Raw genomic sequence first — 72,089 nt, 5'->3', positions numbered from 1 at the left:
TGGGGGTGAAGGGGTTAATGGTACAATCTCCTACAGTCCCTGCTTGCTGTCTACTGCAACATTTCATTTAATGGTACAATCTCTGCTACAATCCATGCTTGCTGTCTACTGCAACATTTAATTTAATGGTATATAACAGTGCCTGCTGAATGTTAGCTAAATTCATTTGTTGCATTTAACTCAATACTTACTGCTGTATATCCATGCTGGGGCCAGTAGAAATGTTATCAGGTGAAAGGTGTTACTAGCATATGGATGTAGCCAGGCCCTGTGCCTTCGATTGTGTAACCTCCCCGGTGTGGTAGCCAATTGCTAATTTATCCCAAATCAGTTCCGACAATCCCTCTCACCTGAGCCTCTACTCAGTCCTATACATTTAGATGCCTCCTAAGGGTGGCACGTGTGTGGGGTCTGGCACGTGTCTCCCTGCAGCATAAGTGGGTCGCCTTCACACACCCAGGGCAGCGGGGTACTCAGTACCGGGCCGGTGTCAAGGCGAGAATTTGTCACAGCAGCGGTGACCCGGTCCGTGGCCCTGGGCGCCCAATAGCAATGGCGGCGATGTTAATGGTGTTAAAGTTTATTACAATAGTTTGTGACGCCACCCGTGGTGTTTGGCAAGTAAGATGTTGAGCCAACGCTGCATGCAGATCCGCTGGGACTGATGGTGTGGTGCAGCAAAGATGGTGTAGCTCCCCACAGGTGGAGCTGTAGTCCCAGGGCAGTGTAGGTGCAATGGATGAGGAGAGGTGCAGAATGGTATAGATGTTGTTACCCAGGTGTAGTGGTGCTGGAATAACTGGAGGACACCAGGGTGTGCGGTTCCAAGGCTTTACTCACTGTTTGCAGTTCACACACACGCCTGCCTCCATACTGTGTTCTCCAGGTCAGGGCTCCAGCCAACCTCCAAGCCAGATAGGGTTCTCCCTTCCACACTCCGCTAATATGTACCTTCACTGAACGACTCCTCCAATGCGCCTTTAGTTGCGAAGCACTCCAGTACTTAGTTACCCTGGAATGCCTCTCTCTAGGTGTTCCTAGTCTCTACTTGTATGACAGACAGCTGTAGCCTTCTTCGGGGACTCCTCACTGGTCCCGGCTCTCTATTCAGTTGCTGTTGTGTCCCAAGTCTATGATGGGAGCAAGGCGTTAGTGGATCACTACTCCTCCGGTGTCTGTTGCCGGACATAAAGATCCAATCAACCTCGGGGACCGGGCCCCGACCTTTGCGCTCTGGACTGGAAGGGTTCTATATCTTTCTTCAACCAGCTTCCCACCGTCCTTCTATTCTCCTTTGTTCCGATCTGTTCTATCTCTCTTATGGAAGGTTAGGTTATCAATCTTAGCAATCTCTTTCTCTGGTCTTTCTCGTGCCAGCAGCCCAGATCACTGGGACCTGCTGCAGCACGTCCTTCAGACACCCATCTTCACTCTTCTCTCTCTCCAACTAACCTACTAACTCTCACTCTTCCCACTCTTTTATATCATCTCACTCCACCCACCTCCCAGCACATCTCGTGTTACGAAGCAGGGTTCCACGAGGGATGCTCTGCTAACCCCCAACCTGAAGCTGTTAGGTGGCCCTACTGAACTATCCTGTGTGTGGAATGCAGGTGTGGAGCGTGGTTAGGAGTTCCCACCTTACCTGGATGGTGGGGCACTACACCTTAGGAGAAGGTGCAGTACCTCTGTGGCGACTGAAGCCTCAGGGGCGCCACATACCCCCCCGCTAAGCACAGCATGTCCGCGGGCTGCAAGACTACAAAAGGTACAATACAGGAACACACAAAATTTTTTACATGCTGTTTAACAATACTTATCTAATCTTCCTAATGTAGGAGGCACATCTCTTAAACGTTACAAACAGGCGTTTAACTTCCTATCTTAGTATCAAAAATTTACTTAAGTGCAATTCTTAATTCAAAGTGCTATACTCAACACATTTTCTTTATTACAATTATTCTCTTTTTTCTTTCTCTCTTTCTCTACTGGACGCAAGACACTGACCATCTACACTTGGCCTGTCACCTGTCACTTTCAATTCTTCAGTCTTTATTCAATTCTCACATTCTATCTCAAAACTTTTCTAATTCTCTGTATCAAATATTCTATAAAAGACATTTACTTTTCATAAGACACAACATTATCAAATACGTTATCATAAAACATTCAAAGATTCTTGCAAAGTGCTGAACACTGCTCCCAGCCGGGATTTCCTGCAGTGTCCCTTGAGGTAGACATCATTCTTCGAAAAGTGTCCATTCAAAAACATCATCTTCGCAAAGTGTCTTTGTGTAACCATTATCTTCACAAAGGGGTCCTATATGTAAAACCAAGAAAGGGCACCTAAAGAGGTGCAAACTATGTACAATAAGAGTTTTGGACCAATCAGCGTCTATGATCTCTACAGTTCCATTTCAAAAACAACGCTGCCAATCAAAAACTGGGCAACATGATGAACAAAAAGACAAAGGCACAACTGGTGCAAAAAACCCTCCTGGGTAACGAGATTTGGAAAATTATTTTTCTTCTACTGGTGATCCCCTCCTGGGGTTCTGGAAGCTGAACTGGAACTGTTCTCAGAGGTGGTATCTTCGTCCCACTGACTACTTGCTAGCTGCATATACTCAATCTCCCATATAGAGGGATAGGGACTGGTGGGGCCCAGGGAAAGGGCCATGGAGATTTCTACTGTCTGTGGGGATATGGGTCCCTCCAGTTCCATAGGAAGTTCAGGAGATGATGCCACAGCCCGAGGCCGCCAGCCAGGAACAACTTGATCATCCCCCCATAGGTACTGCAGCCGGGGATCGTCGGCAGAGGTCAGTGGGCCCGTTCCTATCTGTGGGTTCCGCTCCCAAAACCAGGGTCAGACCGGGGGGTAGCGATCATACCTGGCATTTCCAGCCGCGATTCCAGCTCCGGTTCCTGGTGGTAGATGGCAGCAGCCGCAACTCCCGGAATGACTGGTGGGATAGGCCACAGTTGGATCCGTGCCGGGGTCAAACCGGGCTCAGCTGGGGTTGTCGGTGGAAGCCGGTGCCACCGCGCCCGGTCCAGGCAGAGACGCGGTCCCGGTCCTCCATTCTGTTCCAGAGCCCTCATGTATCTCCTCCGGACGGGGCTCACCCAATGACAGTATCTGTTGTGAGGCGGTGGCGGACGCAGCTGAGGATGAATCAGCGGTCGCAGCCTCCGCGGGGGCGGCCTAGAGGTGAGTGGCCTCTCCTCCCCTGTTCTTCTGTCTTCTCAGCTTGTTTCATCATGGCGTTCTGGCGTTCTTCTTCCTGCCTTTGTCCCTTTCCCGCCACTGGCTTCTTCTGCCCCTCCTTCTGGGGGCGGCGTCTTCTTCCAGCGCCTCCATTATACGAACCCCTTGGGGGTTGGGCCATGTATCTGTCACATAGTAATTCAGGCAGGGAAGGCCCAAGACTCTTTGTGGTCTTTTCTTAGGACCTCCCATCTCTTCATGCCCTTCTTCTCCGCGCCAGCGGCCATTTCTAATGTCCATTTTACAGTCTATTAAATTTGGTCTTCTGCACATTTTCAAAAGTTGTAAATCCAAGACACACAGAACCCGATGGCATCGGGTCTCGTCATCCTGTTCGTGACACCAAAATTGGGTCGCTCTCACACACCCAGGGCAGCGGGGTACTCGGTACCGGGCCGGTGTCAAGGCGGGAATGTGTCACAGCAGCGGTGACCCGGTCCGTGGCCCTGGGTGCCCAATATCAATGGCGGTGATGTTAATGGTGTTAAAGTTTATTAGAATAGTTCGTGATGCTACCTGTGGTGTTTGGCAAGTAAGATGTTGAGCCAACGCTGCATGCAGATCCGCTGGGACTTATGGTGTGGTGCAGCAAAGATGGTGTAGCTCCCCACAGGTGGAGCTGTAGTCCCAGGGCAGTGTAGGTGCAATGGATGAGGAGAGGCGCAGAATGGTATAGATGTTGTTACCCAGGTGTAGCGGTGCTGGAATAACTGGAGGACACCAGGGTGTGCGGTTCCAAGGCTTTATTCACTGTTTGCAGTTCACACACACGCCTGCCTCCGTACTGTGTTCTCCAGGTCAGGGCTCCAGCCAACCTCCAAGCCAGATAGGGTTCTCCCTTCCACACTCCGCCAATATGTACCTTCACTGAATGACTCCTCGAATGTGCCTTTAGGTGCGAAGCACTCCATTACTTAGTTACCCTGGAATGCCTCTCTCTAGGTGTTCTTTGTCTCTACTCGTATGACAGACAGCTGTAGCCTGCTTCGGGAACTCCTCACTGCGTCCCAGCTCTCTATTCAGTTGCTGTTGTGTCCCAAGTCTATGATGGGAGCAAGGCATTAGTGGCTCACTACTCCACAGGTGTCTGTTGCCGGACATAAAGATCCAATCAACCTTGGGGACCAGGCCCCGGCCTTTGCGCTCTGGACTGGAAGGGTTCTATATCTTTCTTCAACCAGCTTCCCACCGTCCTTCTATTCTCCTTCGTTCCGATCTGTTCTATCTCTCTTATGGAAGGTTAGGTTATCAATCTTATCAGTCTCTTTCTCTGGTCTTTCTCGTGCCAGCAGCCCAGATCACTGGGACCTGCTGCAGCACGTCCTTCAGACACCCATCTTCACTCTTCTCTCTCTCTCTCTCTCCAACTAACCAACTAACTCTCACTCTTCCCACTCTTTTATATCATCTCACTCCACCCGCCACCCAGCACATCTCATATTACGAAGCAGGGTTCCACGAGGGGTGCTCTGCTAACCCCCAGCTTGAAGCTGTTAGGTGGCCCCACTGAACTATCCTGTGTGTGGAATGCAGGTGTGGAGCATGGTCAGGATTTCCCACCTTACCTGGATGGTGGGGCACTACACCTTAGGAGAAGGTGCAGTACCTCTGTGGCGACTGAAGCCTCAGGGGCGCCACATAAGTATCACTGCAGCAAAAGTATCTTGACTATGCAGTTATTACAATGGCAGTTAGTCACGGCAGGAGTCAGGACCCCACACTTTGTACCTGTCTCTTTTGGATATGTCTGCTGAGTAAGCACTTCTTATTACTTGAATCAAGCTTTTCTATTAACCCTCCTACTCCTTCACCATGTTTACATATGCCCTCACAGTGTTTGCTCCTTTAATCCTCACTCTCCTTTGCTATCCCCAAACCCCAGCACCTTCTAACCAAATAATCATCTCCCCTTCCCTCTTTCCTCCCCACCTGACCTCCTCTGTTGAACTGCTCCTCAACCTCAAATCTGTCCGAATTAAGCACAAAACAAGGTGCCCACTCTCCTTCTCCCATCTGCTCTCCCTTTCTCTGCTTCTCCTCACTGCTGGCGACATTTCTCTCAATCCTGGACCCCCACAGCTCATACCCCCCATTACTACCCCTTCCTATTGATCCCTGTCTAATAAAAACTACTGCAATCTTTCCAACTTAAAACCTGTGCCATTGACACCCAACCCCCTGCTCCCTCTCTCTGGAGCACTTTGGAATGCCCGCTCCATCTGCAATAAGCTTCATGTGATTCACGACCTCTTTCTCTCTCGCAATCTTGCCTTCCTCGGCCTCACAGAAACATGGCTGACACCCACTGACACCGCCTCTTGTTATGAATGGGAAACCGAGGAGGAAAAAAAGACAACAAGCTAAGTCTCAGAAAACCAGAGAAGTTGGTAACTATGCAGATTGCAGATCCCTGATCTTAACCGCACAACTAGCAGCAGTCGTGGAGCGTTCCTACGTTGGTCCTAGACTACCGGAGAACTATATAAGCCTAAGGCAGGAAAAGAAGAAAACTAACTGCCCCAGAGCAGACCCCAAAGGAAAGACAGCCCCCCACATGTATTGATGGTGAAACAAGATGAAAATACTAACAAAGGCAGCAAAATAGGCTGAGCAAACGATGGGGCCCGGCTAACTAAAAAGGACAGAAAAGGAAAGACACTGTCTGTAATCTGCCAAAAAAAACCTACAAAAATATTGTCCAACACTTCTGATAGCAAAATTAACCCTGAAGTCACTAGACTTCTAAACCTATATCAGCACTCTGAAATATTCTGAGACAGAGCAAAAAAGAGGCCAATCTAATAAGGGACAAAAAGCAGATTGGCAAATACTGATTAATAGGAGTGGAATTTCAACATAGCCCCAGCAGGGGTAGGCTGATGACACAAAAAACTGAATTGACCAACAAGCGCAAGTCTGAACATTAGCAAAAAACAAACTTAACTTCAGAAGACTGGAAGAGAGCTGAAGTCCAGGACCTGAGAAGCAGACTGAATCACCAGCACCCGGATAGGGCGTCGGCTGTCTTATATCCAGTCTGATACTCCAGAGATCCAATCGTTATCTTCCTCATCAGGTGGCAGATCACTACCACTTAAACCAACCACACTACCTCCTGTCACCACCAGAGGGAGAACGGAAGGGGAACTCTCAACTGGTGGAGCAGAAAATGAGTTCATGACAGCCTCCCCTGCTGCGCTGTGTTACGGCAGCCTCCACTTCACCCACACTCCTCGCCCTGGCAATAGACATGGTGGAGGAGTGGGTCTTCTCCTTTCTTCCAACTGCACCTTTAACCCAATCCACCTCTTCCCTCCCTAATCCTCCCCTCTTATGAAGTCCACTCTGTCCGCATCTACTCTCCCTCCAACCTCCAAGTGGCCGTCATATACCGACCTCCAGGCCCACCCACTGCCTTCATTGACCAATTCTCTACCTGGCTTCTTTATTTTCTTTCAACTGACAGGGCAGCATGGTGGCTCAGTGGATTGCACTGAAGCCTTGCAGCGCTGGAGTCCTGGGTTTGAATCCAACCAAAGACAACATCTGCAAGGAGTTTGTATGTTCTCACAGAGAAACCCGTGGGTTTCCTCTGGGTACCCCGGTTTCCTCCCACATTCCAAAGACATACTGATAGGGAATTTAGATTGTGAGCCCCATCGGGGGACAGTGATGATAATGTGTGCAAACTGTAAAGCGTTGTGGAATATGTTAGCGCTATATAAAAATAAAGATTATTATTTATCCGCATTATCATCATGGGTGACTTCAACATCCCCACTGATACCCTTCAGTCAGCAGCCTCCAAAATCCTGTCCCTTACATCATCCTTTGGACATACTCAGTGGTCCTCCTTAGCCACACAGACCTGGTCTTCACCCGCCTCTGCTCTCTTTCTAACTTCACCACCTCCCCTCTCCCTCTATCCAACCACCATCTACTCACTTTCTCATCCCTGTCCACCTCTCCTGGCACCCATGTCCAGCAACATGCGCACCCCCGCAGAAACCTTGCACACCTAGACACCCAAACGTTCTCTGACTCTATTCTACCACTGGCATCCATATCCTCACTCCACGACACAGACAGTGCCACTGCTTTCTACAATGCAACTCTCGCATCAGCTATTGACACGGTCGCCCCTCTCATTCATGGCAGAATGCGACATATCAACAGACAACCCTGGCACAATAACACCACTAAAAAGCTCCGGCAAGTGTCCAGGATTGCAGAGCGGCGTTGGAAGAAAACAAATTCACAAGACGACTTCACCGCATTCAAACAGGCAGCACTCGCTTTCAAATCTACCCTCACCTCTGCTAAACAGGCCTACTTCACAACCCTCCTATCTTCCCTATCTTACAACCCCAAACAGTTATTCAAAACTTTTAACTCCCTCCTCCGCCCACCACTGCCCCCTTCAACCTCCCTCATCTCTGCCAAGGATTTTGCCATACACTTCAAAAATAAGATTGACCAAAAAAGGCAAGTTTTCATCATTCAACCACCACAACCCCTTTGTATACAAGACCAATGCCCAAACCCCATAACCTCCCTCTCCAAGATCACTGAAGGGGAGCTTAATTGTCTCTTCTCCAAATCGCACCTCACAACCTGTGCACTCGACCCCATCCCATTCCACCTCCTCCCCAACCTCACCACCACACTTATCCCATCCCTAACCCACCTCTTCAACCTATCACTAACGTCTGGTACCTTCCCGTCTGCTTTCAAACATGCCACAATCACGCCTATCCTTAAAAAGCCAACCCTCGACCCAACCGCTATGTCCAGCTATCGCCCAATATCGCTGCTCCCATTCGCTTCCAAACTCCTGGAGCAGCACGTCCACGCTGAACTTTCCTCCCACCTATCATCTAACTTGCTCTTTGACAATCTACAATCTGGTTTCTGCCCCCATCACTCCACTGAGCCAGCCCTGACCAAAATTACTAATGACCTACTTACAGCCAAATCAAATGGACAATACTCTATACTCCTGCTTCTAGACCTGTCCACTACATTCGACACAGTTGATCTCTGCCTCCTACAACAGATCCTCTCCTCCTTTGGCATCAAAGACTTCGCCCTATCCTGGATCTCCTCATACCTTTCCAATTGCACATTCAGCGTCTCCCAATCCCACACTACCTCCTCATCCCACCTTCTATCTGTTGGAGTCCCCCAAGGCTCTGTTTTAGGACCCCTACTCTTCTCAATCTATACGCTTGGTCTGGGGCAACTCATAAAGTCCCACGGATTCTAGTACCACCTTTATGCTGATGACACTCAGAACTACCTCTCTGGCCCAGACATCACCTCTCTGCTGTCCAGAATCCCAGAGTGTCTATCAGCCATATCCTCCTTCTTCTCCTCTCGCTTCCTCAAGCTGAATGTGGACAAATCTGAACTCATCATCTTTCCTCCATCTCACAGATCTTCCTTACCCAACCTAGCTATAACAATTATTGACATCATGCTTTCCTCAGTACCGGAAGTCCTCTGCCTCGGAGTAACCTTTGACTCTGCCCTGTCCTTCAAACCGCACATCCAAGTTCTTTCTACCTCCTGTCGCCGCCAGCTCAAAAATATTTCCAGAATCCGTCCTTTCCTCAACCCTCAATCTACTAAAATGCTTGTGCATGCTCTCATCACCCGCCTCGACTACTGCAACATCCTTTTCTGTAGTCTCCCTGCTAACACCCTCACACCTCTCCAGTCCATCCTTAACTCTGCTGCCCGACTAACTCATCTTTCTCCTTGCTACTCCTCCGCTTCTCTCCTGTGAAAATCTCTTCACTGGCTCCCATTCCCTCAGCGTATCCAGATCAAATTACTAATACTGACCTAGAAGGCCATCTATAACCTGTCTCCTCCATATGACTCTGAACTAATCTCCCGATACCTTCCCTCACGTAATCTCCGGTCCTTCCAAGACCTCCTTCTCTCCTCCACACTTATTCGCTCCTTACCCAACCGCCTCCAAGACTTCTCCCGAATTGCCCCTATCCTCTGGAATTCTTTGACCCAACATGTTCGACTATCAACCACATTTGTATCCTTCAGATGGAACCTGAAAACACACCTCTTCAAGAAAGCCTACAGACTGCAATGACCTCCTTCTCTCTCACCACTACCGGAGATATCACCTCAACCAACACCGGAACTGCTGCAACCCACCAACCTACTGTCTCCTTCCCCACCATCCTGAAGTATGTAAGCCCGAAAGGGCAGAGTCCTCTCCCCTCTGTATCAGTCTGTCATTGTTAGTTTGTTTACTGTAAGTGATATCTGTAATTTGTATGTAACCCCTTCTCATGTACAGCACCATGGAATCAATGGGGCTATATAAATTAATAATAATAATAATAATAGTATTAATAAAAAAGTGTTAAATGCCACTGTTAAATGTGAACCTGCAAATGCCGCTGTCAGTCTCTGAAAGTGGCATTAACAGCACTCAGACATGTGGTTGTGCATTCCATGCACCAACTGGCTGCCTTGTGACGTGATCATGGGGCACCAATGAGTTACCATGACAGCGGGCATTTATTGAAGACTTCTGTACCTGTGGTTTGGCTTCAAAGACTTTGAATTTCACTATGCACAGAAATACTTTGGTATTGCTTTATATAGCACAGACGATTGCAGATTCAAGTCCCCTAAGGGGACTAACAAATAGAGCAAAGAGTTAAAAAGAAAAAAGTTTAAAGCAAAGAGCTCAAATCACCACCATTTTCCCCATTCAAAATAAAGATTAACCCCTTCATGACCAGAGCTTTTTTTTGTTTTTGGTTTTTGCTCTCCTTCTTCCCAGAGCCATACCTTTTTTATTGTTCTGTCAATATGGCCATGTGAGGGCTTGTTTTTTGCGGGACAAGTTGTAATTTTGAACAACACCATTGGTTTTAACATATAGTGTACTGGAAAATGGGAAAAAATTCAAAGTGTGGTGAAATTACGAAAAAAGTCCAATCCCACAATTGTTTTTTGTTTTTTTTTTCACTATGTTCACTAAATGCTTAAACTGACCTGCGATTATGATTCTCCAGGTTATTATGAGTTCATAGACACTAAACATGTCTAGGTTCTTTTTTATTTAAGTTGTGAGCAAAAAATTCCAAACTTTGTTAATAAAAAAAGCAGATACATATAGCGTCTCCATTTTTCGTGATCTCGGGTTGGGTGAGGACTTATTTTTTGTGTGCCGAGCTGACATTTTTAATGAAACCATTTTGATGCAGATACGATCTTTTGATCACCTCCATTTTATTGCAATGTCGCAGCAACCAAAAAAACGTAATTATGGTGTTTTGACTTTTTCTCACTACGTCATTTAGCAATCAGGTTAATCCTTTTTTGATTGATGGATTGGATTCTGAAAGTGGCAATACCAAATATGTGTATGTTTGATTTTTTTATTGTTTTATTTTGAACCGGGCGAAAGGGGGGGTGATTTGAACTTTTATTTTTTTATATTTTTTTAAAAATGTTTTACTTTTGGCATGCTTTAATAGTCTCCATGGGAGACAAGAAGCTGCGATAACCCGATCTGCTCTGCTACATACAGGCGATGATCAGATCGCCTCTATGTAGAAGAATTGCTGACTTGCTTTGAGCACCGACTACCGGGTGGCGCTCATAGCAATCTGCAGTGACAACCATAGAGGTCTCCAGGAGACCTCTGGTTATCATGCCAACTCACCGGTGACCCGCGATTATATGACGGGGTCACCAGTAGGCGGATGGCAGGAAGTGCGAGTTAAATGCCGTTGTCAGAGTTTGACAGCAGCATTTAACGGGTTAATAGCCACGAGTTGATCTAGATTCCACCGTCGGCCTTTCCGGGCACATGTCAGCTATTTAAAACAGCTGACATATCCTGAGAAAGATGTGGGCTCACCGCCGGAGCCCACATCAAAGGGAGGGAGTCCAACATTGGTATAAATTTACGCCTGATATCGGAAACGGGTTATAAATGTAAAAGTACACATGTCATATCTCCATGTTCATAATTCTGATATCAAAATATAAAATTAATCAATTCAATAGATAAACACTGTAACAGAAAAAATTCACAACACCAAAATTGAGGGTTTTTTGGTCACTCCCACACCATAAAAAATTATGTAAGAAGCTGGCATATCTATCTCAAATATCTATCTCAAAATAGTATCATAAAAATGTTGTTCGGCCCAGCAAAAAACAAGCTCTCACACACCCGATTGATCAAAGAGTGAAATTGATACAGGTCTCAAAATATGGCTGCACAAGCAAAAAAAATATATATATATTTTTTATTTTTTTTATTTTTCCCACCACTAACATAATACAAATTTGACAAGTTTGGTATTGCCATAATCATACTGATGAGGAGAATCATAGTGCCAGGTCAATGTTACCATACAATGTACGCCATAAAACATATTCCTAAAAAATCATGTCAGAATTGCATTTTTCCCACTTTCCAGTACAGTATAGAGTAAAATTAATGTTGTCATTCAAAATTCCAACTGTACAACTAATGCTGCATAAAAACAAGCTCCTCATACATCTTTGGGGGCAGAAAATTGAAAAAGTTATGGCGCTTGAAAGAATGGGAGAAAAAAACAAAAGCGCATAAATGGAAACTGGCCATGTCAGGAAGGTGTTGGAGCTGCTGTTTATCTTTCTGTTTTTAGTGCTGGTTTTTCTTTGTAGCTTTATATGGGGATCTTGAAAAAAACATTAAAAACCACAATTGCATTTCTTAATACAGAATCTCAACATTTATGCAATAAAGAAAACTTAAGTTGCTTCAATTCTGCACTAAAAATGGATAAAAAATGGGGAGAAATCAAAAACATAAAAAACGAAAATCTGCGAAAATCACCACAGATTGATTTTGGCAGAAAAACTGCAGTGCTTACACTATATGAGCACATGGCCTACTCTTCCAATTCATTTGTCTTCCCCAAAAGCAGTAGATAAAAATGAATGTTGTCTTCATAACCCTAATGTATTAAAAAGCATTGTAAACCTAACCCATTTTTACAGAATTGATTCATCCCTCTATGGGCTACCAGTCATGCAATTATCCTCATCATGGAATGTTAAGCAGCATGATGATGAGTTGACTTCCTTTCTGCAACCACCAAACTCCACAAAACATTTTTTTTAAATAATTCATACTTGCTAAGGCCTCTTTCACACATCAGGTTTTCGGCGTCAGGCGCGATCCGGCGCTTTTGACTAAAACCGGATCCGGCGAAATGCAATGCCGGATCCGGTTTCCCCCCCATTGACTTGCATTAGAGCCGGATCGAGCCGGATGGCCATGCGTTTCATCCGATTTTCGCCGGATCCGGCAATGTGACGCGGTTTCTTTGGTCTGAGCATGCTCAGTAGCTCTGCCCACAGGACATATATAAAAGCAAGACAATGGGACCCTCAGCCACACCCAACATGCCACCCAAGCCAAGAACCAGGAGCAGGAGAAGGCAGCAGACATCTGCAGCAGCAGCACCATCAGCACCACCCCAAATGGAGCAGCATGCTGAACAACGGGAGGGGAGTCCAGCAGCAGATGAGAGACGGTAATTATCAAATCCCCCATTCCTCCAAACTAGGGCTATGGAATATCAAGATATTCATTGGCCCTTTGTTTCTCTTTATTCAACAGCCGCCCAATAGATGCAGCAGCAGCAGCAGCAGCAGCAATGGCAGCAGCAGAAACACCACCCACAGCCATGGAGTCTGGCCATGAGGAAGACAGCACATCTTCTGGGATCCCTCCCTCGCATCGTCAGCGTTTGACGGTAAGTTTTTATTTCCAAAATCCATCATCTCTGTAATATATGTGTATTCATTGCCTTTTATTTCAAAACAGGAATCACAAGATGAAGAGGAGCTCCCAGAAGAAGAAGGAAGGGGTGGACAGACACTTGGAGTGGGCTCACAATTGGTAAGTTTTTTGCATCAAACGCAGAAACACAACATCACACTACACACAACACATAGAAAACAATGTTCTGCAGACCACACACAGCAAACAAATGCCTACATCCAAAGACATAACATTTTTTGTTTTCTTCTCTAGTCTTCCCAATCTGGTGCTCGGCCAAGAGGTCCTCGCAGTGCCTCCCAGGGTCGTCGGCGACAGCAACGCGGCGGTCACCAGCGTGTAAGTATAAATATTTTTGCTTTGTTTTTTATGCACTTTTTATTTCATTTCTTTTGTGGAGGCTAATTATGTTATTGTTGTCTTTTTCTTTAACAGCCTTCACAGCGTGCTCCCGACTCTGACGGTGAGGATGGAGGGATTGATGTGGACCGCCTCATCGATCTCGTCAGAGAAAGGGAGCCGCTCTGGGATATGGCTGACCGCCGCCACGCTGACCTGATCGTTACCCGACGACTCTGGGAGGAAATCTGTTCGCTCCTTGTGGACCGCTGGGAGGACCTCGAAGCTCGGGCCCAGATTAAAGAGCGTAAGTATATACAGTACCGGTTGCTTGATTTAAACCAGTGTTTCCCGAACTCCAGTCCTCGTGGTCCCCACGGATCATGTGTTCAGGATTTCTATTTACTTTGGAAATCCTGAAAACATGACCCCTGGGGACCATGAGGACTGGAGTTTGGGAAACACTGATGTTGTATACTAACCACTTTGTCCTTTCTCGTTTCAGGGGAGAGAATTGTGAAGCGGTGGCGGTCTGTGAGGGATCGTTTCAAGAAGGAGTTCAATAAAGAGATGCGGGCCCCGAGTGGATCTGGATGACGCATGAGCAAGTACAAGTACGCACGAGCCCTGTCGTTCCTCCGGGAGACAATGCTCACCAGAAGGTAAATATTACACACCACATGTGACAAAAAAATGTTTAGATGTAACTTTTTTTTTTCAGCCAGGGACATGCCATGTCACTATTTTAATTGTTTTTTTTTCTCTTTATTCCACAGCACGGTGAGCAGCACTCGGGAGCCTGCATGATTGGACCCTTCTGAGGCGATCCCTGAGGAGACCGGCACCGAGGGACACTTCGACCGCCCCGGTACATCTGCACCTTCTCAGCCTTCCCACACATTCGACCCATCTGTCCCATCCACCAGCACAGGAGCATCGTGGCCGCCTACATTACATGAAGCTGCTGGTGAGGAGATCGCTTTCCCTTTACCCCACCCTTCTGCCCCTGCCACCTCTAGTACACCTGCGGGTACTGGGCGGCAGCGGCAGAGGGGTCAGGAAAAGACTTATGCGCCAGAGTTCTTGCATCTGAATGCATCTTTCCAGAACTGTCTAAAAGTCTTGTCAGAGCAAATCTCCGCAGGCTATCAGCAGATCAACTCCAGCATTCTGGAGGTGAAGACACTTCTGCAAACCATGCATTCAGAAGCAAGATCTTCGCCAAACCACACCTTTTTCAGGTCTGTTGTGGAGCGCATGGAAACGCTCTCTCCTGCCCAGCAGATGCATGTAATGCATTCATGCCACGCTGCTCTCCAGAAAGTTACCTCCCAACCTCCTCCTCCCACCACAGTAGTTCCTCCACCTGCACCCCCTCCAGCCACTTTCCATCCTCCCCCTCCTATTACATCTACACCCCCTCCAGCCACTTTCCATCCTCCCCCTCCTATTACATACCATCCACCTCCCCAGCACCAGCAACCTCCCCAGCACCAGCAACCTCCCCAGCACCAGCAACCTCCCCAGCACCAGCAACCTCCCCAGTACCAGCAACCTCCCCAGTACCAGCAACCTCCCCAGTACCAGCAACCTCCCCAGTACCTGCAAACTCCCTAGTACCAGCAACCTCCCTAGTACCAGACATCTCCCCACTTCCAGCAACCTGCCCCGTACCAGACATCTCCCCACTTCCAGCAACCTGCCCCGTACCAGACATCTCCCCACTTCCAGCAACCTGCCCCGTACCAGACATCTCCCCACTTCCAGCAACCTGCCCCGTACCAAACTCCTTCCCCATACAACTTGCCATCAACATCATCTGCTCCTACAGTCCCTGCCCAACCCTCCACTCCACCACCCACCACCTCTTCTGCTTCCCACATGTCCACCCATTCTGTAGTTTTTTCCACACCTTCACCTCTAACTGTTCCTTCCCCACCACGATCCCAGTCCTCTCTCCACACTCCCAGAGTCGAAGTGTCCCGCAGCCCCTCCAGCAGTATTTTCACCACACACTACACAGATTTATAATGTGTGTATTTAAATAAAAATGACCAGTTTTATGGTTTCAAAGCTTTATTAAACAAGTTTATTTTACACTGGTTGTCTGTCATTTCTTTCTGCGGCGAAAAAGGTTAAATACAGGGTATTTAAAAGGTGAAATGGTATTCAAAACTAGGTATATAACTGTGGGTAAATTTTAGCTTTTTGCCATAGTTGTGTTCCTGGTTGTGTTTGAAGCAAAGTATTTCACCTAAAAAGTTGTGTTTATTGTTGGTGATTTCCTAACAATGTACACAACTTTTGTTAAAAGGTGAAATACTTTGCATAAAACACAACCAGGTACACACCTGTGGCCTAAAGCTAAAAATAGAGACCATGACAAGATAGCCAACTTTGGTTGGCAAAGGTATATACTGTTGGTACAGAAGGTACACAAGTTTGGTTAGGGCACAAATCTTTCACACTCTGTCATCCTGCCAGTGTACTCTGCCTTGAGGTGACATAAAGTATAGTGCAAAATTGTCCCTCATTACTGAAACCGTCACAGAACTTCTAGTGGTAATGTCATGGTAATCTTGCAAGGTGGTTTCTTCAGAGGTGTCCTCAATGGAAATGGGTTCCTTGCAGATAACAAAATTGTGGAGTACCACGCACGCTTTGATCACCTCGTCCACAGTTTCTGTCTTGAGGTTGATCGCAGTCAATAGGACCCGCCATTTGGCTGTCAGAATACCAAAGGTACATTCAACCATTCTTCTTGCTCTTGTGAGGCGGTAATTAAAAATGCATTTTGGTCTTGTCAATCCTCTGCTACCGTACGGTTTCAAAAGGTGTTCTGACAGCTGGAAGGCTTCATCCCCTACACAGACAAATGGCATAGGTGGACCAGATGTTTGCGGCAGCGGTCTAGGTGGTGGGAACTGGAAGGTGTTTCCATACAGTTTACGCCCCATGGCAGACAGTTTGAAAACTTGAGAGTCATTGGAGCAGCCATAGGCCCCAATATCAACCGCAATAAATTTGTATTCCGCGTCAGCGATGGCCATGAGGACAATTGAAAAATATTTCTTGTAATTGAAATATTCCGATCCCGATCCAGCTGGCTTTACAGTGCGGATATGTTTCCCGTCCACAGCGCCCAAGCAGTTGGGAAACTGACATATCTGTTGAAACTTGTCAGCAATTTCAATCCACCTCTCTGTTGTGGGCTCTGGTAAAAACTCTTCAGCTAAGGAGTCCCACAGTGCACGGCATGTGTACTTCACAATTCCAGATATGGTGGAAATCCCGAGTCTGTACTGGAAATGCAGTGACGAAAGGGATTCTCCAGTTGCAAGAAATCTGTGGGGAATTAAAAAACAATAAATTAGTTTTAAATCACAGCATTACATACCAAAACTGAGCTATAACACTTGGAGATACAAACTACCACCAACAAGATTGCAGTGAAAGTGTGCTCTGATGCGAGCACATCCAATAAATGTGGCTTACCTTAAAGTCACCATCAGACGCTCTGCGGGTGAAACAGAGAAGCGACAATAGGTGTCCGCTTTTCTTATGAGGTGTGCAATGCGCTCCACCAAGTAATCAAAATTCTCCATTTTCATCCTAACATATCCAAAAAATGTATCCGGGTTTCGTCGAAGGTCCATGCAGAGTGTAGAATAGACCCCACGCGTCATTCTCTTGGCTGTGATGGGGTGGATCCACAAACGTCGTCTACGATGCCTGATGCGCTGCTGTCTCGCTCTCTCCTTCTCCAGAACAATCACCCTCAAACGATTCGCCTCCGCTATAAAATCCGCCAAATTCTTCAAAATATTTCCAAAGACAACATCCATCTTCGCCAGTAACTTGCTCTTCTCTCCAACCTGCACTTTCTCCTCTACAACCTGTCAAAGAAGGGCTGTAGGAACATGCTATATATAGTTTTCCAGTAGCCAATCCCGTTCGGAAGGCCACAAGGGTCAATTTTAAAAACCGGATCCGGCGTAATCCGTCGAAAAACGGATAGAAAAACGGATGAACCGGATGAGACGGATCCGGTTTTGTCTCTCAAGAAAAAGACGGATCCGGCAGAAAACCGGATCCGTCACATCCGGTTTTACTAAACATTTGCCGGATCCGGCGTTCCGGCACGACGCCGGATCGCGCCTGACGCCGAAAACCTGATGTGTGAAAGTAGCCTAAGTTTCATTGAATGCTGGATTTGAGATTCTTAGGTGTGGGGAGCAAAGCAAAACATTTATCTGAAGGTTTCACCTTTTTTTCCCTGACCCCTCTCTGCATAACTATGTGCTATTGGATGCCATACTCTCTGCCTGATGAAGAAGCAATGAAGCATGTCATTTTGGAGAGTTTTCAGGAGGCTTCAACAGTGCCTAGGAGATGAGTCGACTCATACAGTCCAGAAGATCTCCTCATCCTGGAAGTCTTGTGGACATGCTGGAATAGCATGAAATAGATTAAATGGCAACTACTTAAAAAGTAGTCACCATTCCATATGTGGCCTGAATAGAAATGTATGTTTTCAACATATTTGCTCAGTTAATTGTAACTAAGTTAAGAGTCATCTCCCATTCTTTTCTCAGTCTTTTTCAGGGTGTTTCAGAAGACTGTATGTTTAGCATTGTGCTGTCTGGGTGCTCAATGGGAATTACACTGTCAAGGGTTTACCGCGACAGAGAGGAGCCAGAAGACTGCAGCGTATGATTTCTCTTACTCCTGCACTGGTTACAAGTGCTTCACCATCTTATTAAATGGTGTAAATTTCTTTGGGCAGTGAAGAGGTTAATCTGCTCTGTTGAGAGCTCCTGGAGCCTTAAGGCTTTCAGCTGCGCATGTTAGCCAATCCCACCTCCTATATAATCTGGACCCTAGCTTGCACACATTGTCAGAGTAGCTTTTGCTGCATGGTTGGAGGATATGGGTAGTTTTTATGAGCTCATTTTCTGCTCCACCAGTTGAGAGTTCCCCTTCCGTTCTCCCTCTGGTGGTGGCGGAAGGTGGTGAGGTTGGTTTGAGTGGTAGTGATCTGCCACCTGGTGAGGAAGATAGTGATTGGATCTCTGGAGTATCAGACTGGATATCCTGTCCTGTTGCTGGTGATTCAGTCTGTTTCTCAGGTCTAGGACTCAGCTCTGTTCCAGTCTTCTAAAGATAAGTTTGTTTTTTGCTAATGTTCACACTTGCTCTTGTTGGTCTTTTCAGTTTTTTGTGTGGCCAGCCAGCCCGGCTGGGCTGTGCTGAATTTCCACTCTTATTTGCCAAATTGCCTTTTTTTTTGTCCCTTATTAGATTGGCCTCTTTTTGCTCTGTCTCAGAATATTTCAGAGTGCTGATATAGTGGGAGAAGTCTAGTGACTTCAGGGTTAATTTTGCTATCAGTTGTGTTGGACATTTTGTCGGGTTTTTTGGCAGACTGCAGACAGTGTCTTTCCTTTCCTGTCCTTTCTAGTTAGTCTGGCCCCATCGTTTGCTCAGCCTATTTTCTTGCCTTTGTTTGTGTTTTCATCTTTTTTCACCGTCAATACATGTGGGGGGCTGTCTCTCCTTTGGGGTCTGCTCTGGGGCAGTTAGTTTTCCCCTTTTCCTGCTTTAGGCTTATTTAGTTTCTCTGGTTGTGACGAGGCGTCTAGGACCACCATAGGAACGCTCCACGACTGCTGCTAGTTGCTGCATAGTTACCAACCTCTTTGGTTTTCTGAGACTTAGCTTGTGTTGTTTTTTATTTCCTCCTCGGCTACCCGTTCATAACAGGTAGTTATTAGAGTAGGCGGTTGGTGGATTTATCTGACTGTTGCTAGGTTTGTAGTATGTGATAATTCCTTTTCTTCTCCTACTTTGGTTTTACCCCATCCTCCACTCCCTGGTGCATGCCTCTATTATTTGTGTGTATATTTGTATGTTTGGTATTTTTTGTTACCTTATTCATGTTACTTTGTTAGTCTGATTGGTGTATATGGTACACTACTACTCCCCTCTTCCCTGTGTGGGGGAAGGGTACAGACTCAGGGCGGATTCAGGAGCCAAGGCAAGGTATGTGGCCCCGGCATTTTCACGATCAGAAGTAATCCAGGGAACAGGGAGAGCTAGGGCTCCCCTAGCAGAGTCGTGACACACACAGTTCTAACAGTACCAGTGTGCCTGTGCACACCTGCATCATGTGCTATTCTGGTCGAATCAGATCGCCTTTCATGGAAATGTAGGCAGTTCCTATACCCATCCGTAGAGCTTAACGTGGAGCTGCTTTTTACAAAAGTGATTGCCCCATTTTTTCATATGTCCATCTAGCCTTTGGCTACATTCACACATCAGTGTTACTGTTCTCATCCCAAAAAAGGACCATTTTTTTTAATGCTCAGGTGTCATCCTACTTGGATCCATTTTCAACAACGTATCAGTTAAAAACAGATGAAACTTGGCAGGAAAGCTGAAGTGCAAAGTATGTTCGTTTAAAAAAACATCTGATTTTCATGGTGAAAGCTGGGATGATTTTCATCCATATTGTCATTCGTGTTCCATCCATGTGTCCATATTTTATGTCTGTGTGACATGCGTCAGGCATCTATATTTATCCTTCTAAAATGTACATAATCAAATACAATTTACTAAGTTAAAAATGGCAATGCAGATTATCTGTATGTAATCTGATTTTTTTTAACACCCATAGACTTGAATAGAAGCATGTAATTCGAAGTCCAGACGAGACTAGTGCACGCTGTAATCGCCTAAAGTTGCATTCACACATCTGTGACACATACTAGTGCCGTCTTTTTTTTTCCCGACAGTACACGGAGCCATGCAGTTACAGTGAGCCATAAGCACATCTGTTTTTAAAATGTATAGCATCCGATTTTAGCAGATACATTGCAATTCTTTAAGAGATGAGACTGTACTTGGTCCTGTGAATTTTAATACCTGCTGATGTATAAATATGGATGCCATACAGATGAAAAACATCTGTTTTTGGGGGGGGGATGAAAATTGGAAAAAATTTTAATACATTCATGTGAAGTTAGCCTCACTCAATTATCTCCCGTCAAGTCTCTAAAGTCTAAAAAGCGTATTCAGATTCTGACAATAACGACTCATCATTCACTATTGTGTCATGTGAATGGGAAGATCGACTGAATGATGTCCAAAATGCTTGTCTATTGTGCATGAAAATATTTAGGCAAGCAAAAAAATTCTCGTTCATCTTTCGAAAACTGTGATGTCATGGAGATTATTCACTTGTTCAATAATTCGGTTAAGTCCTAAATAGTTATAGCTTTCAGTGATTGGCCAATCATTGTTCCTAGACAATTGTACTGTTGCGTTTGGATCACTGGAGCGAGTATACTGTATATTCATTATTATTGTCGTCCTAGTGTACTGTTCAAGTAAAACTGAGAAATTGGGGCAGCATGGTGGGTCAGTGGTTAGCATTGCAGCGCTGGAGTCCTGGGTTCAAATCACACCAAGGACAACATCTGTAAGGAGTTTGTATGTTCTCCCCGTGTTTGTGTGGGTTTCCTCCCACGTTCCAAAGACATACTGATAGGGAATTTAGATTGTGAGCCCTATTGGGGACAGCGATGATAATGTGTGCAAAACTGTAAAGCGCTGCGGAATATGTTAGCGCTATAGAAATTTAAAGATTATTATTAAATTGATTATCGGCCATTTTTTTCGACAATTCGATAAAATCATGTTTGTGCAATTCTTTATGAATACAATGTATACAAAATAAATAGTATCACTTAGAGCAGACCTGGGCAAAGTGCAGCAGGAAAACTGTGGTCCACATGCCCGCCCGCTGTCTCCATAGGCGCCGCTGGCTGCATTGGTGGAGGAGGGGCCTCTGGCCACTTCCTCCACCAATCAGCTTGTGAAACAGCTGACACGATGACATCATGTCATCGCCTCAGCTATGTGCTGCGGTGCAGAGTCATCGGAGTGGTGCACCGGAGACAGGGAGACAAGCAGAGCGCCAGGGAACGGGACTGAGGTGAGCATGTGGTGTTCATTTTTTTTCATGTGTATGGAATATTTGGGTGGGCATGGGTAGGCTATGGAGGTGTTGATCTTTACAAGGGGAGGCTATGGGGGTGTTGAGCTTTACAAAGGGAAGCTATGGGGGGTGCTGAGCTTTACAAGGGGAGGCTATGGGGGTGTTGGGCCTTACAAGGGGAGGCTATGAGGGTGTCGTGCTGCACAAGGGTAGGCTATGGGGGTGTCGTGCTGCTCAAGGGGAGGATATGGGGGCCTCGAGCGGCACATTGGGAGGCTGTGTGGGGCTTGTGCTGTATATAGGGAGGCTGAGTGGGGCTCATGCCATATATAGGGAGGCTGAGTGGGGCTCATGCCATATATAGGGAGGCTGTGTGGGGCTCATACTGTATATAGGGAAGCTGTGTGTAGGCTCTTACAGTATATAAAGGGGGGCTCATACAATATACAGAAAGGGCTGTACTTGGGTTCAAACGATATTTAGGAGGATGTCAGCATACTTAATTCTGCTCAATATTAAGTGATACAATTAATAATATAATTATCAATAATATAAGATATATTGATATTAATATTGGGTAGAATTCATTTCGGCATATTGGTTCGGCCCTCCACAACAGTCACGGTCTCTCATGTGGCCCCTCAGGAAAATTAATTGCCCACCCCCTTACTTATAGGATTTGAGCATTGAGCATGTGTAGACTTCAAATTATTCTAAACCTGAGATAAAAAAAAATGATCAAATACCGTGCAGTTAATAAATAGCAATAGTGATGAAAATAATATAGGGTACTTAGCTAACATAATTGTGATTTAAAAAAAACATAAAAGCCATCCCACCACGTCACGGTAACCCAAAGCGTAACGGTCCTAATATCTAGCATTAAAATGATACCATGTGTCTAATGATGTAAATGTGAATACGAGTCGAGAAGGACCGAGGCCCCGACTAATGGACACCCAGCATGGGGAGCTTTTTAAACGTAATGTCCAGCACATTTACATCCTTAGACACATGGTAAGGTTTTAATACTAGAGGTTAGGATCATCCCGAAAAGGGTCACCGTGATGTGGTGTGATGGCTTTTACTTTTTTTAATCAAAATTATGTTAACCATGTACCCTATGTTATTTCCATGCATTATTGCTATTTGCTTTATTGCAGCGTGTTTGCTCACTCTGTTTTTATTATAGGTTTTGTCTGTTTAGTGACCAGTGTGAACATGTGCCTACACGCTGCATGCCCCCAACTTATATTCTGGTTTACTGCTTTTGTTTTATTTCAGATTGTCTGTGTGTTAACACCATGTTTGATGTTATGATGCAACAATCACTAGTCCACCATTTCATTCACGATTTTCGTCCTATCAAAACACTTTTCTGACATCATTTGCTGGTCGTGAGATACAATTGTTCATTGTTTAAATAATTATTGGCTCGTGCAATTAGACTGTGGCCAAACCTATTGATATTGAAGGCTTCGACTGACACTCTAAGGGTATGTGCACACGTAGTTTTTTGGGTGTGCGGATTTTGGAGAGAAAACCGCAGGTAAATCCGCAGGAGAAAAGTCCTGCGGTTTATCTGCGGTTTTGCCCTGCGGTTTTACATCTCATAATGGATGACATGCTGCGGATTGTAAACCGCAGCAAAACCGCGCAGAAAAATCCGCAGCATGTGCACAGCGTTTTTTTTTCCCATTGAAAATAAAGGTACTGTACGACGCAGCAGAATCTGCTGCGTTTCTGCAGAGCCAAAACCGCTGCGGAAACGCAGCAGATTTCACTACGTGTGCACATACCCTAAGGCCGGGGTCAGACTTCTGAGTACAATGCGAGAAACTCGCACAAGTCTCTCGCATCAATACCCGGCACTGCCGCCGGCACTCGGCCATAGTGTGTGGCTGCATGTATATCTACGCAGCCGCGCACTCCGTGTCCGGAGTGCTGGCGGCAGTGCCGGGTATTGATGCGAGAGACTCGCGCTGTACTCGCAAGTCTGACCCCGGCCTAAAGTGTATGGTGGCTGGGGATATGTCCAGTTTTGGACTGCCGATCTGTCTGTTCTCCCGGAGGGCACAGGAGCGCTCTGCAGAACGTGTAATCCTGGGCGTAGGAAGAGATGGCTGCGGCTGACAGAAAATCTAATGTGAATGGGGGCTTCAGAACAGCATTTTGGGCTTTCCATACTAAGCGTGTCCCACTGTAACGTCAGGACAGCGCCAATGGTGCAGTTAACACATAGAATATAAATTACCACACGATGCCAGGCTGAGGTGTAGGGAAGGTGACCTGACGGACGGACGGACTAGTCAGAGTGAAGAAAGATAGGTTTGCACAGTGTAGGTAGGAGTCAGTGATTACAGTGGGGAAACAACTAGGAAAGTGTAGTGGACGTGCAGTACCTTGGGATGACCATTAGATGGCAGGGTGGAGTGTGAGCAAAGGACTTTACAGCAGCTTAGGGCTTTAGAAACCGTTGGTCATGGGGGGCGTGGTGACAGTTAGAGTGACAGTTTCAAGGAACCGGGGGAGTTATAAATACTGAGGGAGGGTTCCAGAAAGTTCGAGTCCCCAGGGGGAGCTCAGGTGACAGGAGGACTACGCCAGTCTGTGTGCCCTGAGGAGAATCCGACCAAGGGGACTGAGGAGAGGAAACGTCAGGGGGGTGGTCCTGAAAGGAAAGGACCGCAGCAGAGACGAGGCTCTGGGTGAAGGACACCGTATGTAACACGACGACTGAGCAGTAGAAGCGCTGTTGGTTTACGGGCCTAAGGCGGCCACAGTGACGGACCTGTCAGGAGCGTCGACAGTAAAGGAGGGGACGGTGTGTGCAGACACGTCCCTAGTGTACGGTGTGAGAAGCGGCTCTGGAAACGGAGGGCCGCGAGGTGTGCCGTCAGTCGGACGGCCAGCGTGAATAAACTTGGACCTGTTGCACCCAGAATCTGCCTCCATCGTGTCTCTGTTATCATCTCTGCGCGGTAAGAAGTGGGACCACCCCCCTATCATCCCCCAGCTCGGCCCACTACCGACACTACATTTGGCGTAGTCGGCAGGATAGATGCCGCTAATACATCATCTTCTGCGGCAGGCTTGCCTCAAAGAATGGAAAAGGACTCGGACTACTCAGTTTGGATTACAATTACCGGTGGATTACGATTGGCTTACCAGTGGATTACAAATGAGGAGCGCAGTGATGAATCTGTGTGGCCAGTAGAGGATCCGGGGCGGTACCAGGGACAGTGCAGTATGGCGGTGCTCCTTCAACGCAGAGGCGAGGTCCGGGTGTTCGCAGTTGTTCAGAATGGACTGGGACCCCCTCCAACGTACCACCGTGGACAGCAGTATGTGCCCGGAGGCCGACGTTTCCATATATTGGACCCTGACAGGAGGGTGGAGAGGCCTGCCGACACCTCACCTCACAGAGGGAGTGGCACAGAAGAAAAACTTGGCTGCGGCTGTCTGATGCCATTCGAGTGCTGCCCAACGGACGGTATGAGACTCTGCAGGTGTCGGGGCATCGGCCGCCTAGAGTGGCAGTGGCAGCAGGGGATGGAGCTGTGTCAGAAGTCGCCCTCAGAGCCACGGGAGAGCAGCGGGATGCTGAGCTGGGGAGCGGAGCCTGAGCGGAGTCAGCGAGAACGGCCGCCACCAATACCAGCAGAGGACTTCTCAGCGGAGCCCCCGAGTTTGGGGGAAAGACCCGCGGGACAGTGGAGCGAGGGACGGAGGCTGCGGGTGAAGCCGCGTATTGATGTGATGGAGGCCGCAGCGCCGGGGAAGGTGAGAGTACCCCCGGCACCACCAGTGCCTCCGCCAGCGGCCCTCATCATTCCGCCGCAGCACGCTGCCCCCTGCGCACCGGAAGGCCTGGGTACATCGGGCCCAGTGGTGTATGCAGAGTTGTGCGAGGCCCCTGCTCAAGTCCCTGAGGTACCCCGCCTGGAGCCGCCAGTGTGGAAGTCATCCAAAGAAGACGCTGCTGCGTTCCCCCTGCTGATAGCAGCTGTGTCGTTGGAACCGGCCGTTACTCCGGCTCCATTGGAAGTAGTGGATGCGGCCTGTCCTGAGGCGGCGGTTATGCCGCTGCTGAAGTCGACTGCGGCCGACTTAGTGGGCCTTGTGATTCCAGCCTCCAAAGACCCGGTTCTCCCCATTTGCCACCTGGCCCCAGCGGCTGTTGAGCCGCAAAAATCATCGGCCGCCTCTGATCCACGTCCTTCCTCGGTTAAGTCCCGCCCACCGGACTCCAGGGCTCATGCCGGACCCTCTGTTTGGGTCGCAGGAGTTATAGAGAAGAAGAGGGCCAGGGGGCAGGAAGTCTGGAACCTGCTCCATGAGAGGGGAGAGGCTGGCATGGCGGCTGCACGACCCCCGGGACGGCTCGTTTATACTATCTTGCAGAAAGGGACACTTCTTGCATCCTGGGAGCTCCACGGTTGTGGGGTCCCTTACTACTGACCACCGAAAGGAGGATTGAACTGTCAGGAGTTCGTTGCACCGTTGTGCAGGTCAAAAGGACAGTTCGCGGTCAGCTTTTAAAAAAAAAAGAAATGTTTATCTGTGATTTTTATGTCTGTTTTTCTATGTTCCTCTTACAGGATAGTTTGTGTTTACTTTTTAGACTGACAGAGAGCGGGATACTTAGAAGAGAGGGAGTGTCCATGTCCAAGGAAGGGAGGAGGAAAGGAGACATGCAATGTTATGTTATATTTTGGTTTTAAAAGCAAGAAAAAAAAAAAATTATAAAAATGGGTACTTGTGCTATTATAAAGTTGTTTAATGTATAATATGCCAAAGTAAATGCAACAGGTCCGGGTAAGGGAAGGTCTGCGGGACCAAAGGAAAGTGTGAGATCCGGTAGGGATCTAAGAGTTGAGGAGGTCTGGGAGACCGGGACGCCGACCATGACATGTAATTGAAAGAAGGAAAATGAGTTGGAAGACGTGAGAAAGACAGCTGTCCTAGGTCAGGTCCCCAACACCACGGACACCCCTGAAGAAGGAAAGGCGGGCGCCGGCAATGATCTGGTAGGTGAGTGGCCTCGATCATGGCGTACCGGATAGTGAAAGGTAACAGTAGGGGAGAGTAGGGGAAAGATACACGCCGTAGAGAGAATACGGGTGTACCTTGCCCAATTTGAAAGACGTTGTCATGTGGCGTGCGCGCTGGTGAGTAGCAGTAGGCTGCTCAGAGCATAGTGCTCCCAGTATGGTTCGGCCCCCGCAGATAGTGGGTTTGGCTCAACTTCTGGTCCGACAACAGAATGTAGGTGTAGATTCAGAACGACGAAGGCAGGGATGACGATTGTCGAGGACAATGGACAAAGGAAGGGAGAGTGTAGGGAAGGTGACCTGACGGACGGACGGACTAGTCAGAGTGAAGAAAGATAGGTTTGCACAGTGTAGGTAGGAGTCAGTGATTACAGTGGGGAAACAACTAGGAAAGTGTAGTGGACGTGCAGTACCTTGGGATGACCATTAGATGGCAGGGTGGAGTGTGAGCAAAGGACTTTACAGCAGCTTAGGGCTTTAGAAACCGTTGGTCATGGGGGGCGTGGTGACAGTTAGTGACAGTTTCAAGGAACGGGGGAGTTATAAATACTGAGGGAGGGTTCCAGAAAGTTCGAGTCCCCAGGGGGAGCTCAGGTGACAGGAGGACTACGCCAGTCTGTGTGCCCTGAGGAGAATCCAGACCAGGGGGACTGAGGAGAGAGGACGTCAGGGGGGTGGTCCTGACAGGAAAGGACCGCAGCAGAGACGAGGCTCTGGGTGAAGGACACCGTATGTAACACGACGACTGAGCAGTAGAAGCGCTGTTGGTTTACGGGCCTAAGGCGGCCACAGTGACGGACCTGTCAGGAGCGTCGACAGTAAAGGAGGGGACGGTGTGTGCAGTCCCTAGTGTACGGTGTGAGAAGCGGCTCTGGAAACGGAGGGCCGCGAGGTGTGCCGTCAGTCGGACGGCCAGCGTGAATAAACTTGGACCTGTTGCACCCAGAATCTGCCTCCATCGTGTCTCTGTTATCATCTCTGCGCGGTAAGAAGTGGGACCACCCCCTATCATCCCCCAGCTCGGCACCCCACCACCGACACTACAGAGGTGCCCATCACCATTCCAAAATGTAACACTACTAAAAACTAACACTAAAATGATGTAAAGTGGCGAAAAGTGTCTGCCAGCCCTGCACCTCAGCAGTATGCACGGTATGTATGGAGGCCTGTGGCCCGGGAGTCGCATGTCCCCCACTGAGGGGACGTCGCCTCACTTCTCTGCTTTGTGTCTCTGCAGAGTCTGGCTACAATCCACGGGGCTTTCCCAGAAGCACATGCCTCTTCTGGCAGAGGGAGAGGCGGCTCCTTTATAAGGCGGCCAGCGGCGCCCCGCGTTCACTCCGGTGCAGACAGTGAGGGAAGGACGAGCTCTGCTGCTGCACACGGGCACCGCTCCACCACCCGGTGCAGACAGTGAGGGAAGGACGAGCTCTGCTGCTGCTGCTGCACACGGGCACCGCTCCACCACCCGGTGCAGACAGTGAGGGAAGGACGAGCTCTGCTGCTGCTGCACACGGGCACCGCTCCACCACCCGGTGCAGACAGTGAGGGAAGGACGAGCTCTGCTGCTGCACACGGGCACCGCTCCACCACCCGGTGCAGACAGTGAGGGAAGGACGAGCTCTGCTGCTGCACACGGGCACCGCTCCACCACCCGGTGCAGACAGTGAGGGAAGGACGAGCTCTGCTGCTGCACACGGGCACCGCTCCACCACCCGGTGCCAGCCAGAGACTCTTCCCGGACACCAGCTGTGTGCTCTCCTGGCTGAAGCGTTCTGCAGCGAGCAGGAGACCCGGGCACGACACAATGCTGGTGAGTCGCCCACTGCGCCGGCATGGGACTGAAGTTTAGGAGATCCGGACCTGGCAGTCAGTGCCCCTGCTGGGACAGCAGGCATTACCCTGTATAGACATGTAGTGGCAATAGTCTGTCTGGGCATCAGTGCCATACATTACCATTATCTCTTCTGCATGGCCATGCCAAGTGTCCCATCTCACATCCTGTGCCAGGTCTCATATAAAATCACCAGCTCTTCTCTATTATTTCTATACCATACTGTACATGTGTTATGGGCTCTGGCATATTAACCATATAATGTGCAGACCCTTTGCAACCACCAGAGATCAGAGTAATGGGGCGAGGGCTGCGGAGGTCCACAACGTGCTCCTCCTGTCCGGGGATGACTATGCTCCCAGACTATTGCTGCAGTTCCCTGTTCTCTGGTGAAAACCCCTCTCACGCACCCTCCATTGAGGTTGGCTATAGTAACTACAGCAAACCCAGCTGCGGCGTGTCCTAAAACCATGGCAGAGCCATTCTGGGAATGCAGATTTGTTGTTTGTGGTGTGTCCATGGCTAGTAGGGTGACTAGCTTACCCGGCGTATTCCACAGGTCTCGCGGCCATTGCACCAACATTTCTGATTTCTTGGCTAGCCAAGGGGAAAGACCAGTTGCTCACACGACTAAACGTTTCCTGTTTATCCAATCAATATGCCATAGAAGTCCTTTGTCGGAAAAGTTATTTAGAGGAGCTATGTTGTCATTTAGTAAAAACCGTAATGCGATTTAAATATATATATTAAATTGCTAAAAAAAATCCCCTTGGTGCCATCCCAGTCTAAATCATCTTAAAGGCAATCTTTCAGGAGGATTTTACTACTGAAACGAGTGGTATGGCTGTATAGGTCATAGTACAACTATAAAATGACACGTGATTGTATTTAATTAGCCCGGAAAATGTCATCCGAGTGTATGGACACATCCCTAATTTTCTTCCAGGCTATTTTGCATGTGGATTCAAAGCTTGATTTCTCGGCACTGACTTATCAAAGTACTAGCTTGATTACTCGGCACTGTTCTCATACTATTATTACAAATCAGGTATCAATCCTGTTCTAGTACTATAGTACGGACCTATATAGACATACCTCTAGTTTCAGTAGTAAAATTGTCCTACAGATTGCCTCTAGTTAGTGTCACGGAGTGTTATCGTAATTAGTTACTATTATTATTACTACCATCTAGTGTAATTAAAGAGCCTCTGGACTGATCTGCAGCTTTCTACAGATGTTCACCTTTCATATTAGTATTGTGACCGTCATTTCTAAGGCTTTTACAGATTACAAAGCTAACAATGTAGTAAGAGCCTTCCAGTGACGTGAAACAGATTAGGATATGTAAGATATTTAATTGTGTATTTGTTTTAGGCCATCATGTCATGGATTGTTTTGCTGATCTACGCGGCTTCACGCACCTTTGCTGGCACGTGTTCGGTTGAAATTTCGATAGAAAGCAAGATTATAAAGGAAATGGTAAGACGCGAAGAGAAGGAAGCGCACAAAGAATTCTTGTCTTTTGTATAGCTCCTTCATTTCCTTACATCTGTTTATTTTATCTCTTACAGATTGATACCCAAGGATATTTTTGTTCAATTCCTGTAAAAATCCTCAAGAAAGAAAAAGTGGTAAGTGTTATTATGTGTGGCGTGAAGTAGAGATACAGAAAGTAAAATTGTTAAACAGTGTTATCAGTGTTTAGTAATGAACGTTTCACAAGAACTGCAGCAATGGCTTATGAGAATGTTAAGCACCCTAAAGCCCACGTTACACACTGCGATATCGCTAGCAATATCGCTGTAAAGTCACCGATTTTGTGACGTTATAGCGATATTGCTAGCGATATCGCTACATGTGATACTTACCTCCAACCGGCTCCCCCGCTGGTTATTGCTGGTCGCGCAAGAAGGTCCTGGACCATTTCTCGTCGTCAGCTTCCTGCTGGGGCTTCCTGCTGTGACGATGAGCGACGCGTGGACGCGGGCGGAGGACGTCAGGATCGCCGCGTCTGACAGGTAAGTAGCGACCCCCGACCCCTGCTATGTCGCTGGTGAGATCTGCCTGTGTGGCAGCTCACTAGCGACCACTTAGCTATGCACCAGCGATCCATATCGTTGTCGGGATTGCTTGTGCATCGCTATGTGTAACGGTACACTAACTTACTCTGGTTAGCAGCTCAAGGCTGAATTGGCATTGGAATGTGAATAACCGAGGGCATGGAGGCTTCCATAGCATCATAGTTTAGGCTTTGCACTTGTTATCAAACAGATAGATCGATAGACAGATCTGATAATGTTGTGCTTGGTGCATGAAAACTGCCATTCATCAAGCAAAATATCAATGATGAATGCAGTTTTATAACCGGGAGACAGGAGGTATCAAGTTATCCAAACTTTTCATGCCTGGCTGTTAGGATTCCTGTCTGTGCTCCAATGCTGAAAGTACAGACAAATCTGATGCATCATCATCGATAGTGTGCAATGTTCAAGTCAGCGGTAGCGCAGTGCCATTGACCTAAAGTGTCAGTCAAAGAAGAGAGCCCACCCTCAGCAACTCGGAAGTGGAAGAGCATGTGGAGCGGTGCGCTATTCAAAAGGAAACTTGAGAACTCCTGTTTAACAAAATAATGTGGTGCAGGACACTTAAAGGAAGACTCTCTTATAAACCAGCTTTTCATACATTGTATCTTGTGTTACAGGCAGATATGTCTGGATTGTAACAGTAAGCAGTGTCTGAGCTTTTCAGGAGTGCAGCGCAGTGGCACTTATCTACAGATGTACTGATCTGGTGCCAACAGGACTTTTGGCACTTGCTTTCCTTAATGAAAGATAGCCGTCCTGTTCACCGCCAGAGTTTTTATTTATTAACATATCTTTCCTCTCAATGTTCTTCGGTATTTGTTGGAAATGTTGCTCCTTCAGGAATAATATACATGTAGGGAATAAGATATTCTAGAACTACTGGGCCAGGATTGTCATGAGAAAAATGCATCATTGCTCATAATGTATACATGTTTGATTTATTCCATCTTTATTTCAGACAGAGACTTGCGACTTCTGGGCACTGGTATATGAAGTAGATGGCCTTTTGGAAAAGCTAAACTTCACCCCGGGCACACGTAATGACAAAAATAAGAGCAATCTAATAGACTTGTACAGATATTGCTTAGCGGGAGAACAACATAGCGTACCGGTATGTTCTGCATTATAAGCTGAGTAATGTCAAGGAAGCTCCATAATAGTACTACATAGTGTTGCATGGGACTGTTTCATCAGCTGGTTTAGGTTTTAAGATCAATTCTCACTTTGTATTATATCTTTTAGGACATTGTTGAACAAGGGCCTACATACAGAGCACTAGCGACAGGGGTCCCTGGGGAGAGGCGGCTTAGATAGGTTGCATCCTTTAACTGGGTGGCAAGTATTATGCCAAAATCCCTTTCCCATATCTCTTACAATTAAAGCAAACCTATGTATATGGGGCATAAACCCAAAAAGTCATGGAAAGTGAGGGTAAATATATGCTGTCTTTCCACCCCAAGTATTTAAGAATGTGGTAGTGTTAACCAAGACCAGAAGAGGGTACTATATTAATGCTCTCTCATCTGTACCCCCAGATATACAATAACAAAGAAACCAGAGGTTGAAAGTAATTTTATTTTGCATTGCTGCAGATGAAATCCACAATATATCGGGCATACTGTTGATTTTAACATTTTCCCTACAAACGTATTCTGATGTACTGTATTTTATAAAGTTTATGTCTTACAATAATTGTTAGGGCAAAACCATGAACAGAACCTAAACAACAATAGCAAAAATTGAAAAAAAGAAGTAACAAAATATAGCGCCAAACCTGTATTGTGTGAATTTTGACTATTTAGGGTAGCACCAGGTCATGGACTATGGGTGGAGTTTTCTTTTATGCACTGTGTTCCTAGAGCGGATTTTCTTATTGGAAGCAAGACTGTAAATCTTTCCAGGGAACTAGTGATACATAGCAGCCCTGATTGCAGATAATATCTGATCTGCGTCTAGTAAATGGTAGTAGTTGAGTTATTGTGGTCTACAGCGGAACATTGGGCAGCAACACTTTGCGTAAATCTAGTTGCAGCAGATAACAATGGCATGGACAAGCATTTCTTCATTTAGCCTAAACTTTATGTATAAATCATGAAAAAGCAATAAAGGTTGCATCATGTTTTACCAAGAATGACTACTCTAGAACATTGAAACTCCATGGCATTGGTAGTCTGAATAGTCTTAGGTCTACAGTTTGTGATCAGCTTACAACCTCAGTTTTGCTTGCGTACTTACGTGTTTACGCTCTATCTAAAATGATTCATTATTTTTCAGGATGCAGTCAACTCTTACCTCCAAACCGAAAATTTGAATCCTATTGAGATTTTACAGCGAGTAAATAACTCGTTACATAAACTAAATGGTTTCCGTGCCAGCTCTAGTTCTGTTTCGGACTGTGAATCCTATTACATGGAACATGGACAGAATAATAATGATGCTATTAAAGGTAAGACTGAAATCATTTCTGTGCATAAAGTTTCTAGTTTACTGCTATCATTCAGTACATGTCTTTTCTGTGCTCCTGAGCTGCTTGTTTTGGCTGTGAATTGTGTAGAGTTTCTACTAGTTATCCTAAGCAGGGATCTCAGCCTTTACGCTCCCCTTTCCTGCATTTATGTTGCTTGTCTGCATAACTTGCCTGGTGTGCTTCATGTAAAATGTCCATTATGCTTGTCACACTAACCAGCCATGTCACTTTGGATGTATATTGTATCCTGACAGATCATGGCTTCATCGAAGCCTCTTTCTGTCTTTTCTGAATCTTGCAGGTCCTCAGTGCGCATGCCCTTCCCCAACAACACCCATTTTCTCAAGTGCAACTTCTCAGCCTTCTCTAAGCTACTTATCAGAAGTTGCGAGCCGTACATATACATCAAGCTATTCACTTCATGCCAGTCCCTTGGCAGAGGACATGATTGTCAGTTATCCTGACAAGCTGATAAGTCCTCAGAAGATCTCACATGGGTTTGATTCTTCACCATTCATCTCTACGGATATGCCAAATGATTTAAAGTCTCTTACTACCATTGTGGACTATTCGCATTCTGGTTCCACAGGGCAATCTGGGGATCATACTGACATTCCCCTGACTAGTACAGAATTTACTAAAGATATCTACGAACCATCATTTGTTAGATTAACTCCATATCAAACTAGTACAGATCCTGGCAAAGTTAATAAAGATGTGTCAAATCCAGATACTGAGGGCATGCATGAATCAGAGGTGCCTCCTACTACTTTAGAGAATCAAAGCCTTCCCTCCCACCTTCTTATAAATGGAGAAATCTCTACTGTCATGGATCCATATGAAACACTGGAAACTACAACGTTTGGTTCACAAAGCTCTATGGGGTCTGTGTTTCAGCACTCTCTTTCTGTACCCAGCGAGGAACCAGGCATTGAAATATTGTACAGGTCTGTGACCAAACAACGCCGTTCTATCGCATATATGGATGCAATTTCTAGGGCTGATCTGACAACACAGGCTGATTCTAGCCTATCCATTAGTACCAATAATCCTAACCACCCATTTCTAAGTTCTGTCCATACAAAAATCCCATCTAGCAGAATGAGCTTATCTAACACTGAAACCCCCGAATCTACGTCACAGGGAAAAGTCGTAAAGGATAATGGCCTTGGCTGGGCTTCCTCTTACCTTTCGTCTACCGCGCAGACTTCTAAAACTGAACCATCCATGTCTTCTTCTGTGCCTGGAGGCCAAGTTCTTCTACCAGATGTTACACATAACTCAGTGTTAAATGCTCTTAAGTCGCACAATATTCTTCCACACCATCAGAGCAACATAGCTAGTGATGACAAGCAAAACAGTTTTTCAGGTCCCAACCATGGCTCTAATATGCTCCCATTCATTGCAACAGAACAGTTTGAAGATGGAAGAAAGAAAGAACATGATCAAAGCAAGCTTCCGCTAATCATCATTGTAATCCTCGTGATGTTAGTGTTACTGTTTCTGTGCGGATTTCTCTATTACAAGCGTCAATATCAGGTGGGTCATCATCTCATTACATTTTTTCTACAGTGTGACGCATTGCAATAATCTAAACCAAGTTCTAGAATATATTTCACTATATGTTTCTGATTCCACATAATTAGCATGCTTTAATAAGAGTATGCTCACTATGCAAATGCAAAAAAGCAGGTGATAAACTGAAAAAAATATATAGTCAAAAAGTCTAAAAAATAAGGGAGGGCTTTATCAAGACTGAAATTTGGTTTGCTATTTTTGAACTTGTAGCCTGCTATAGCTTGTGACAAATAAATTAAGAGGTGCCCGCTCCTTAATAAATGTACTGTAGTTTTGGGCTGCTCAAGTGCAACAAAATTAAAAGTATACCGTATGTGAGCTAGCATAACTTTCAGCCACAATGTACATCAGTTTTTCTTGCATATATTCAAGTGAATTTATTATGCTATTATAGACCACGTTCCTTTTTCTATCCTTCTCTCTTTTTTAAAAAAGTAGAAAAAGATTGAAAAAAAAAACAAATTTTGCAACAAAGTAAGCCACATGCAACAAATTTTACTACTTTTTTTTAAACCAGTTTCTGTGTCACAGAGTGGATGGCAAATTCCCCCTTAAGTGTTCTAGGTTTCTAATGAACAGACCTTTAAAGGGAACCAGAAAAAAACGCTATTAGCCCCTTCTTGACCGGGCCAATTTTTTAAATTCTGACCAATGTCACTTTATGCGGTCATAACTCTGGAATGCTTCCACAAATCCCAGTGATTTTGAGACTCTTTTTTCGTGGCACATTATAATTTATGATAATAGTAAATTTAGATTGATATGTTTTGTGTTTATTTATAAAAAAAAATCAGAAACCTGACAAAAATGTAAAAAAATTGAAATTTTCAAACTTTGAATTAATATCCCTTTAATCCAGATTGTCATACCACAGAAAAACATTAATAAATAACATTTCCCATACAGTATATCTGCCTTACATCAGCACCATTTTTAAAATGCTAGTTTATTTTGTTAGCCTTTTAGGAGGTTTAAAAATGTAGCAGTAATTTTTCATTTTTTCAAGGAAATTTACAAAATTTATTTTTTTTGAGGAAGCTATCCAGGTTTGAAGTCACTTTGGAGGTGCTATACATTGAAAAACCCCAAACATGATACCATTTTAAAAACTGCACCCCCTGACATATTGGATACTGCTGTCAGGTAGTATATTAACCCTTCAGGTGATTTTCAGGAATTAATGCAAAGTGGTATAGCCGGAATGAAAAAGTGTTTGTTTACCACCTAAATGTCGGTAACTTCTGAACTGACCGCTATAGCCGGGAGACTCTAAGGCCGCTATTTGGCCATGAACTGCTATGGCAAGCTTCAGGACCACGCAATCATGATCTCGGTGTGTCAATTAGATTAAAGTGCAAGCCCCCACAATCTATTAACCATTTATTTGATGTAGTCACTTTTGACAGCAGCAACTAAGTGGTTAAACAGATATGGATGGTGCCAACACTGATCATTTGTGATACAGCAAGTTGTCAGATAAAGTGGACAGCCGACAGCTGCTGGATTGTCACCTGTATGGGGATGATATTCTCTTATATCTCAGGTCAGTAAAAATATGTATTGGCTGTCATGAAGGGGTTAACTTGCAGATATGGGGTTATTCTGCAGGTTAACAGTTTTATTAACCTGCCCGGTGCCCACACTTAGCCAAACAATGTGAGGTGAAAATGAACTTTATTCTCCCTCCACAGTGCTCCAGTATCAGTCATGGCTGCACAACACGTGGGTCAGTCACTGCTCTGAGTATACAAAGAGTGGCTGTAACCGCGCCCCGATCCTGACTGATACTCGCTCTGCATTGGATCCAGATGTCAGTCAGGGCCGGGGACGCACCAGTGCTGCTCCTGTGACTGAATATAGTTCATTTCCTCCCGCAGTGTGTGACTATGCGCGGATGCCAGGCAGGTTATTAATGCTATTAACCTGCAGACTAAAGGCCCCATCACACACAGTGATCTCGCTAGCGAGATCGCTGATTTTGCGACATATGAGCGAGATTGCTGTGTGTGACGGGGATCAGCGACCGGCCCCCCTGCCGGTTATCGCTGATCATGCAGCACCGGCCAGGGCCGTTTTTCGATCGCTGGTCTCCTGCTGGCCAGCACGCATCGCTGCATGTGGCAGCAAGAGACCAGCGATCAGCGACGCTGGTTTCTAATGTAAACATCGGGTATCCAGGAGCCGCGGCTCCTGGATACCCGCTGTTTACCTTGGAAACCGGCGTACACGCTGGCAGGGTCGGACTGGGGTGTCCCACCAGGGGAATGGACTCTAGGGTCCCACCCTACAGTTATATGCAAATATCTGTCAGTCGTTATCTCCATTATAGTGGAGCATCGGCTGTAAAACACAGGCGGCTCCTGCACATCTACTGTGCGCCCCCATAACTGGGATTTATAATTACAGTAGCTTACATTAATGGGGTTCTTTGGTTAAAACAAGTTATTGCCGATCCATGGGCTCCACAGGATAGGTGATCGCTTAGGTCCGACCATTAGAAACTGCACCGATTGGAAGAATGAGGAAGTTTTATCCCTGATAGGACACTTAACCCCATTTTAAAATGGAGCGGCAGGTGGGATATCTGACCGAAGCTCCGTTCATTCTCTTTGGGGCTTCTATAAAAAGACAAGTGCAGCCAATGAGGGAATGAATGGATCAGTGATCAAGTCAGACATGCCACTCCAGTCTAATGGGGAAAAAAGCTCCACATTCTGCCGATTGGGTCCACATAGTCCGCCATACAATATTATGGGCAACCACATAGTCCGCCATACAGTATTATGGGCAACCACATAGTCCGCCATACAGTATTATGGGCACCACATAGTCCGCCATACAGTATTATGGGCACCACATAGTCTGCCATACAGTATTATGGGCAACCACATAGTCCGCCATACAGTATTATGGGCACCTCATAGTCCGCCATACAGTATTATGGGCACCACATAGTCCTCCATACAGTATTATGGGCACCACATAGTCCGCCATACAGTATTATGGGAAACCACATAGTCTTCCATACAGTATTATGGGCACCACATAGTCTGCCATACAGTATTATGGGCAACCACATAGTCCGCCATACAGTATTATGGGCAACCACATAGTTCACCTTACAGTATTATGGGCCACCACATATTCTTACATACAGTATTATGAGCACCCACATAGTCCACCATACAGTATTATGGGAAACCACATAGTCCGCCATACAAGATTATGGGAAACCACATAGTCCGCCATACAAGATTATGAGCACCCACATAGTCCGCCATACAGTATTATGGGCGCCTCATAGTCCGCCATACAGTATTATGGGCACCACATAGTCCACCATACAGTATTATGGGCAACCACATAGTCCGCCATACAGTATTATGAGCACCCACATAGTCCACCATAAAGTATTATGGGCACCTCATAGTCCGCCATACAGTATTATGGGCACCACATAGTCCTCCATACAGTATTATGGGCACCACATAGTCCGCCATACAGTATTATGGGAAACCACATAGTCTTCCATACAGTATTATGAGCACCCACATAGTCCGCCAAACAGTATTAAGGGCATCTCATAGTCCGCCATACAGTATTATGGGCACCGCATAGTCCACCATACAGTATTATGGGCAACCACATAGTCCGCCATACAGTATTATGAGCACCCACATAATCCACCATAAAGTATTATGGGCACCTCATAGTCCGCCATACAGTATTATGGTCACCACATAGTCCTCCATACAGTATTATGGGCGCCTCATAGTCCGCCATACAGTATTATGGGCACCACATAGTCCACCATACAGTATTATGGGCAACCACATAGTCCGCCATACAGTATTATGAGCACCCACATAGTCCACCATAAAGTATTATGGGCACCTCATAGTACGCCATACAGTATTATGGGCACCACATAGTCCTCCATACAGTATTATGGGCACCACATAGTCCTCCATACAGTATTATGGGCACCACATAGTCCGCCATACAGTATTATGGGAAACCACATAGTCTTCCATACAGTATTATGAGCACCCACATAGTCCGCCAAACAGTATTAAGGGCATCTCATAGTCCGCCATACAGTATTATGGGCACCACATAGTCCTCCATACAGTATTATGGGCACCACATAGTCCGCCATACAGTATTATGGGAAACCACATAGTCTTCCATACAGTATTATGAGCACCCACATAGTTCGCCAAACAGTATTATGGGCATCTCATAGTCTGCCATACAGTATTATGGGCAACCACATTGTCCGCCACATAGTATTATTGGCAACCACATATAGTCCGCCATACAGTATTATGGGCCCCATAAAATGCTCCTCCATACAGTATTATGGGGCACCTGCTCCTTCATACCTTACTATGGGCCCCCTGCTCCTCCATTCAGCACATTATGGCCCCGCTGCTCCTCATTGCGGCACATTATGGCCCCCCTACTCCTCCATGCAGCATACTATGGCCTCCTCTACTCCTCCATGCAGCACATTATGAGCCCCGGCCCCCCCTGCTCCTCCATGCAGCATACAATGGCCTCCCCTGCTCCTCCATGTAGCACATTATGGCCCCCCTGCTCCTCCATGCAGCATACTATGGCCTCCTCTGCTCCTCCATGCAGCACATTATGAGCCCCCGCCCCCCCCCTGCTCCTCCATGCAGCATACAATGGCCTCCCCTGCTCCTCCATGCAGCACATTATGGCCCCCCTGCTCCTCCATGCAGCATACTATGGCCTCCTCTGCTCCTCCATGCAGCACATTATGAGCCCCTGCCCCCCCCCCGCTCCTCCATGCAGCATACAATGGCCTCCCCTGCTCCCTCATGCAGCATACTATGGCCTCCCCTGCTCCTCCATGCAGCACATTATGGGCCCCCCTGCTCCTGCATGCAGCATACTATGGCCTCCCCTGCTCCTCCATGCAGCATACTATGGTCTCCCTTGCTCCTCCATGCAGCACATTATGGGCCCCCCTGCTTCTCCAGCAGCACATTATGGGCCCCTGCCCCCCTGCAGCATACTATGCTCCCCACTGCAGCATACTATGGCCCCCCTCGCTCCTCCATGCAGCACATTATGGGCCCCTGCCCCCCCTGCAGCATACTATGCCCCCCCTGCAGCATACTATGGCCCCCCATGCTCCTCCATGCATGCAGGACATTATGGGCCCCCGCTCCTCCATGCAGCACATTATGGGCCCCTGCCCCCCCTGCAGCATGCTATGCCCCTCCCGCTCCTCCATGCAGCACATTATGGGCCCCTGCCCCCCTGCAGCATACTATGCCTTCCCCCTGCAGCATACTATGGCCCCCCCTGCTCCTCCATGCATGCAGCACATTATGGGGCCCCGCTCCCCCATGCAGCACATTATGGGCCCCTGCCCCCCCTGCAGCATACTATGCCCCCCCTGTTCCTCCATGCAGCACATTATGGGCCCCTGCAGCATACTATGGCATCCCTGCTCCTCCATGTAAGCAGCACATTATGGGCCCCCGCTCTTCCATGCAGCATACTATGGCCCTCCTGGTCCTCCATGCATCATACTATGCCCCCCACCTGCAGCACATTATGGCCACCCTGCTCCTCCATGCAGCATACTATGGCCTCCTCTGCTCCTCCATGCAGCACATTATGAGCCCCCGGCCCCCCCTGCTCCTCCATGCAGCATACAATGGCCTCCCCTGCTCACTCATGCAGCATACTATGGCCTCCCCTGCTCCTCCATGCAGCACATTATGGGCCCCCCTGCTCCTGCATGCAGCATACTATGGCCTCCCCTGCTCCTCCATGCAGCATACTATGGCCTCCCTTGCTCCTCCATGCAGCACATTATGGGCCCCCTGCTCCTCCAGCAGCACATTATGGGCCCCTGCCCCCCTGCAGCATACTATGCTCCCCACTGCAGCATACTATGGCCCCCCTCGCTCCTCCATGCAGCACATTATGGGCCCCTGCCCCCCCTGCAGCATACTATGCCCCCCCTGCAGCATACTATGGCCCTCCATGCTCCTCCATGCATGCAGCACATTATGGGCCCCCGCTCCTCCATGCAGCACATTATGGGCCCCTGCCCCCCCTGCAGCATGCTATGCCCCTCCCGCTCCTCCATGCAGCACATTATGGGCCCCTGCCCCCCTGCAGCATACTATGCCTTCCCCCTGCAGCATACTATGGCCCCCCCTGCTCCTCCATGTATGCAGCACATTATGGGACCCCGCTCCTCCATGCAGCACATTATGGGCCCCTGCCCCCCCTGCAGCATACTATGCCCCCCCTGTTCCTCCATGCAGCACATTATGGGCCACTGCTCTTCCATGCAGCATACTATGGCCCTCCTGGTCCTCCATGCAGCATACTATGCCCCCCACATGCGGCATACTATGGCCCCCCTGCTCCTCCATGCATGTAGCACATTATGGGCCCCCGCTCTTCCATGCAGCATACTATGGCCCCCCTGGTTCTCCCTGCAGCATACTATGCCCCCCCTGCAGTATACTATGGCCCCCCCTGCTCTTCCATGCATGCAGAACATTATGGACCCCCTGCATACATGAAGAAAAAAAAAATCAAGTACTCACCTCTCCCGTTCCCACTGCAGGTCCTGTACACTCAGTGTCTCTCCAGACTCTGCAGCACTCAGGAGAGAGAGGCTGAGCGTGCAGTGATGACGTCAGCTCCCTCTGCCCTGAGATGTTGCAGAGCCACAGGACACTGCAGCTGCCGGAACGAGGAGAGGTGAGTATTAGATGGGGCCCCGATGTCAGCGCTGGTGCCGGGGGGGGCCCAAGTCACTGACCCCATGCTGTCTGTCCCACTCCCGTTCGCCCAGGGCCCCCAGCGCCTACCTGATCGTCAGGTGTTGGTGCCGCCGGCCCTGGTCCTAGCGGCGGGTCGGGACAGCGTGCATGCGCCCGCGCGCCTCTGCCTCCTTCAGTTTTAAAGGGCCCGCGTTCTTAATTTTTTTTTTTCCATCCTCCTCCTCTCTGGGGCCCAGGGGCCTACCGGGCATTTCACCGGTATCCCGGTGGGCCAGTCTGACTCTGCACGCTGGTTTCCAAGGTAAACAGCGGGTATCCAGGAGTCGCGCGGCTCCTAGATACATGATGTTTACCTTGGAAACCAGCGTGTACGCCGGTTTCCAAGGTAAACAGCGGGTATCCAGTCCTGGATACCCGACGTTTACATTAGAAACCAGCGTCCAGCGTCACTGGTCCTGGTCACTGGGGCTGTCTATGTGACAGCTCACCAGCGATCAGCCTAACGATGTCCCAGTGATCCCATCATGTCGGATCGTTGGTGGGATCGCTGGGACATCGTTATGTGTAATGGGAGCTTAACCCCATAATTGCAGGATAATAGGACTTAATAGGGTATTCCCATCGCCAAGATCCTATCCCAGTATGTAGTAGCTGTGATGATAATAGGAATAATATTAACAGGTACCTCCAATTAGAAATATAGTATAGTTTTTCTGATTCGCTATGTCTCTTTCCTCATGTGCAGGCTTTGCAGAACCTTAGGTATCCATGGTTACGACCACCAGCAACTACCTGTCACTTCATCTGTGGATATAACTATGGATACCTAAGGTATTGCAATGCTTGCACATGAGGAAATATACATAGCGAATAAATAAAACTATACTAAATTTCTAATTCGAGGTATTTGCGAGTATTATTATACCTACTAGATATTGGGATAGGATCTTGGGGATGGAAATACCTCCTTAAGGATAGTGTTAATTTGGAGGTAAATAGTGATAATCAAAATCATGTTAGGCTGCCCTACTGGAGTAGGAGCTAAAGGATGAAAATTAACATATCTTCCCTGCAGCTGCTGGCTTCTAGTCATAGGGCCAGTAAAGGGAGCAGTTACAGTCACACCATGACAGTGTACTCTGCACACACACAACACAGAGCAAGCTGTCAATCAAATGAACTAAGCAATGACTGTAACCACTCCCTACACCTTGACTGCAAGTGAGTGGCCACAAGGAGGATATATACATAAGTTCATTTTCTCCCTGCAGCCACACTTCAAGTGAGGTAGCTTAACTAATTTTAATGCTCTTTTCCTGCAGATTAACCCTATATGTGCTGTGAAATAGAGTTTCTGGACATGAAAGGTTCCCTTTAAGCCAGAGACGTTACTACATATACTCTTTATGATTTATGAATCCTTATTTTGTAATGTGTCAGTAAAAATATCAGTCTGTGGTTTTTCAATAAGGTAATTTTGAAAAATGTGCTTCTCTCCTCTCCTTTTACCTCCCACGCTACATAAAAGGACTCGGCAGTAGTATATTTATTGCCCCAAGGGTTGACACATGATACTAAACTTATCTCTGGCTAAGCATTAAGGGCCTGATTCATCATTTACTTAATTCTCTTTAAGTCGGTTCTCTTTTTTTGTCTTGTTTGTGTCTTTTTTTGCTACAAATTCTTCAAAATGGCACACCTGGTTCATGAATTTTGCACAAAATCAAAAATGCTTTTTATTTTTCGCATTAATTTTTTTCGTATCTTTCATGTGCAAAAAAATAGCATGTTCCACCAACATTTCAGATGTGCAGAAAATCACTCCAAAAGGGAAGGTGGGCTGGAATAAATTGGGGCAAACATTTTCCAATATTTTAAAAAGCGGCAATTGATTAATCAGCCAAAAAGATTTGGAAACCCCAACCCCGCCCGTGAACAGGCCAGACACCACCCACAATGATGAACATATAAAAAATACATTTTTAAATAGGCATAAATTAAAAGAGGAATAAGGTGCAAATGAAAACTATGTAAAAAACACTAAACAGACAAAAAAACAAGCGTAAATGCAATAACGATTCGGGCCCTAAGGGATCCTACAGATTTCTGTGAAACAGTCTGCGCACATACGACAATGCACGGACTGTCGCTGGTCTCTTGACCTGAGCTCGATGGGCTCATAGATGTACAGTGGTGTGAAAAAGTGTTTGCCCCCTTCCTGATTTCCTATTCTTTTGCATGTTTGTCACACTTAAATGTTTCAGAATGTTTCAAATCACAAGCAATTGTAAATATTAGACAAAGATAACCCAAGTAAACATGAAATGCTATTTATAAATGACGGTCTTTATTATTAAAATCCAAATCTACAGGGCCCTGTGTGAAAAAGTGATTGCCCCCTAAACTTAATAACTGGTTGGGCCACCCTTAGCAACAACATCTGCAATCAAGAGTTTGTGATAAATGGCAATGAGTCTTTTACAACTCTCTGGAGCCCTAAATGTGTATGGTGATGTAATTTGTTACCACTGGTTTTGTAAATCCTTCATTTTTCTTATTTCCAGGCGTTACAAAGAAGATTAAATATAAGTTATGACCTAGATCTTGAAAGAAATCCTGGTGCAGTGTTGCCTGAAGAGAGGTGAGTTGTTAGCATTACTTTGTGTTTTCTGATCCTGTATACCTGTGTTTGATCTCATCTTTACATTTTGTGCCTTTCCTTTTTTTCAGGGTGCACTTACAGATAATTGAATGTGACACTGTGTAATTGGTAAGTATTTCAACTTTCACTTTTACTCCAATGTAATTTTTGTACCAAATGTATTTCTTGTTTTTTTTTCCTAGTTTAAATACACTTCATTATTCTGCTGGTTGCCATTGAAAACTGGCAGCTATTTCTCTGAACCTTGCAGTCAGATGTGTGATCTAACCGGTTAGCTCCTAACTGAGCACTTTGGTAACTGGAAACCAACAGAATTCTGAATTTCTCTTTAACCCTGTGACGACCTGCAACAAATGTATCTGCAAACAGTCGACTATGTCTGAGTGTCCGTCTCCAGTAGGCATACACTCCCGAAAGTGATGCACGACATAGCACACGTTCACTCGGTCTGCACCATTATAGTCTATTGCCCCGTTGGGGCATCCACCACCAGTCCCATTTTGTGGGGGTTTGGACGCCTGTAAAAGTAAATGTAAAAGCACCCGAACCGTGATTTCATGGGTACTACCCAATGTACCCACATTATATCAGGGGCTGCTAACCAATTGCTAATGCCATTTCTAGAGATAACACTGAAGTCCCTCAGATGTCAATAGCACCAAAGTGGTTTTCACAGGAGGATAGTGGTGGAGCATGCAATGAAATTTAAAACTGTCATATAATATATCATGTTCTAATAATAAGTAAAAGGTGAACAATGGCAGAATTTGATTTTTCTTTTTGCATTCCTCACATCCCCTCCAAAAAACAAATTATACAACTTAAATTATGAATACCCCAAAATGATGCCATGCAAAATAAGTGTCCTGTCAAATTAGCTGTGCCCAAAACTAGTTACAGTAATGCTATGTGCTCAGAAACTGTACAGCGGTACATACAGTGCCTACAAGTAGTATTCAACCCCCTGCAGATTTAGCAGGTTTGATAAGATGCAAATAAGTTAGAGCCTTCAAACTTCACACAAGAGCAGGATTTATTAACAGATGCATAAATCTTACAAACCAAAAAGTTATGTTGCTCAGTTAAATTTTAATAAATTTTAAACATACAAGTGTGGGTCAATTATTATTCAACCCCTAGGTTTAATATTTTGTGGAATAACCCTTGTTTGCAATTACACCTAATAATCGTCTTTTATAAGACCTGATCAGGCCGGCACAGGTCTCTGGAGTTATCTTGGCCCACTCCTCCATGCAGATCTTCTCCAAGTTATCTAGGTTCTTTGGGTGTCTCATGTGGACTTTAATCTTGAGCTCCTTCCACAAGTTTTCAATTGGGTTAAGGTCAGGAGACTGACTAGGCCACTCCAACACCTTCATTTTTTGCCTCTTGAACCAGGCCTTGGTTTTCTTGGCTGTGTGCTTTGGGTCGTTGTATTGTTGAAAGATGAAATGACGACCCATCTTAAGATCCTTGATGGAGGAGCGGAGGTTCTTGGCCAAAATCTCCAGGTAGGCCGTGCTATCCATCTTCCCATGATGCGGACCAGATGGCCAGGCCCCTTGGCTGAGAAACAGCCCCACAGCATGATGCTGCCACCACCATGCTTGACTGTAGGGATGGTATTCTTGGGGTCGTATGCAGTGCCATCCAGTCTCCAAACGTCACGTGTGTGGTTGGCACCAAAGATCTCGATCTTGGTCTCATCAGACCAGAGAACCTTGAACCAGTCTGTCTCAGAGTCCTCCAAGTGATCATGAGCAAACTGTAGACGAGCCTTGACATGACGCTTTGAAAGTAAAGGTACCTTACGGGCTCGTCTGGAACGGAAACCATTGCGGTGGAGTACGTTACTTATGGTATTGACTGAAACCAATGTCCCCACTGCCATGAGATCTTCCCGGAGCTCCTTCCTTGTTGTCCTTGGGTTAGCCTTGACTCTTCGGACAAGCCTGGCCTCAGCACGGGAGGAAACTTTCAAAGGCTGTCTAGGCCGTGGAAGGCTAACAGTAGTTCCATAAGCCTTCCACTTCCGGATGATGCTCCCAACAGTGGAGACAGGTAGGCCCAACTCCTTGGAAAGGGTTTTGTACCCCTTGCCAGCCTTGTGACCCTCCACGATCTTGTCTCTGATGGCCTTGGAATGCTCCTTTGTCTTTCCCATGTTGACCATGTATGAGTGCTGTTCACAAGTTTGGGGAGGGTCTTAAATAGTCAGAAAAGGCTGGAAAAAGAGATAATTAATCCAAACATGTGAAGCTCATTGTTCTTTGTGCCTGAAATACTTCTTAATACTTTAGGGGAACCAAACAGAATTCTGGTGGTTTGAGGGGTTGAATAATAAATGACCCTCTGAATAAACTTTTCACAATTTAAAAAAAAAAATAAACAAAGAAATAACATTCTTTTTTGCTGCAGTGTATTTCACACTTCCAGGCTGATCTACAGTCCAAATGTCACAATGCCAAGTTAATTCTGAATTTGTAAACCTGCTAAATCTGCAGGGGGTTGAATACTACTTGTAGGCACTGTATAGTGCATCCATATGGCGCCATATTCTGGAGGGTACAAATTCCTAAAAGCAATGGTTCGTGGAGAGATATCTACTTTGTACCAGTTTGATTCTTTTTTTGTCTTCATATTGAATTAGGGACGTAAATGGGTGCAAGACAGACCTCTGTGGGTGCCATATCGTGGCTCTATACAATTTTTAGTTTGTACAGACACACAATACAACCTTGTGCTTATAGCATAGAGTAATGTACTGTTTACATGCAGAATTTCTTTTTAAAGGATTTATGCCACAGGGGACAGCTGTATACGTGTTGCTGTCTTGGTCAGCCCTATAGACATTGTATATACTTTCAATGCACACGCACTTCCACTACTTCATTCATATTCCTCCTCATTGCCTTCTTGCAGTGAGAAGGAACAGGAGCTTAGGGTCCCTAATTTAGAGGGGTTGCAGTGGGGCTAGCACTAATCAGACATTTATGACCTATCCAGCAGATAGATGATAAATCTTCATGGAACAACCCTTTTAATGTTCTGAAACTAGACATACTCTAACCTAGAGCTATATAAATTATCTCTAAAGACTATGTTTTACAGCTGCCGTTCACAACAGGTAGATTAAAGTTTCCTGTAAATTATTGACTCAGACAGGTGTGTGGCAAGTTTCCTAAGCAAGGCATTTCAGGAAGCCTATGTTGTAAGCTATGTCGTCTCAGTACTGTATTAACTCTTTCCTTTGCTTACTGCTGTCTTGTAGGTCATATGGAAATGCTTGAAGAGAGCTGGAGAGGTTGTTGAGGGCAGTCGGAGCCCACCTGTATGGATTGCACAGGAAGTGTGAATTCCTCCTGTCATTTGGTGTCATGTGTTTTCATTACTCACAAAGAGGTTAAGACATGTAAGTGACAGTGACGTGGGCTTTTTGATTCCTACACTGAAGGAGGATCCCTTAACCAGGGAAATACTTGACAGATCATGGTCGTCCAAGTGACTCGCCTTACCGTGTTCATACTGGCTGTTCAATGAAAGGACACATAAAGTTGGCACAGTCATCCCACTAAAAAATTTGTGGACATCAAGATCTTCTTAAAGGAATTGTTTGGAAGTTGGATTGTACAAATATTTTTTGATGAACTTTGTTCTGTGTTTAGCTGATATTTGCACATATAATTCTACTAGATAGGCCTCTAGTAGTCCCGCTAACTTAGGCATTAGCCTTGCTTTAAAGGGAATCTGTCACCAGGTTTTTTGCCACCTAGTATGAGAGCTGCATAATGTAGAGACCGAGACCCCGATTCCAGTGATCTGTCACTTATTGGGCTGCTTGCTGTAGTTTTGATAAAATCAGTTTTACCAACAGGAGGTTATTACTTGAAGTCTCAGCATTCAGAGAACTGGTAGATAAAACAGTTTTTTTTTTATCAAAACTTCAGCAAGCAGCCTGGGAAGTGACACATCACTGGAATCAAGGTCTCTTCCCCTACATCTTGTTGTTCTCAGACATGGTGGCAAAAACCTGGTGACAGATTTAAGGAATTGTTTTTTGTTTTTTTTTTTCTGAATGGGAATGTTTAGTAAACTGTTATAACTTGGAAATTGATCTGTAAATAGCTTTGCAGTCACTGTTGACACTATCCACAAATGATCCTATATCATTATTCAGTAACAATTAATTACAACAATATTTATTTATTTTATTTTATACTTTCTACATTTTAAATTGTGGCTACTACTTTACTCTAAGTGTTGATCAACATCTTTATGTTGCATTTGTAGTTTTTACAAATTATACTTGTTATTAATGTAATTTGATTGTGAACCTTAGGAAGCAGCTGCCAGCATAGTAAAAGCTATATTCAATTTCCATTTAGCATAGGGAATGCTTATTTGCACTTAAATAGAAATAATAATTTTTTAATTGTATATCTTTTTGATTGTGACATCCATATTTAATATAGTGGATGGGACTAGTTTTCAGGAGATTTCATCTATTTCTTGCCATTATTTGTACCAGAAACAGGATTGCATCTCAGCAGACAAGAACTGTATGGGATGTCTTTCCTGTTCTTAGTAAAGGAGGGGGTCTTTAATGCTAGTATGAATGTAGTCTTAGTCTATAATGTAATATCATGTAAAAAGATGATTTTTCTTTGCAAACTTTTTTTTTACAGCGAGAGTAGTATTTGCACAGTAGGCAGTTCTTAAATTCCATTGTACGTTCTCTATAAAAACTGTGGAATATGTTGGCATTGTATAAGAAATAGGAAATCTATGACTGCCAAAGAGCAGTTTGTGACAAAATAGGTAATGCACTTCATATAGAACTGTGAGAATATAACTGGGCCATGACTGGTACTTTAAAAAGACTCATCCGATATATGGACTGAGATAGGCAGCTGCTTGTGACATTTATTGGAATCTGTGCCAAACGATGAATTGAATGTTATTATGGGTGTATTTCTAGATGCAAGTTTTGTGGCATTTTTTGCTGGAGTCTTGCAAAAACGACATAAAAGAAGCATATATGAATACAAAGCGAATAGAGCCACAATAATCAATGATTACCACTTTGCATAGCAGTACTTGGTGTAAAAATCTAAACAGAAGATAAGTATTGATACTGTGCTAATACTGAGTGCTGATTCTTCCATAACGAAAAATGAGTGGAATTAAATTAAGCGGTCTTACTTATACACATAGGTTTCTTTACACGGACCCTTCAGAGTTTACAGCACAAAGGCGTAGAAGATGATACATGCAACTACTAAATTGATTCAAGCTGGGGTGTACAGGGAGGAGGGAGGCCTATTTTTTATGCCTTCACATTCCCGGCCCCTGGCAGGAGAACGTTAAACTTATTTGCTCCCTCTTTCCCCTCCATTGAAGGGAAGGACAGCATGATCTCTGATCCCTTGCTTAGTAACATTGTCAGCTACAGAAAAAAGAGCCCTATGCCGTTTTATACCGTCCATGTGGAAGTTGGTGAGGGGACCCCATGAATCAAATGCTGCGGCTCATTTTAATTCACAGGCTTTTTTTTGTTTCGGTGAAATCAGCTTTAAAGTTCACGACGCAGATAAAAGATACCTTCTATTTCAAATCTTTGAGATGTGAAGATGATCGGAAAAAATGAATGATTAGTCAGCAGATTGTCTCGTCAAAAAATACAGGAAGGAAGCTTAACAATGTGTGATAACCCGTCCATGTTTTTGTTTCCGCCGAATGTGTCTGACTTACATCTGTAGCCTTTCTTAATCTAACACAGAAGAAAGTGATCGGAGCATCGAAAAGTTAACTCTATACCCAACAAAGGCCATTGAATTTGTCTTGTCAGGTGTTGAGTTACGTTCTTCTGCGCCAGCATATCTTTCTGCATGGTGATATGTGTTTGTCATTTTAAGAATGGCTTCTTCTGTATGTCCCAATATTAATATGGGTTTTCTAGTAGAGTAGAGTTGATCTCCTCTGGTAGGTGTAGATCTCTCTGTGCTGGGCACAGATTTTTGATTAAGAGTTTTTTAAATGTATTTTTATACTTTTAACATTATGACTGTGTGGTTTTAAGATGTTTATTTAATGGAAATGAATTTTTAATAAATGTTTTAATATATGTCTGGTTGTGTTAGTATTTATGAAACCAAAAATCGACGCACCATATTAATTGTGTTTATTTTCAATGTATTGACACCCAAAAAGTATACTTTTTTGGTTAGATCGTATTGGGAGGGGTGCAGATCACTATTTAGTGTTCGACCCGTGCTTCACATCTGCTATATGTTATTGAGAGATGTTGTAATGAAGATAAGAAAGCAGCAGACAGGTTAACATTCTTGGGATTTTTACTGTACTAGTAAGATGAATGTAAATATCCAATGCAGATAGAGCAGATATAAAGTGACAAATATGAAAAGATGAAGATATGAAAATGATTTATGTTGTAACTTCTAATGCAAACAAGAATATGTGGTGATTTATTGGGAATGTGCATCTTGTAATTGTAGCTTTTCTTCAAGATTTCTGTTGCATCACTGTAGTGCTTCTCGCAGATGTCTCAAAAACAACAAGAAAAAAAAATTCAGATGTCCTATAATATTGCAAAATAGCTGTTCACAGGAAGCAGTATGGCAGAGACAGGCAGTGGAGGAAAAATAGAATCCTCTGAGGCATCCTTGGCAAGCAATCTGTCTAGAATAGGATCAGACTGCAGCTGGAGTTAAAGGAACTTTCAGGTTTTCCCGAAATAAAGTTTAATCACTGTATAAATAATGTAACATTCTCACATACTTTGTCTAATAGTTTCTCGACTTTTTACGATATCAGTTTTCTCTCGGTGAACGGTAGTAATGAGAGGTTCAAAGGCAGTACATACCTTGTTCTCCATTTAGCTGAGAAATGGATACAACTATATCCAATCATAATTTGGTCAGTGACACATTTCCAGTACTGCTGTTCCTATTCTCTCAAGGAATGGAAGATACATGTGTGTCAAACATACAGAATGCTCTCAGTGGGAAAATCAACATAGTCTTGTAGTTATGATACCTTTTTATGGCTAATAAAAATTAAATAAATGATGTTGCAAAGCAAGCTTTCGAGACATCTTAGGTCTGTTCCTCAGGCATAGTATAACAAAAGGTATCATAACTACAAGATTATCTTGTTTTTCCCACTGAGGGCATTCTTCTTTTAACTGCCTAACACGGTAGCAAACCCTTTTTTATTTTAACCAAATATACAGATAACAGAGATCACTCACAAATAGCTACCGAGAGTCACATTAGAAGCTTTTTGAACTGTCGAAACAAAGTTAAAGGGATTTTCCACTTTCAGAAAGTGGACACCAAATGCTTTAACCCTTTCATGACCCAGCCTATTTTGACCTTTTGAAATTTGGCGAAAATTTAGAAAATTTCTCAATTTTCAAATTTTGAATTTTTATTCTGTTAAACCAGAGAGTTATGTGACACAAAATAGTTACTAAATAACATTTCCCACATGTCTACTTTACATCAGCACAATTTTGGAAACAATTTTTTTTTTTTGTTAGGAAGTTATAAGGGTTAAAAGTTGATCAGCGATTTCTCATTTTTACAACAAAATTCACAAAACCATTTTTTTTTACGGACCACCTCACCTTTGAAGTCACTTTGAGGGGTCCATATGGCAGAAAATGCCCAAAAGTGACACCATTCTAAAAACTGGACCCCTCAAGCTACTCAAAACTACATTCAAGAAGATTATTAACCCTTCAGGTGCTTCCCAGGAACTAAAGCAACGTGAAAGGAAAAAATGGCTATTTTAATTTTTCCAATAAAAATGTTCTTTTAGCCTCAATTTTTTCATTTTCACATGGGCAACAGGATATAATGGATCCTAAAATTTGTTGGGCAATTTCTCCTGAGTACACCAATTCCTCATATGTGGTCATAAACCACTATTTGGGCACACGACAGGGCTCAGAAGGGAAGGAGCGCCATTTGACTTTTTGAGTGGAAAATTAGCTCCAAATGTTAGCGGACACCATGTCGCGTTTGTAGAGCCCCTGTGTGCCTAAACTTTGGAGCTCCCTCACAAATGACCCCATTTTGGAAACTGGATCCACCCAAGGAACTTATCTATATGCATAGTGAGCACTTTGAACCCCCAGGTGCTTGACAAATTGATCCGTAAAAATGAAAATGTACTTTTTTTCAGAAAAATTTTCTTTTAACCTCAATTTTTTCAATTTTACATGGGCAACAGGATAAAATGGATCCTAAAATTTGTTGGGCAATTTCTACTGAGTATACCGATACCTCATATGTGCTCATAAACCACTGTTTGGGTGCACGGCATGGCTCAGAAGGGAAGAACGCACGGCATGGCTCAAAAGGGAAGAAGTGCCATTTGACTTTTTAAATGGAAAATTAGCTCCAATCGTTAGCGGACACCATGTTGCGTTTGGAGAGCCCCTGATGTGCCTAAACAGTGAAAAACCCCTATAAGTGACAACATTTTGTAAAGTAGACCCCCTAAGGAACTTATATAGGTATGTGGTGAGCACTTTGAACCCCCAAGTGCTTCACAGAAGTTTATAACACAGTCGTGAAAATAAAAAAATCATTTTTTTCCTCAAAATGATTTTGTTTAGCCCGCAATTTTTTATTTTCCCAAGGGTAACAGGAAAAATTGGACCCCAAAGTCCAATTTGTCCTGAGTACACTGGTACCCCATATGTGGGGAGGGAACCACTGTTTAGGCACACGTCGGGGCTCGGAAGGGAAGTAGTGCCGTTTTGAAATGCAGATTTTGATGGAATGGTCTGCGGGCATCATGTTACGTTTGCAGAGTCCCTGATGTGCCTAAACAGTAGAAATCCCCCACAAGTACCCCCATTTTGGAAACTAGACCCCTCAAGGAACTTACCTAGATGTGTGGTGAGCAGTTTGAACCCCCAAGTGCTTCACAGAAGTTTATAACGCAAAGACTTGAAAATAAAAAAAAACATTTTTTCATCAAAAAATGATTTTTTTAGCCCGCAATTTTTTATTTTCACAAGTTTAACAGGAGAAATTGGACCCCAAAAGCTGTTGTCCAGTTTGTGCTGAGGACGCTGGTACCTCATATGTGGGGGGAACCACTTTTTGGGCACACGGGGCTCGGAAAGGAAGTAGTGACATTTTGAAATGCAGATTTTGATGGAATGGTCTGTGGGTGTCATGTTACATTTGCAGAGCCCCTGATGTGCCTACACAGTAGAAACCCCCCACAAGTGACCCCATTTTGGAAACTAGACCCCCATCAATGTATCTAGATGTGTGGTGAGCACTTTGAACCCCCAAATGCTTCACAGAAGTTTATAACGCAGAGCCATGAAAATATAAAATAATTTTCCTTCCTCAAAAAATGATTTTTTAGCCCCCAATTTTTTATTTTCCGCTCTCACCCCCCCATTCACCCCCCTCCCAACCTCACTACGCCCCCCATGCACCTCTGACTACGGAAAAGAATAACAACACATACTACAATACATATACTACAATACATATTACAATACAATATTACAATGCAATGTCATTACATCATTTGTCACATATCACTGCTGTAGTCAACCTCTGAGCTCAGCAGGTTTGTTGAAGTGAACGGCTCAAGCTGCTGAACACAGTCATTGATTACAGCCGTGATTTGCGCTGTCAACCTGATGTCAGTGCTGTAGCCAAGGCCTAAGCAGTTGTGGGGAGCCGGCAACTGACCAGGGAAGAGTGAGTGTCTGCTCTGTTTTTTATCTTAAGTATTTTAGATCATTTGAGATCTACTCTCCTGAAAGTAGAAAACATCTTTAAAAATGTATGTGTGATGGTGGAGGACACACAGAACAGTCCTGCTGTTGTGATATGATATGCTTATCTGTAAAATTTCCAGGTGGACTTCCCCTTTTCTAAAGGCACATTTTCTTTAAATCTGACATGTTTGGAGTCCAATAGTGCTTTCATGTGTATGTTTTTATCAAGGATGATGCCAGAGAGATCACACAGATCCCACCACGCTGTTAGCTGTTTGTTACGAACAGCCCTCTGCTGCCCCCTATCGTCAGGACAGTTACGTGATTGGCCAACGATTAACGGAGGAGGCTACTGGCAGTTTCCCAATAATCAGCCTACTAGTGGAAGCAAACAGTGAGAGAAGGATATATACACCTCCAATTCCAACTTATGGAATATATGTGTATATATATATATATATATATATATATATATATATATCTATCTCCAGGTACAGTTACTACTAACTCTACAATAATTCAAGAACTACTCACTGTCACCATTAATTGTGTTCAGGCCCGTTTGGATGCCGTTTTAGGTAGCATATGGCTTTAGAGGTGCATTTACAGAACAAAAGCATGAACTGTTACACCTCCACATGGCAAACATGAAGCAACTGGTCCTCCACCATCAGGTCCTTTAGTTCCTCGAACAAGGTGACTGGCAGTCCTTGGATCCACAGCTCGAAGTTGGGTTTGCCCGTCCATCACATCACTATAGCTGTCGTGTGGTCCATGCTGGAGGATTCAAAATTTTTTCCGGTACACATCTGGAATCAGCAGGTACTTCTTTAGCAAGGCCAGTTTAAAGGCCTCACTGTCTCCGTCTTGGTCTCGAGGGAGAGAAGCAAACACTCGCAGGGTCTTGCCTCACAGCCTTGGGGTTAAGTATCAGAAATTCAGCTGGATATATCCACAAATGTATCAAATAGTAAGCAAAGTGGATAAAAATAAAACTTAACCTTTATAGGATCTTATAAAACAACAAACATACAGTATAATGAACATACAATTATTGTGAGGGAAGGGGACCACAGTGAAACAAGTGCCCTAATACCAGACAAAAAACTGGAGGATAGTGGTAAAAGGTACTGAACAGCTCACAAGTCCACGAGTTCAGTTAACTCAAATGGATCAATGATATACAGAAAAGATAGATATTTAGCATAGGTGTATACCCTTCAAGGTGTATTCCTTGTGGGTAAAAATGGTTTACCTATACAAACTGTGATCTTTATTTTTACAACCCGTCCATTTAATGGATAATGTATGTATATATTCTTTGCTGCCAAAATAAAGTGCTCCATATGCTATTGCAAAAAGATTCCTCAAACGGGTAATCAAAAAAATGCCCAGTACAAATCATATATATATGCAGACCACCTTATAGCACAAATTGGGCAATGATTACAGAACACCAAACCTGTAAAAAAAAATATTTAGCAGCACCATGACTGGTTGGTATTAACCCTATGTAGTGTAAGGGGGTGAAGTACAAGAAGAATTAGAAGGGCGTTACCTCCTCTGCTCCGTGCCTGGAACCATATAGCTGGGCAGCAGGGTTTCCGGGGGAAAGACTTTTGGACCTGGACCGACTGCATCATGCGCCTGTCAGTAGCAGTGGGGAAGGGGAAGTTATGCTAGACAGGAAGGAGTGCAGGCTGAGGGCGCGAAAGCAGAGCGTGCGCAGGTCAGAGCAGCATGTGCAGCAAGAAGAGCAGGTCGCAGCCGCGCACACGAGAGGAGAGAGAACTCCCGGTCAGAGGGATAAGACAGGAGGACGTGACATAGATACTGCTGTCTGTGATTACATGGATGCGGAGTCCCCACTGACTAGAGGAATATGTCCTCCTGACTGTGAAGAGACGGAGACCTGCGCACGCAGCCCCGGTGCCCGCTGTGACAAGTCAGAGCCCTTGATTCCAGCAGAGAGACATAACAAGAGACTGAGTATCGTTCCAGCATAACAAGTAGTGTTGAGCGGTACCATCCGATATTCAGAAATATCAGATCGGATTGGATCGGCCCGATACCCCAAAAAGTATGGGTATCGCCGATTCCGATACCGGAAGTCCCATTCAAGTCAATGGGACAGAAATATCGGAATTAAAAAAACCCTTTCTTGCCTTGTACATCCTGTTCGGGAGGGGGGAAGAGTGTGGGCGGTGCGTGGGTGGACACTGTGCGTGTCTGTGTGTGCGGGCGGGGTCTGTGAGGGCCTCTCGGGGGTCTGTGCCGACTGTCGGGGGCCTGTGCCGGCTGCCGGTGGTCTGTACGGGCCTCTTCGGGGGTCTGTGCCGACTGTCGGGGGCCTGAGCCTGCTGCCGGTGGTCTGTACGGGCCTCTCGGCGGTCTGTGCCGACTGTCGGGGGCCTGTGCCGGCTGCCAGTGGTCTGTACGGGCCTCTCGGGGGTCTGTGCCGACTGTCGGGGGCCTGTTCCGGCTGCAGGTGGTCTGTACGGGCCTCTGGGGGTCTGTACAGGCCTGTCCGTGGTCTGTGCCGGCTGCCGGGGGCCTGTGCTGTGTGAGAAAGTTCCCACGCAGCTTTTGCCATAAAGTGAGACTAGGGAATATTTTTTTTACAGTGGCGGAGGAATACAGTGCGGAAGGATACCTACCTCCCGTCATTGGATTATTGAAGCCCCTAGAGAGCGGTCGCATCAGCTGATGCTGCTGTTCTCCACGGGAAATCAGCGTGGGACCCTCGTGGATTTCTGCGGATCAGGGAGTATATCGCTTGTTTGTTATTTTTTTATAATTTTTTATAGCTGACACTGGCTTCGGGGATCAAAGTGACAAGTGATGGTGAGTATGTACTCTATGTTATATGTACTGTATGTCTATGTATGTATTGTATGAATGTTTGAATGTATTGTATGCAGTATGTATGTAGTATGTATGCAGTATGTAGTATGTATGTATGTTGTATGTCAGTAGCATGTTGTATGTATGTAGTATGTATGTAGTATGTACTATGTATGTATGTTGTATGAATGAAGTATATATGAAGCATGTATGTAGTATGTAGTATGTATGTATGTTGTATGAATGTAGTATATATGTATGTTATATGAATGTAGTATATATGTAGCATGTATGTAGTATGTATGTATGTTGTATGAATGTAGTATATATGTAGCATGTATGTAGTATGTATGTATGTTGTATGAATGTAGTATATATGTAGCATGTATGTAGTATGTATGTATGTTGTATGAATGTAGTATATATGAAGCATGTATGTAGTCTGTAGTATGTATGTATGTTGTATGAATGTAGTATATAAGTAGTATGTATGTAGTATATATGCATGTTGTATGAATATAGTATATATGTAGTATGCATGTAGTATGTACTGTATGTATGTTGTATGAATGTAGTATATATGTAGTATGTATGTATGTTGTATGACTGTAGTATATATGAAGTATGTATGTAGTATATATGTATGCTGTATGAATGTAGTATATATGTAGTATGTATGTATTATGCAGTATGTATGTATGTTGTACAAATGTAGTATATATGTAGCATGTATGTAGTATGTTTGTATGTTGTATGAATGTAGTATATATGTAGCATGTATGTAGTATGTATGTATGTTGTATGAATGTAGTATACATGTAGTATGTATGTATGTTGTATGAATGTAGTATATATGTTGCATGTATGTAGTATGTATGTGTGTTGTATGAATGTAGTATATATGTAGTATGTATGTAGTATATATGTATGTTGTATGAATGTAGTATATATGTAGTATGTATGTAGTATATATGTATGTTGTATGAATGTAGTATATATGTAGCATGTATGTAGTATGTAAGTATATTGTATGAATGTAGTATATATGTAGCATGTATGTAGTATGTAGTATATATGTCTGTTGTATGAATGTTGTATATATGTAGCATGTATGTTGTATGTAGTATGTATGTAGTATGTATGCATGTTGTATGAATGTAGTATATATGTAGTATGTATGTAGTATGTTTTTTTTTTTTTTTTTTACATTCAACACATTAGCTGGATGATGGGACTACTACTGTCCCATCATTGGCTAATGTGTCAATCACTGTCATTGTAGCAGGCATCGCCCGATGGGACTTGTAGTCCCATCGGACGATGCCTGCACACACACAAGACCCCCGGCAGGCCCGCACAAACCACTGGTAGCTGGCACAGGCCCCCGGCAGCCGGCACAGACCACCGACAGCCGGCACAGGCCCCAGAGAGGCCCGTACAGACCACCGGCAGCCGGCACAGGCCCCCGGCAGCCGGCACAGACCACCGACAGCCGGCACAGGCCCACGAGAGGCCCGTACAGACCACCGGCAGCCGGCACAGGCCCCCGGCAGCCGGCACAGACCACCGACAGCCAGCACAGGCCCCCGAGAGGCCCGTACAGACCCCCGGCAGTCAGCACAGGCCCCCGACAGGCCTGTACAGACTCCCGAGAGACCCGTACAGACCACTGGCAGCCGGCACAGGCCCCCGACAGGCCTGTACAGACCCCCCGAGAGGCCCTTACAGACCACGGCAGCCGGCACAGACCACCGGCAGCCTGCACAGACCCCCGACAGTCGGCACAGACCCCCGCAGTCGGCACAGACCGCGCATCATGATGCGCACAGATCGCGCATCATGATGACATCATTTCAGCAGCCAATCACAGCCACAACAGTGGCTCATTGCATTATGGGGACTTCCGATACCGGTATCCGATATTGAAAAAATATCGGTACCCGAAATTTGCAGTATCGGAATGCTCAACACTAATAACAAGAGACTGAGTATCGTTCCAGAAGAGAGACTTAACAAAAGACTGTGCATTGTTCCGGCGGAGAGACTGTTAGTTTAAAGGCAGAGACTCAGAGCAGGGGAAACCCAGTTTGGCCCAGTGTCCCCCTGCCTTCCTCCTTAATCGGGAGACCCCGGTTACCCTCTAACAGAGGCTACAGCGCTTACAGAGACCACATAGACTACAAGTGCTGCTGCTGTCGGCGCCTACGTTGGAGAAGACGACCCTTCAAGCAAAATTTTTTCAGACTGATAAGTTGCACGAATACCCGTTAATTACCATTGTCCTGCTTGACTGTTTGATAGCTTTGTCTAGTTTACATAAACCGTTAAATCACTATTACCTTGCCAGTTTAACCCCCCTCTGTTTTCTCCCTGCGAGGAGATTTTGATCCTTGTAAATAAACCCTTTAATTTTTGGTCTGTCTCTGTCCAGTGGTGACATACTCAGCACCTACACGTTATTACAGTAGAATGAAATATGGTTGTAAGATCATCAGTCACATTGAAATTAGATATACTTAACAGCCATTATATTCAAGGTGTCCAGGGTATGTCAACACAAAACAACAGACCTCTCAGTAAAATTAAATAGCAGCATCATGACTGATTAGTATTAATCCCTATGTACATCAAATTGGGTTATAGGATCAACACTCACAGTGAAATTAATTGTCCTTAATAGCCATTATACTCAAGATGTCCAGAGTATAACAACACTAAATACCAATTTTGGATACTGGCATATCTATGAACAGTATCTCTATCAGATAATAAGATATGGATTTATCTCACTCAATCCATCAATAGAGAAACGATGTTGCCCATCTGTTTTTTTAGGAGCAATGGGTGTGTATCAGTCATGTGTGGCATCGCTCAACATGTTTCATCCTATATAGGAATCATCAGGGTAATATGCCGCGGATCTCTGCCCCTAAAAAAACAGATGGGCGACATCGTACTGTCTGCAGGCCTTTTCAAACCCCCACAGAAATATATCCAAGTCCCCGTCTCTTTCCATTACAGGAAAATTGTCAGGATGAAGTTTAAAGACGTAGGCATTGTAAGAGTATGAGGAATGCAGTATACCGTAGTGAGGACTGTGGAGAGTGCAATATACTATATGGAGGACTATGTGATGCATTATACTATATGGAGGACTATGGGGTGCATTGTACAATATGGAGGACTGTGCTATATGGAAATCAATGGGCTGCCCAGTATATTGTATCGGAGGGCTGTTATGGTTGGGTCACCGAGGAGGAGAGCAAGCCCAAGCTAAGCCACAGAAAACCATAGAGGTTGGTAACTAAGAGGATTGCAGAACCCTGATCATATCCACATAACTAGCAGTAGCCATGGAGCGTGCCTACGATGATCCTAGACGCCTCGGCACAGCCGGAAAGCTAACTAAGCCTAAAGCAAGAAAGGGGAAATCTAAACTGCCCCAGAGCAGACCCCAAAGGAATAGATAGCCCCAAAACATATATTGTCAGTGAGACAAGATGAAAACACAAAAGCAGGTAGGAAAATAGACTGAGCAAATGATGGGGCCCACACTGACTAGACAGGACAGGAAAGGAAAAACACTGTCTGCAATCACGCAAAAAACCCTGCAAAAAGGTCCAACACGTCTGATGCAAAAATACTGAAGTCGCACGACTTCGCCCACTATATCAGCACTCTGGTATATTCTGAAAGCAGAGCAAAAAGAGGCCAATCTAATAAGGGACAAAAACAAATTGGCACAAGCAGTAACATATGGATGGTGATTCAGCACAGCCCCAGCTGGAGCTGGATGACCCACACAAAACTGAAATAGACAAAAACCAGATCAAATGTAAACAGAATAGCAAAAGAACACTTAGCTGAGCATGCAGGGACTGAGCTGGAAACTAAGACCTCAGGAGGCAGGAAAAAATCACCAGCAAGGATAGAGGGAGTCGGCTGTCTTAAATCCAGTCTGAAACTCCAGATCTCCAATCGTCGTCCTCATTATCAGCTGGCAAGCCTCTGTTAATCAGATCAGCTCCATTACCTCCAGTAACCACCAGAGGGAGCCCTGAAAGAGAACTCGCAACCCCTCCGTCAACCTGACCAGCTCCACTACCTTCAGCAGTAACCAGAGGTAGGCCAGAAAGCGAATTCACAACAAAGGGCTATGTGAGGCCAATTATACTATATGGAAAGCAATGTGGGGCTATTATAATATTTGGAGGGCTATGTGGAAGCCTTCATACCTTAGGCCAGGTTCACATAGCGTTAACACAGCCCCTTCAATGGATAGCATTGGCGGGCTGTGTTAACGCTATAGCATAATGCGATATGCGGTATGCTACTGTATACCACTAGCGCTGAAGCTTTATCAGCACTAGCGGTGACGGAGCCTCAGACGCTGCAGTCCGCGTCCGAGGCTCCATCAGTGAATAACGGCACATCGCAAACTCGTGCCACTTTACGGCATACGTCGAGACGCGCCCCATTATGGGGGTCTATGGCAGCATTAACGGACTGCGTTACACCGCGTTATACCACTACCGCGGTGTAACGCAGTCCGTCAATGGACTGCCTAAATCGCAGTGTGACCCCGGCCTTATAGAGGGCTATGTGGGGGCAAATATACTGTGTGCAAGCAGTTACAGTGTGAATATTTTTGTGGGGTTCATCATCTTGTGTTTAGGGCTGTGTCAGGGTGATTAATGGGTACAATCAAGAGGAATCTAGGGCTTCAGTTGGGAAAAATTACTTTATAAAGGTTGCAAAGTTGTAAGATATTTTCTCTTTTGTGACCCCGCCAAATATTTTTTGTAGTGGGGTGAGGGCACCCAATAGAACTTCTGCTATAGGGCCCCATGATTTCTTTGTACGCCCCTGGCTTAAAATATTGAGATGAAGTTACCCTCATGTTGGCTTGTAGGCAGATTGAGTGACAATCATTATTCATATAGTCCTTATATGAATTTGAAATATATCTGGGGTGATGATTTTGCAACCTAAAGTCTAGTATCACTAAAGAAAATTTAGGGAGGAAGAAACAATATTCATTTCTTTTGGGCACAGAGTGCTTTCTTTTTTTTTTGGCTGAACATGTTAATAGATAACTCTTTGGATTCCTGTCTCTGATGAGTAGAAAATTTTAGTTTAAAAAAAACCTTTTGAAGTTACGGATTGAGTAATCATCCCAGCATTGCTAAGATTCTTCACTATCTACAGCTAAAGTTAGAGGAGTAGCTTAAACGCACAGCATTAAACTATTAGTTTGCAACCATCATTATTTTATAAAATATGTTGGTAACATGACTTTATGGCACTTAGGCTGGTTTCACATTTGCTTTTTTTTCGCGGTAATTTAGCGCTAAATAGCGCATGCGGTTTTTTTCCTATACTTTGCATGGGATGCGCTTATGTGCGCATACACATGCGTTTGTACGCGTTTTACCGCGCATGCGTTTTTTTGCGGTATGCGCTCGGGCGCACAAAATGCAACTTGTTGCATTTTTTGTGCGTCCGATTTGCCTCAAAAAAACGCATGCGCGCGCAATGCGATTTTTACAGCAAGACACCCAATATAAGTCTATGGGTGCGCATATGTGCGCATTGGCATGCTTATGTATGCGTTTTTTTGCACATGCGTTTTTTTTTGTTAACCATGGAATTTAGGGGTTTGGGTTAGAGTTAGGGTTAGTTAAGGGGGTTTAGGGTTAGGGTTAGGGTCAGGGTTAGGGTTAGGGTCAGGGTTAGGGTTAAGTATGGTTTGGTTAAGGGTTAGGGTCAGGGTTAGGGTTAGGGTTAGGGTCAGGGTTAGGGTTAGGGTTAAGTATGGTTTGGTTAAGGGTTAGGGTCAGGGTTAGGGTTAGGGTTAGGGTCAGGGTTAGGGTCAGGGTTAGGGTTAAGTATGGTTTGGTTAAGGGTTAGGGTCAGGGTTAGGGTTAGGGTTAGGGTTAGGGTCAGGGTTAGGGTTAGGGTTAAGGTTAGTTAGGGTTTGGGTTAGGGTTAAGTATGGTTTGGTTAAGGGTTAGGGTCAGGGTTAGGGTTAAGTATGGTTTGGTTAAGGGTTAGGGTTAGGGTCAGGGTTAGGGTTAGGGTCAGGGTTAGGGTTAGGGTTAAGGTTAGTTAGGGTTTGGGTTAGGGTTAAGTATGGTTTGGTTAAGGGTTAGGGTCAGGGTTAGGGTTAAGTATGGTTTGGTTTAGGGTTAGGGTTAGGGTTAGGGTTAGGGTCAGGGTTAGGGTTAAGTATGGTTTGGTTAAGGGTTAGGGTCAGGGTTAGGGTTAGGGTTAGGGTTAGGGTCAGGGTTAGGGTCAGGGTTAGGGTTAAGTATGGTTTGGTTAAGGGTTAGGGTCAGGGTTAGGGTTAGGGTTAGGGTTAGGGTCAGGGTTAGGGTTAGGGTTAAGGTTAGTTAGGGTTTGGGTTAGGGTTAAGTATGGTTTGGTTAAGGGTTAGGGTCAGGGTTAGGGTTAAGTATGGTTTGGTTAAGGGTTAGGGTTAAGGTTAGGGTCAGGGTTAGGGTTAGGGTTAGGGTCAGGGTTAGGGTTAAGGTTAGTTAGGGTTTGGGTTAGGGTTAAGTATGGTTTGGTTAAGGGTTGGGGTCAGGGTTAGGGTTAAGTATGGTTTGGTTAAGGGTTAGGGATAGGGTTAGGGTTAGGGTCAGGGTTAGGGTTAGGGTTAGGGTCAGGGTTAGGGTTAGTAAAGTCATGGTTTGGGTTAGTGTGAGGGGCCACCTAATGTTGGAAAAAAACGCAAACGCGGTAAAAACGCACTAAAAACGCATACAAACGCATAAAAACGCTGCGTTTTTTTCATGCATGCTCATAAAAATGCTTGAAAAAAACGCAGCAGTTGTATGCTTTTGTATGCGTTTTTCAATGCGTTTTTTTGCGGGAAAAACGCGCTGCAAAAAAAAGCAAGTGTGAAACAGGCCTTACTAATATGTAAATATTACCAGTTAGCATGTAATTTTTTTTATATACAGTGAACGTCATAATAATAAAACCCACGCAACAAAACAATGACAATAGAATTTCTGTTTGTTTGTTTTCTCAATTACACTCAAATTGATTTTTTTATCTTATCAGTGTATTGTATGATCAAATGAGTTGTGTTTCTGAAAACTATAGCTCGTTCCAAGAAAAAATAGCTCTCATACAGCTATGTAAAAAAAAAAAATGGACGAGGAGGAAAAAACAAACATGATAAAAAAAGGAAAATTGTCTGCATTTTCACGGGGTTAAGAGTTCAGGTCTCTGTTCCTTGCTTTGTTCTTGATTAATAGTTAAGAATCTGTTTTTTGCGAAGTTTACTGTAATGACAAAATATTCCAGCATAAGATGTAAACTAAAACCTCTTTTCTTTTTTAAGCATTTAATGCTGTAAAATCTTGTTTGTGATACTCATTTCATTTGCACAAACATTTGAGGGATTCAGGTCTTTCACTAATCAATCATTTCCTACAGTTGTTTAGACAATAGTTCTGTGCTAAGATTCAATCCAGCTTTTCTATAAAAGTGTTAACAAATGTATTCATGTTTCATGAGGTAGGGTGATAGCAGATGCTGCATTTTGCTGCATGCATCTGTGAAGAGCAGTAATCATGACCGAGTTTCTGTCCAGTTACGCTGTGGCACTTTACAGATGGTGTCTCAGTTCCAGTGTGCTGTAGGGTGTGGGGTACATCACATTCACTTGTAGGCCACAGTCGTCCGCTGCCTCCAGGATTCCTTCCTCAGGAGCCACAGCTCACAATTCAGGGGACACCAAATTATTTACAACAGGCAACCGTTTACTAGTCAGTTCAAGTTCATCAGGTCATGACATGTGGGATACGGTACAGCAATTCATGTTTTCTTCCTCCTTGGTACAACTCCTCCACAGTCCTGTCACTAATTTGTCCTGGACTACCCCTTAGCCCACTGACTCTGTCAGCCTCAGGGATTCCCTGTCCACTTCAGCAGTGCACCCAGGTCCGGTTCTCACATTCCATCTACGAGGGTCACTGTCCATTTTCCACTGTACGCCAGAGGACACGATGTGTCCAGCAGCCCCTATACTGGACAATGGGCTCCAGACGTTACAGGAGAGACCACTCGGGATACCAGTAATGCCTCCCACTGTCAGGAACATGCGACACATTCAGCCCTTAGCAATCCCCCACACCTGAGCTTGACCTTCACTATGTATTTGTAAGGGGGTGGAATGATATTATTGCCTTGCTCTTCCTCCTTTATTGTTCTTAATGTTTTTTATAATAACTTGGTGGTACTGCTACATGCTGTCATGTATTACCACCCAGAATTAATGGTATTGCCACACTGTGATTTGTGTTACTATGTGCTGTAAATATGTTGTGTTTCATTGTAATATGCTATGTTTTAGATAGGGAAAGTGTAGTGCACCCTTTGGACACTAGAGGGGCACTTTAGATATAGAGCTTTTTGTAGGATAGGGTTAAGTGTAAGAGGGGCTGCTGGGAGTTAAGGCTAGGTTAAAAGGAAGTTAGTTCAGATGGGGCCAGGGTGCCCGAAGTGTCATCATGGGCTATAGGCCCAGGACGGCTCGGCAGCCACGCAACGCTAAGCATCAACAGTTCAAGATATCCACAGCTATTGGACATCAGTATAGTGGGCCAAAGCAGTAGAGAAGATGTAACGACTCATTACCTGGGCGGACGTTCTTAGGGTGGGAGTCAGACGGAGTGAGGAACAGAAGGATGCTGTAGCTTCACAGGGAGTAGCACAGTCGGGTCGGATGCTTTTACAGAGGCAACTAAACCAGGTGGCGGATGATTTCAAGTCTGGGGCGAAACAGGCAGAAGGAATTGTCATCATGGCAAGGTTAGGCCAGGAAAAAGCTGGGAAGCAATCTAAGACGGTCCGGTCCGGGTACGTGCCGTAAAGAAGCATCAGCAAAGTAGGGAAAGCTGAGGAAGCAAGTAAATACGGATGTGTTATCAATGATGTGCCAACTGTGGATATATTGTGTGAAGTCGTCGGTAAAGAAACCGTTCAAGTTACCATGGACTGTGTCTCAGTTAGTGGGAGTCGCCTCGGAGAGGGGCCATTGTCGCTTGGGAAGTGCCCAGGGGGGCCCGAACCTGGAGACACAGGTATGCCGTACAGTGGACTGCAGTTTTCTGTGAGGGAAGGTCTGGACACTGATGCTTTAGTATCTCTGGCCACAACTATAGTCCTGGCTGACCCTTACACATTTCTCTAACTTCTCCTAACTCCTGCACTACCAGGAGGTGCCCCCCTTTTTATCAACACTAGTTTCCACCCACTGGGCTAGTTCTATTATTAACTACTTCCTATACTTTTCTATCCTATAAACTGATGCTATTATTCTTATCCTATGTTTACCCTGCACTATACATTACTCACCTTGTAAATTAATACTTCACATTATGCTGCACATTACCATAACACTGTCACTATTCATGTTTGGATTCGTGGCAGTTCTGGTTCCGCTATAATTAAAATGTAGCTTTTTTCCTTTCAAGCCAGCAAGGGTTAATGTCAGTTTCCTTGCTGGCAGCAGCTGTGTTGCTAGTCAGCTGTCGTGGGTGGTGACAACTCCAACCATCCTTTAAATAGTCACCTGATGCATCAGCTGACTGTTGGTTATAGAGTTATTCTATGGAGTTTCCACATTTCAAATAATTCCAACTTGGAGTCTCCACATTTCAAATAATTGTTTGTAACAACAGCAGCAATTGCAACAGTAGGCACAGAAGCCATGTTACAGACTGCAATAAGTTGGACACTAAAAAAGGACACCATCGCCTAGTCTGCCCAGTCTGCAACTGTGGTGCAAAAGTCATTGGAGATCCATGACTTGCTCATTTTGATGAAAGTTAGGTGGTCTATACTTTCAGGGGACGGCCAGATGCACCCATCCCTCAGGACACCACCAGCAGCTCTGAAGACACGTTCTGAGACAATGTTGGCTGCCGGGTATGACAAAACCTCCAAGGCGTGACAGGCTAGCTCAGGCCATTCTTCTATTTTTAAAGCCGAAAATACAAAAGGGTACAAATTCCTCCTGATGGCATTGATATTGAGCTTGAGATACTCCATAACATCCTCTCCAGTCATTCACAACATGTCAAACTTGAACTCTGCTCTGCTGGTACACGGGCTGGTCTAAAAAAATGTGTGAAATGACTCAAAGGAATTGCTGTGTTCATTTTCCCACGCTGCCGAGTTCATTGCAGGTCAGGCTGGGAGGCTGCGCAGCATCAGTGATGTCAGAGAAGCCTCCCAGCCTGACCTGCGATAAACTTGGCAGCGTGGGAAAATTAACTGTCACTTTCCGACACTGCAGAGTTCACCTTGGGAGAGGCTGGGAGGCTGCGCAAAGCACAAGATTAATCCTTAGAAGGACTGCTAGTATGATGGTTTTGCATTAGCACCAGTGTCAATGCTATAGGACTCTAATTAGTTGCACTGTGGACACACAAGCCTGAATAACTGCTTTCTTGCTCCAATCAGAGCTGTCCCTGTGTTGTGCAATGGCATCAGTGAGCCAAGCGTGGTGGCGCCAGTCCTTTTCTAACCTCTGATGAGGTAATGCAGCCAGTCAATCACAGTATTGCCACTATCAAGATGGCTATGGCATTACAGTAACTGACAGTCAATCCCTTCATGTTTATTGACTGTACCAGGCGCTAAACATGCAGGGCAGGGACTTGAGCTTCAAATCCGAGAACCATTCAAAGCTCGTTAAGCGCCGAGCACATCCATGCACCGATATACTCAAGTGATATCTGAGTATCACTGAGCAGGTTCGCTCATCCATAGTAGCATGCTCTCTATACAGTATTTTTTTACCTATTTTTCCCAAAGGACTTCTTCGTATGACTTTAGAAATGCCAGGAAGGTAACACCTGTTCAAAATTTGAAAGAAAATGCCATCAACTCTTGAATAACTATTCAAGCTGAAGATGTTTTTTTTCATGTATTTTAATATACATTACACAAGCCGTATGTGACCTATACCTTAGGAAGGCCTGTATGAGGCACTGTGCCTTATATTACAGAATACACAATTACAGAATATACTGAGCCCATTCAAAGTGCCAAGGACCGCTTGAGAATCTACATGGGAAGATGTCAGCGGAGTCCAATGTCAGAAACTACACAGCAAATAAAACATTGAGCAACCAGTTCATAAATCCGTGGCTGAGCCTCCCACCTGCACTAGTCCTTGGTGCAGCAAAATATAGACAGGTCTCCTTTAAAACTATACTGTACTTAGATTAGTCCTAGCCTACTAAATATGGTAATTGTCTTGCAAATGGACAGTATGTGTTCTCACGGAATTTTTTTCATGGAGAAATATCTCATGTCGAAAAGACAGATTTTTGTTCTTGATGAATTCCATATGAACTTATTTGTTACAAATAACTTAAAACCCAAATCGCCTGTGAACTCTGACACATTTCCACTGTTTAATATTTGTGGACTATACCAGACTAAATACATGAACTGTACAATTACGGTAATTATATTCATCCCAAATTAAGGTCACATAAGACATTTCTGTTTTGTCTAAGTAAAGCTGACTGCAGTAACACTGCTTTGTTTAAAGGGGTTTACTGGCTTAAAAAAACCCTGGCTGTAGTTCATTTAAATGACTTTTACTCACCCTACCGGGATCCAAGGCTGAGTCTCCGCCGCTACTTCCAGTGTCAGGTTTTGTCAGCAGTGACATCACTACAGGAGTGCTGCAGCCAGTGAGCTCAGAGACACTGTCCAAGTAGACAGCACAAGGCATTCAAGGCCTCTGAGCTCAACAATTGGCTTCAACAATGGCGACACGATGTCAGCACTGTAGACAATAGCAGGCAGCAGGAGCGGAAGTGGAGACCCAGCGCTGGACCTGTAGAGGCTGAGTAAGGCCGGGATCACACATGCGAGAAACTTGGACGAGTCTCGCATCTTAATATCCGGCACTGCCGTCGGCACTCGTGAGCGGAGAGTGCGGCTGCATAGAAATACATGTAGCCACACGCTCCGCTCCCGAGTGCCGACGGCAGTGCCAGGTATAAAGATTCGAGACTCGTCCGAGTTTCTCGCATTTGTGATCCCGACCTAAAGCTGAGTGTGTTTTTTTAAGAACAGGCTGCAGTTGAGGGACAGGGGCTTTCCAAAACCAGAAAAGCCCTTAAACAAATGCTTCAGTGAACATTAAATGGAAATTTCTGAACTGATAGTGTACACAGAACAAGGGGCTGTTGTGCCTGTTTACATGTACATTTTATGTCATGTAGGTATCTGTGCATACACGTGCTCTAAATGTAGCCTGATATATTTAGTGCTAGTAACTATATTTCCTGAGATATTCTGTTTGAGGTGAAATTACTGCATAAAATGTATTATAGAGTTTTAGGACACACATTCACAGCTCAGCTAGCTTTATAAAACCTGGAAAAGCATTTTTGAAGCTCTGGAAGCTTTTCATTATTCAAATGTTTTTTCTACAACAAAGTTGTGATCGTTGTGACTGAATATACACTTGCCACTCTGCCCTTGTGGCACTGGCACTGTTGTTTCCATTAGACCCTAGTTCTGCCGGTACTTATATCCCTCCAACCAGTTTTCTTGTGTCTCGTCAGTAAGCTCATTAGTCTGATGCAATTAGTTCTTCGCTGGAGCCATGGATGGAGCTTCTTCATATTTAAACCTCCAGCATTCAGTCCATGGCTGCCAGTTTTAATTTTCACTAGGTCTGATTAACTCCTGTTATTTTCAGCTTCTGTGTGGATAGTTCTGTTTCAGCGCTCAGCTTGTTTATTGATCCTGCTTCAGCCTGACAAATTTGTCCCTATCCATACCTCCTGGTTCTGATCTGGCTACATGACTATCAGCTCTTCTGAACACTCAACCAAGGATCCCTGTGTGTGTCCACATCCCTATACAGGGTTCACCTGGGACCTCATAATTAGTGATGAGCGAATTTGTTCAGAAAACGATCGCCAAACATAAATTCAGCGCGAATATGGCACATTCAGATTCGTGATCGTAAACCCGAGCAAAATTTTATAAAATCGGTAAAAATTGATAACATTCGGTAAAAGTGCCAGAAAGTATTTGCGTCGCCACAAAAATATTTTCAGCATTTTAGCAATGATAATGATGGTGTATCATGAGTGTTTGGCATGTGTTTGAAGAGAGGAGGGGGTTTGCAGAGCTCAGAGGCGCGGCGTTCTTGTAAGCACAGCACAGCAGTCATTTTTTGCCCTAACTTTATGTGTGCATATTGCTGCTAACCAATCAGGGCACAGGAAACATCCACAATGTCCTGACACAACAGCTTGTGTCATTGGCTGCTGAAATCACATGTCTCTCTCCATATAAAAAGCGGACATCTTGTTTTAGCGCCATTTTGACACTGATACAGCGCAGAGAGGCTGCTCCTGACGCTGCCAATGTTAACAGCAAGATTTTAGCTAGTTAGTTATATCAGTCAGATAGTGTAGCTAGATAGTGTCCAGTGTGGCTGTAAAATTTATCAGAATTTTTTTTTTTTTTGGGGGGGGGGGCATTACTGAGGTTCACAGACAAATCCAGCAGGGCACATGTCCTACAAGTGTGTTGTGCACGGTTTCTATTGTGCTCCATGCACGAGTATAGCATTCTATATAATATTTTTTCAATAGCTAAATGTGAAAAAGCCTTCTGTATCCCAGAGTTTAGCTAGTTAGACAGGTGGTTGCATATCAGTCAAATAGTGTAGCTAGATAGTGTCCAGTGTGGCTGTAAAATTTACCTTCCGGAATTTTTTTTTTTTTTGGACCATTACTGAGGTCCACAGACAAAGCCAGCAGAGCACGTGTTCTACAAGTGTGTTGTACACTGCTTCTATTGTGCTCCATGCATAAGTATAGCATTGTAAATAATATTTTTTCAATAGCTAAATGTGAAAAAGCCTGCTATATCCCACCTTGTCATTTTGTGCTGGGGTGATATGAAACTGTCTGGAGACCTAACGCGCATTAAAAAAAGTTCTAATTTTTTCAGTTGCTGAATGTGATACAGCACGCCATATCCCACATTGTCAAGTTGTGGTGGTGATATGAAGTTGCCTGCAGACCTCAAGCACATTAATTTTTTTTTTCTGTTGATAAATGTGATACAACCCGCTATATCCAACCTTTTCATTTAGTGGCATTGAAATGCACATTAAAATTAAAGTCCAGTCACCACAGAGGTACTGCACCTCATCCAGAGGTGTGGTATCCCACCCTCAGGTAAGGAGGGAGCACCACCCAGGACTCTAACACTTGCACCCAACACACACCAGTTCAGTCAGGGCACTTGGGTGTACCCTGCGGGAGGATGGCCTCATCCCAGGCTGGCTAGGAAAGGGTGTTGGTAGGTGAGTGGGGAAAGGTAGAGACGGGGCGGAGCTTGGTGAGTGATGTGAGAGATGACATCCAATCAGTGACAGTTAGTGGGAGGAGTTAGTGCTGAGGTAAAAGGATTGCTGTGGAAAGATCCAGTCAGGGGGTCGGTGGTGGAACAGCGGAGGGGCAGGACTGATGTAGGAAGATCGAGGGTCCGAGAAGTGTGAGGAACACCTGAGGGAAGCTCCTAAACAGAGCTAAGGGGTCCTTTGGGCACATGAAATGTGGAAGCCAACCGTGGGGCCTGTATCCAGAAGTAGAAGGACCAGGCCGCAGTGGGGGAGCCGGCCCCTGAGACTAGTGGAGAATAACAAGGCTCAGCTAGCAAGCCGGGGGCTGGGGTGACTGCAGGTTCCTCAGCCACATCCACTATTACCTGAAAAGGCAGCCATAGAGGATCCCGGGGCCTGACCCATGTCGCCTGACAAGGTCCGTGGCTGCAGGCTTAGTGACACTGGTTGTGAAGGTGCTAAGTGGAAGCCGTGACAATCAGTACAGTTAGATGGCCAGAGGAAAAGCAAACATCAAAGGGAGTCCTGGAAAGGTGTTTCCCGATCTGCCTGGGAGTTGGCTGGACCCCTCACCCGAAGGACATGGCACCAAGCGGGCACCTGTGCGCGCAAGTAAACTGTGAGTAAAAACTCTGAAACTGCACCCAGCCATGTTCCTTGTGTCATTTGCGTCTCGCCAGCCCTACACCGCACATACCATCACAGTCACTGACTCGACCGTTAACATCTTGGCTGACCCGAGACCAAAAGCGCTGCCTGTGGAGAGCTATAACAACTCTGCTGCATGAGTCCCGGAGGATCTGCTTTACAGTGCTGGTCACCTCTGACCGGAAACCACAGGTGGTGTCACGACTTCATTTCCCTACCATTTCCCCATTAACATCATCTTCTTCATTTAACAACCATTTTTACTGGATGCCCAGGGCCACGGACAGGGTCACTGCCACCGTGACATCCCCTTTAAGAACCTGACCGGCCCGGTACCGAGTAACACACAGCTCTGCGGGGCACTCCATGATACGGCAGCCAACATCTGAGTTTGAAATTGTTTTGAGCCTATCTTCTAGATTTTGTGCTTCTTTGGCATCAAATTTCTCACAGGCATCTTTTATAACTAGCTTGAGATGCGCATCTGTTACACTTATCTTCTAATAATAATAATCTTTATAT

The 72,089-nt window shown here is 45.1% G+C and overlaps 1 protein-coding gene across 2 annotated transcripts; it reads left to right on the top strand.

Moving 5' to 3' along the window:
* Nucleotides 1-26,603: 26,603 nt before the first annotated feature.
* On the top strand, nucleotides 26,604-50,017 carry LOC141047386 (uncharacterized). 2 transcript variants are annotated; one of them, XM_073542441.1, is made up of 10 exons: nucleotides 26,604-27,638; nucleotides 27,724-28,299; nucleotides 29,695-29,799; nucleotides 29,892-29,951; nucleotides 31,363-31,515; nucleotides 32,679-32,850; nucleotides 33,173-34,410; nucleotides 43,796-43,872; nucleotides 43,962-44,001; nucleotides 47,165-50,017. In XM_073542441.1, the coding sequence occupies exons 2-9, from the start codon at nucleotides 28,294-28,296 to the stop codon at nucleotides 43,996-43,998; spliced, it is 1,848 nt and encodes a 615-aa protein (XP_073398542.1). In that variant the 5' UTR covers nucleotides 26,604-27,638; nucleotides 27,724-28,293; the 3' UTR covers nucleotides 43,999-44,001; nucleotides 47,165-50,017. The 2 variants fall into 2 exon arrangements, with proteins under 2 accessions (XP_073398542.1, XP_073398543.1); XM_073542442.1 differs by having other exon boundaries at nucleotides 26,618-27,638; nucleotides 34,283-34,410.
* The last annotated feature ends 22,072 nt before the right edge of the window (nucleotides 50,018-72,089 follow it).

The sequence above is a fragment of the Dendrobates tinctorius genome, unplaced genomic scaffold (assembly GCF_039654945.1).
Source record: "Dendrobates tinctorius isolate UK_male_01 unplaced genomic scaffold, ASM3965494v1 ptg000127l, whole genome shotgun sequence".
Classification (NCBI taxonomy): Eukaryota; Metazoa; Chordata; class Amphibia; order Anura; family Dendrobatidae; genus Dendrobates; species Dendrobates tinctorius.
Note: the sequence above shows the minus strand (reverse complement) of the source record. Positions and strands in the feature narration are given on the sequence as shown.

Bases quoted from the DNA above. Each gene is read 5' to 3' on its own strand.
- LOC141047386 (XM_073542441.1), top strand. The intron at 29,800-29,891 runs GTAAGACGCGAA...TATCTCTTACAG, and splicing joins GCAAGATTATAAAGGAAATG to ATTGATACCCAAGGATATTT. The intron at 34,411-43,795 runs GTGGGTCATCAT...TCTTATTTCCAG, and splicing joins ATTACAAGCGTCAATATCAG to GCGTTACAAAGAAGATTAAA.